Source organism: Nannospalax galili, unplaced genomic scaffold, assembly GCF_000622305.1.
Source record: "Nannospalax galili isolate Female #2095 unplaced genomic scaffold, S.galili_v1.0 scaffold2160, whole genome shotgun sequence".
Lineage (NCBI taxonomy): Eukaryota > Metazoa > Chordata > Mammalia > Rodentia > Spalacidae > Nannospalax > Nannospalax galili.
The window spans coordinates 203,544-275,632 of NW_008345983.1; the positions used below are offsets into that span (position 1 = coordinate 203,544).

A 72,089-nucleotide genomic window follows, 5' to 3' on the forward strand; every position below is an offset into this window, starting at 1 on the left:
TCCAAATGCTGGAGAGGATGTGGAGAAAGGGGAATGCTCATTCACTGTTGGTGGGTTGCAAACTCATGCAACCCCTATGGAAAGCAATGTGGAGAACTCTTAAACATCTAAAAATGAACCTACCATTTGGCCTGGTTATACCACTCCTTGGAATATTCCCAAAGGACTCATCCTATTGGAGAGATACTTGTACATTCATGTTTGTTGCTGCTTTTCTCACAGTAACTAAGAGATGAAAGCAACCTAGATGTCCCTCAGCTGATGCATGGATAGTAAAAATGAGGTTCATTTACACAATGGTGTTCTACTCAGTGATAAAGAAAGATGAAATCATGAAATTTGCAGGTAAGTGGATGGAACTAGAAACTGTTATACTAAGTGAGATAACACAGACTTGAAAAAAACCAATCTATGTTCTCCTTCATATGTGGATCCTAGCATCTTATATGTCAGTGTGCATCCTGATGTAACTGCAGGAACCACAATAATGAAAGGGAACCAGGGATGTAAAGGGAAAGAAGGAACCTGAGAGAAAAGAACAGTAGGAGACAGGTGTCTAATAAAATGGAGGTTTTTAAATGGAGAGGGGAGGGTGGATTATACAAGGAACTTTGGGGATAAAGGGAAAGAAGGAGCTCAAGAGAGATGGAACCATAAAAGCCTGGCATTACCAAGGGAGAAATGGGGAAAGGGAGAATACTTTAAATGGGGAAATCATGGTGTAAGGGTTAGAAAGGGAGAGAGTAAGGAGAGATTAATAATGACTAGCTAGTTAAAACCAGAGGAAATCATATTAGCCCAATAACCTAATGACAAATTACACATAAACAATATCTCTACATGAGTCCATGTGTATAGCTAAAGGCTACATAAAAAGAAACAGTGCCAGACAGGGGAAACCTGCCTTTGAGTTGTTGGTTAGGATAGTACAAGAGACTCCCAAAATTATACAGCCTATTGCCACAGTCTTTGACTGCCTACCACAACTTGAAGGTGAGACCCTACTGCTGATGACAGAACATATTTCAGACACAGGATTTGGAGCAATGGACTTGGAACTGACCTGGAATCCACTTCCCCTGAAGGCTAGATATCATAGCTTTAAAAAGCACTATGCAAGATGCTAAGGGAAACGATCAATCAAGGTCCAACACTAGCTTCAAGAACAAGTAACCACATCAATGACCTACACAGCATACAACATTGGTACAGTAGTGACAGTTTTATCTTATGGGCAATCAACAGCTACCTAATTGAAGTAAAAGCTCACTCAATGGGAGGAAAGACATGTGTGATACTGTAAACATAACCAAATTCACATGTCTGGAAAGGTCATGGATCTTAGAGAAAATCCCAAGCCTGTCACATCCCTAGACTAATATAATTTCATACTATGTGCAAAATATATATCCTTATATTTACAAATATCCCAGTCACCACTCATCAAAGAAGCTTCTTTTGTACATGACAGAGACCATTACAGAGTACCACAACTTGTCACACACAGACATTGTGTGTGAATTGCTCAATTCTAAGTGGCACATTTACGATGCAACATCTACACTTAAGGCTCACAGAACATAGAACAAGCGGTAAAGAAGATAATAATCTCTCAACCTCTCAATTCTCATTAATGAAGCTCCCTCATACCACAGAGGCCAGGAACACAAAAGGTCACAAATGGTCAAAGTGTAGACACTAAGAGTCTGAAGGATGCTGGTCCTTGGACAGGACTCCTATATTAAACTACACCCACCTAGGGCTCAGGGACCATTTTGGAAGAGGGGGCAAAAAGATTGTAAGAGACAGAGAGGAAATGCAAGACCATATGGAAATAGAGTCCTACAAGCTTTGGAACCCTTCTCATATGAACCTACAGCAATGGTGTCAGCATGCAAAGGACCCATGCAAACTCAAACAGACAAAATCTAGCATAGAATTAGGGAAATGGACAGCTGACCCCAGTGTTAGCTGAAGAAATATTGGAAACTGATTACTGCTGGGTGAGTGAAAGCTCTTCCTAAAGTGAGAGATTCTGGATAGGCTGACTAGTCCTCAGTAGATGAACTTTCATGAGGGATGTCTGGGGACACTAATTTGACACAATAGGCCTTAAGACAAATCACAGAATGTATGAATTCCAGTTCGGGGTCTATGGGAGGGTACCACTGAGGAAAGAGGTATAAAGATGATTAAGATTGATTGCGATGTTCTGTATGAAATACACAAAAATTCAATTTAAAAAATGAACATGAAATTGGGTAGGTAGGGAGGTTGGGGTGGTTCTGAGAGGGGTTAGGGGAGAAAGAAATTAGATAAAAATACACTGTATAAAATTGTCAAAAAAATTAATAAAAATAGAAGAAACGAATTTGATTAAAGGATAATTAAGATATAAAAATTGATTAATAATTAATTTAATTGCAAAAGCTTATTGATATGCAGTCAGATTCCATATTGAACAGTCCTTAAGACACCACCATTTGCAAAATCTTGGTATAAAATGAAGATTAATTATATTAATATACTAGTTACATGAAAAAGCTATTATTAAAATGTACTTTTTCCAACTACATCTTTGTGTAAGCCTAGACTATGTGTGTGTGTGTATGTGTATGTGTGTGTATGTGTGTGTGTGTGTGTGTGTGTGTGTGTAAACCAGAATAGCCACATCACAAAAAAGTATATTTACAAGCAGATTGAAGGTCCCATTGGTCTACTCACATTTTTTGAGAGGAAAATATAATTCTTTTATAAAACTACATGATTTTTATCAACATGTAATTGGTTTATGGTTAGATAACATGATATATATCTAGTTTTTTCTTTTAATAGAATAAGTATATTCATAAGCACAATTTGTAACCTATGTAACCTACATAAGCACTGATTATTCAAGGACTATTAAAATACAAACATGTTCTGAGGCAAAATTCCTTAACAACCTAACATGAATAATGTAAAGAGAAAAACATGTGACTAGCCTTAGCCACTTACTCATTCTAGTTTGCTTGGAAACCACAGTGGATGTGCCTTTGACTTGTCTCCTGGGTAGAGGGTTTCATATCTTCAGTCCTGCCTGTGACAACCTCAAGCCAAGAGCACAGTGAAACCTAGGGGGCTTCGTAGGCTGTCAGCCTTCCAGCTCTACTACTTCTTCCTTGCAGATGCCGCACGCACTGCATTTTGTTTTAGTTTTCTTTATCTCTGGCCAGGTTACGCTGCAAAAATATTTACTCCAAGTCTAAAATCTTTGTTATCTGTCTTCTATTTTCTCAGTGCACATTTTCCTCTACTTCAAAGTTATTACTGGCATTCAGTTTCAAACACACTATTTGAAAACCCATATAAAATCCAAAAGGCAGTAAGTAACAGAGTTTGATGCAGAGAAAAGAACTGGATCAAGCATGCCTATTCGAGGGAGCCTTCAATACAGACAACAGCAGAGATTGACTGTTTGAGTGGAAATATGTCCAGAGAGGAAAGGATGAGAGGGAGAAGCCTAGGGGACATCACACTGAAGCGATCCATAGATGGGAGTGGACCAAAAGAAGATTAACAGCTCAGGAGAAAAGGTAGCAGAATTACGACTCGGAAAAGGTGTCATGGTTAATATTGATGGTGCATGCCAAGTGCTATCCTAGCACTTGGGAGGCAGAGGCAGGAGGATTTCGGTGAATTAGAGGCCAGCCTGGTCCACAGAGCAAGTTCCAGGCCACATAGGGAAAAATCTGTTTCAAAAAAAAAAAATGTCAACTTGACAAGACCTAGAATCTTATAGGAGACAAGCCTCTTAGCATGCCTGTGAGGGATTATCTTGATTATATCAATTTAGGTAGGAATACTCGCTTTAACTGTAAGCAGCAGCATTCCACGAGCTGGGATCTCAGAGTGAATAAAAAAGAGGAAAGGAGCCAAGCATAGCATTCCTGCTCCTCTGCTTCCTGACTGTGGACACAACATGCCCAGAAGCCTCAAGCTTTTACCACCATACCTTCCCACTATGATGGACTCCCTAACTGTGAGCCAAAATAATCGGTCCCTTAAGTCATTTTGATCAGGTATATTGCTGCAATGAGGAAAGTAACTGACACAAAGGTGTTGTTTGAGACATCAAGAGGACTGAGTGAGGACTGCAGATTGGCACATTTGAAGGTCATTTGTGACAGGGGTGTTTTGCAGTTTTTGACAGGGGTGTGAAGGTAAAAGCTAAGTGATAACTTCAGAAAACATAGATGAGAAGTTGGAAACATTAAATTTGTCCTGAATATGTTCAGAAGTTAGAAGTTAAGGAGAGATGCCCTCAGTCCCGTCTTCTCATGTCCAAAGTGTTCATAAGCATATGTTGATGTTTGGATTTTATGACTGAGAGATGAGCTTTGTATAGAACCACAGCAGAAAGCAGCAGATCCACTGACATGGCCCCAGTGCATCTTTGCAAGGCTCTGAAGGTCTGAACACTGAGCACCAGTACGGGAGGAATCTAGCCAGACTGCTGATTTGCACCTCATCACAGTGCTGTTGCTTAGCCCATCCTCTATGTAAGTGAGCTCCTGACATCCTGCTTCTCAAGAGGCACCTGTCCTACCGGATTAAGACTAATGGATACATTTAAGTTGAATCACCACCTAAAGCCTTATCTCCAAATATCTGTAGGTATCAGAGTTCCAGATTAACAAATTTGGGGCTGATGGGAAAGGTGCCACTTATGAGGACATCTGGTACTAACTGGTCAAAGATTTACTGATCAGCTTTCTAACCATGAAAATTGCAGTTGAGAAACCAGCAGATGAAATTGCAGGTTAAGTTAGAGAAAAAGATGAAGAACATGGCTGAACTCTGGTGTCCCTGAGGATCACAGGCAGTGTGTGCAGGTTGACTCAGGCAGAATGCATGCAGAAGAATCATGAAAGAGACTCCTAAGTCTCAACACTCCAACAATTGTGAAGACTCTTATTTTCTCAGGGAAAAACTATAGCAGTAGGGACAGTGTTACAGAAAGAATTATTCACCTCCTTTGTGCATCATACATGTATATATGTACATATATATATATATATACACATGTATATTTTATTATGAAAAATAACTGATGAAAATGGAGCTGATAGAGGCTGGAGAGATGGCTCAGTGGTTAAGAGCACTCACTGGCTGCTCTTGCAGATGACCTGAGTTCAATTCCCAGAACCCTCATGACAGATAACCATTGTCCATAACTCCAGTTCCAGGGGATTTGGCACCCTCTTCTGACCTCCTTGGGTGCTGGTTGGGTAAGTGACACAGGTGCACTTACACACATGCAAGCAATACACTCATATACATAAAATAAAAATAATAAATAAAACATTTAAAAACTTAAAAATATACATATTAAACAAGAAAATGAACCTGTTATTTGCATTTATTTGACCAATATAAGAATAAGAAATCTAATAACTGGGTTTCAAGTCTTCTTGTTTGCTTTCTAAAATAATCCAGCAGTTTATTCTAAGGGCAAATGAAAAGAGTTCACTTTCTGTGTGTCATTGTATTTCATTAGCATATTCATGAAATATTCAGGCTTTGTAAAGTAAACAAGGATAAATGCATAGGAATGGATACACACAGTCAAGGTGGGCCCTGCACTGAGATACCAGCTTGAGCTCTTGATTTCAAGGGAGGAGACAGATGCCAGGTGTCTTTTTTAAAAAAAGATTTAATTTACTTTATTTTTTATTTATGTGTGTGTGTGTGTGACTGCATGAGTGTATGTGCACATGTGTGTGAGGGTGCACATGGAGGCCAGAAGAGAGTTCTGGAGACCTTGAAGCTGGAGTTTCAGGCATGTGTGAGCATATGGGTGCTGGTATCTGAACCATGGTACTCATGATTCAGCAGCAAATGGTCTTACCCATTGAGTCATCTCTTCAGTCCTTCGAGTGCCTTTTAAGTGAACATGGTGGCACAAGTCTATAATCTCAGCACTTGGGAGCCTGAGGCAGGAAAATTACAAGTTTGATGCTAAGTGGAACTACACAGCAACTTCAAGGCCAGCTGAGCTACATAGGGAGATCCACTCTTAAAAAGGCAGGATGAGGGTGTGGGAGATGTAGCTAGGCATAAAGGCTAACTTGTCCATGAAGTCATGTATTTAATCCTCAGGCCTGCAAAACAAAGGGCTTTTTTGTTGCTCAATTTAGTCTTATTTTATCTGTGTGTGGGTGCAGTGTTCATGGTGAGGGTACACATGTGTGTTCAAGTACACATCTATGTGTGTGTGCATGTGTATGAAGGCCAGATGACAACTTCAGGTGTCATTCCTAAAGTGCTGTCCACCTTATTTCTCTGCAACAAGATCTCTCACTGGCCTGAGAGCAAGTGTGCTAGGCTGGCTGGGTTGTGATGGGGATTTGCCTGTCTCCACCTCTCTAGTGCTGGGATTGCAAGCATGCAGCCATATGTAGTTTCTTTTAAACCTGGCTTCTGGGGATTGAACCCTGGTCCTCATGCTTACGATACTGACTTTACTGAGCCATCATCCTAGTGCATTGCTCACAGTTTTAATGGTTGTTCAAACTCAAATTCCAGTGCAAAATTTGAAATAAAAAACTTGGACTAAGAGAGCTGGAGAGATGGCTCAGCAGTTAAGAACACTGACTGCTCTTGCAGAAGACCCAGGTCTGGTTTCTGGTACCCACATGGTGACTAACAATTGTCTGTAATTCCAGTTCCAGAGAATCCGATGCCCTCTTCTGGCATTCATAGGTATTGCACTACATGTGGAACACTTACATAGATGCAGGCAAAGCATTCACATGCATTAAATAAAAGTAAATAAGTAAAATTTTAAAAGAACTCAGAGTAAATCAAAGCAGAGGTATTTTCAATGTCTTCTGCCTCCAAGGAAGAATTGATATGGGTACAAAGGAGTAAACAACTGGCCACTAGCTGACACCAACAAGGAAATAGGGGCCAAGAGAAGCCCTCAAGGAAATGAGAATATGTAAGGTTCAGAGTTCAACACAGAGCCTCTGGGGCTTGGAGGCAGTTTCTTCAGAGCTTACTGTAGTGAAAAGATGCTAGGAAGAAAACATGAATTTTCCACATCAATCATCTGACTAAAGAACTATGGGACACTCTTACGCTGCTAAGTTACTGTAGTTGTGGCAGTTTGTTATATGGCAATTGAAAACTGATACAAGCTGGGTGTGGTGAGCACACCTGTAATCCTAGAGGCTGAGGTGGGGAAACCACAGCAAGGTAGAAGTCAGCCTGGGCTATGTAAGGAGATCTCTCTCTCTCTCTCTCTCTCTCTCTCTCTCTCTCTCTTTCTTCCTTTCACTCTCTCTCCCCCTTCCCTCTCTCCTCTCTCTCTCTCTCCTCTCTCCTCCCTCTCTCTGTCTCTCTGTCTCCGTCTCTAACTCTCTCTCTGTCTCTCTCTCTCTCAAACACACACACATATACACAACAACAACACCACAAATAAATAAAAGAAAGGAAAGAAGGAAGGGAGAGAATGATTCAAATATAAGCATTCTCATTCAGAAATGAGAAAGTGAAAAAAGGGTTTAGATCCATCTAAGAGAAGTCTAGTCTGTCTCCCAGCGCTGGGAATATACTTAGTGGTTTCTGTCCTGGGCCTCTGGGATCTTTGCTCTAAACCTTCTTCCTCTTTCATGAAAGGTAACTTGTGTCAGTAGCTCAGTGATTTTGCCAGCCCCTGCTTCCTACCTGGTGAGTGTTAAGGTTTTCAGAGTCTCCATTATCTTATTAAATCTCTGTGCCTTTCAGGTGCAAGTCAACAATCTCCTAGGCTCTCAAGCACCTGAGGACTTCCTGTGGCTAGATGAACGTTCACAGGTTCTTTCCACCAGACAAAAGGTTGGGTACATGTTTTTCTTTAAAATATTATTTATGGGTCTGGAGAGATGGCTCAGTGGTTAAGAACACTGTTCTTGCAGAAGACCCGGGTTCGAATCGCAGCACCTATGTGGCAGCTAACAACTGTATGTAACTCCAGTCCCAGGGGATCCAACTGCCTCTTCCATCCTCCGTGGGCATTGCACGACATGGGTACACTTACCTACAGGCAATACACACATTGTAAGTGCACCCGTGTCATGCAATGCCGCAGAAATCAGAAGAGGGCTTTGGTTTCCCCTGGAACTGGAGTTAATGACGGTTAGTAGCCACCATGTGGGTGCTGGGAATCAAACCCGCATCCTCTGCAAGAGCAGTCAGTGCTCTTAACAGCTGAGCCATCTCTCCAGCCCCATGGTTGGGTACGTGTTTTTCTAAAGTAACTCCTTCAAATGGTTTTTCTGATATACCTCCTTTGAGCTATACACACCGTACTCTGAGCTTGAGCCTCCTCAGTTTCCACCTCTGTTGAATATGGTGAGGAACAACACCATAAACTTCCTAGGGGTGCTCAGGTTTGACTGACAACTGCAGGGCTATCTTTAATCTCTGGTATTGAACACCCTGAAGTTTTGCTTTCTGGGGTTATAGCAAAGGGTCACACAGCCACACTTTGAGACTGTGTCTGGGTCATCCTTTCAGAAACTGAAGACTCCCCCAAGTCATCAAGTCTCAACTACCTTTTCTTTCACAGCTTCTTATTGAGTTGCTCCCTCTCCACAAAAAGAGAGACAGACAAGGCTTCACCTTGAACACTTCGTTTAGGACTTTCCTGTGCTCCACATTGAAGCTCACTGTTGGGAGGTTGCTCATTCTAAATAACTGTAGGAGTCAGTGTTCCTAAGCCTTCCACCTCCCATGCCATGCAGCAAGATTGTTCCCTCTTCTTGCTGTGATAGCATGCTCCTTGTGGCCCGCTGAGCTCTCACTGGTGTTGTTTGTAGACTCTATGTTTCTAATAGCCACTTCCAGGCTCTAAGTCTTGCTCAATATTCTCCTTAAAATTCTAGCAGCTTCTATTTACCACAGATACCTGAGCAGTCTTACAAATCTGAGAATTTGTTTTGGTGGTGCCTGAGGCACCAACACCTATATAAGTTTTCTATTGCCACAAAACAAGTTACCACAAACTCAGAATTTTAGACAACTTCTGTTCATCACCCCACAGTTTCCATACAACAGAAACACAGCCAGACTTGGGACCCCAGGTTCAAGGCATCAGGAAGTCCAAATGAAGGTGCTGGCTGTGTTTCCTCTAAAACTCCTGTGTCTCTTCCAGGCTTATTCTGGTGATTGAGGGAATTTTATTTCCCACGCTGGAGCTCCAGAGTCTTAACACTGAACACTCATTTCCTGTTGGCAGTCAGCCAAGCATTATGCCTAGCTTCTCACAGCCATTGTCCCACCCTTGCCTGTGGCCCTGACTGTCTTCAAAGCCAGCAGGGGTGTCCCAAAACCTCCTGTTGTGAAGCACTTTGCATCCAGAACAGCACAGAGCCAAGAGTCTCCCTGAAGTTGGCAAGGCGTTGGGCTAGACCTGTTGTATGGCTTGAGCTGGAGTTTTTCAGTCGTATCTAGATACCCTTTGTGACAGCTCACTCCAGTAATGACCCTGAGTGAATTTTTTCTTTCTGCTTTGCTCTCAGGGCAGACTCAGATCCAGTATTTTCTTATACTCCCAACAGGCATTATCAGGTGGCAGTACCCAGTTCTTTTGGAAGCTCAGGAAGTGGGTGAGGGTTTCTTTTCTGTGCTGTGGGACAGATCTGAAAGTCTCACTTGTATCTTATCAATCACAGATAGTGCCAGGCACTTACGCATGCAAAACGTGTTAAGATCTTCTGGAAGCAAATAATGAAGGCATATAAAAATATAACTAACAGAATACGATTCATTCATTTTACTTGAAATTTAGCCAAATTAAATTACCATGTATTATAATACGTGTTCACAGTACCAAGATTATATCAAAGAACAAATTTATCTTGGGAAGTTACAATCAATGCCAAGTATTAAGTCATATATTAAATTAACTTTGAAAAATGTTCATACTGAGACAGATTTCAGTACATATTTAATTTTTTAATAATATAAATTAAACAAAAATTTGACTTTCTTCTTTAATGGAGGCCCCTCCTACCACCAATGCTTAAATTTTTAATAAGTAGTTGCCTTTAACCTTCTTATTTTAAAATAATTTAATCAGTGGCTGGAGGGATGGCTTAGGGGTTAAGAGCACTGGCTGCTCTTGCACAGGACCCAGGTTCAGCTCCTTGCACCCACATGGTGGCTAACAACCATCCATAACTCCAGTTCAGATGAGTTGTCACCCTCTTGTGGCATCTGCATGTTTGCACTTACATACATGTACACAAAACACTCATACACATAAAAATTAATAATTTTAAAATTTCAATCATAGTGTCAAATTTATCAAATGAGAACAACTCTTTAGAACTAGAAATATTATCATTTTTATGTGCTAATTTATATAAGTACTGCTTTATTCAAAGTCAAATAAGAGACTTACTAAAAGATACCAAACTTTGATTGCTATATTTCAAGTTTTCCAAGCTCTCACTTCTTTAAAATCCTGTTGAGTTAAAAACATAAATTTGGTAAATACAGACTGTAACACTGAACACCACATCAGTATAGATAATGTATTTTTGCATCTTTAATTGTAATATTCCATTTTATTCATGTTAATAGATACTTTTAATTTAGTCCATAAAAATGGAATCTACTTAAACTTCTTTGTTAATCTGAGGTCCTATAACATACAAGAGCATCAGTTTATTTAAAATCAACACAGAATTGGTGTATATGTGCTTTTTGTTTTATCTGATGGACAGCTTATATTATTTATAGTTTTCAAAGTCTTCTGTGGGTGATACTTTAGAAACACAACTAGGTTTTCATACCTTATCCCAGCAGGGGTGAGATCTCCACCTGGAGAATCTGGGTCCCTGTGCCCATCCTTGACCTGCCTGATAAGCCCAAACTTGGTGAATTCCACAGCACAGGCATCACAAGGCTTTCTTTACAGGGGGAACACCGCGACCACCTTGCAGAAAGGAAGCCAGGGAAAGCAAGTCCAGCCACCCTATTTATTCTTCATAGCTATTAGACCTGATGGTTCAAACATGTAATGAAGTCAGCTGCCTGCAAATCAAGAGAGGAAACAGGACCACCCAGACAGTCTCGGCAATATCACAAATAATGTGTTGTTTTAAAGCACTAAGCAGGAAGGGTAGGTATGAGATGTAGCAACACAGACCAAAAATTTAATACTTCACACAAACTGCTCTAGCAATGAAAAGTCAACCATTTCCCTCTACTCCAGAGCCTATTTAACCAAAGAAGAAAAGATTTCTGAGCTGATGAGACAGCTCAGCAGGCAAAGGCATGTATCTCCAAGCCTGATGACCTGAGTTTGAGCTCCAGGAACCACATGGTGGGAAGAGAAAACCAATTGTCAGTGACATGAAAGAAAGAAAGAAAGAAGAAAGAAAGAAAGAAAGAAAGAAAGAAAGAAAGAAAGAAAGAAAGAAAGAAAGAAAGGAAGGAAGGAAGGAAGAAAAGAAAGAAAGGAAGGGAGGGAGGGAGGAAGGAAGGAAGGAAGGAAGAAATTTTTGAAAGACGAGATTCTTTGTATTTTAATATTTTTCAACTACATGTGTCAAAAGGATATGTTATATTCATTTTTCTTAAAATAATTAAGAAATTCTTTGTGAGTAAAATTGGCCTATGCCAATATGAGAAAAGGAACTGAATCTGGGAATCTAGACCCTTATTCAAGAGTAGAAGGTACTGACCTCAGCAGAATATAAGCTGGGATGCACCTTCTGCAGATTGGCTGGCAAATGCTTTCTAAATGCCTAGCAGTCTTACCTTGTTATTTCCAAATTCTTAAGCTGTCAGTGGAATTTCCCCACTCTCTGTGTGTGTGTGCAATCTTCAGTTTGGAGTTTGTTGATTTTTAGGTTTTTAAGACAGAGTTTCAGGTAGCTCAGGCTAGCCTCAAACTCACTATTTAACCAGTGCTGGCCCTGAACTGCTGATCTTCATGCCTCTGCCTCCCAAGGGCTGGGATTACAGGATTGTACCATATCTATCTCCAATTAGAGTTTTAAAAGTTGGCAAAAAGGGAGAATCTCTCTCTAAGAAACTGATCATTTCACATTCACTACATTGAAAAATAATTATGTCTCTATATTATCTATTCTTTTCACCTTTGCACTGGATCACAGGCTGAGTATCACAATGACTGGAGGAATAATCAATACATAATTTAGTAGTTAAGACTTAATCAAAATGTTGGGCTGGAGAGATGGCTCAGGGTTAAGAGCGCTGGCTACTCTTGCAGAGGACCTGGGTTCAACTCCCAGCACCACACGGTGGCTAACAACTGTCTGTAACTCTAGTTCCAAGGAGAATCCAATACCCTCTACTGACCTCCACAGGTGAACTTACACACATGCAGGCAATATACATAAAATAAAAATAACAAATAAAACATGAAGAAAAAGACAACCAAAATGAGATCCACACATGGGAAAATCAAATTATGAATTCCCAGACATGAAAATTCCAGGTATCAGCCAGCTTCTTGTGTTAGAGAGTCAAGGACCCCACCAATGTGGCACAAAGAACTTGCGGACAAAGCGAAAATAACTGGGCAAGACAGCTTTTACTTTCGCAAAAGAGTGCAGTTGTATGGTCAGTCAAATCCAGCAAGCACCCCTACCTGGAAGTTTGATAAGGTTTTATCCTTAAGGCAACAGTGCAGTCTCTTTTTTCCCATTGGCTGGGGTCAGACCTCACAGTCTTGGCCTGTTGGCTAGTTTAAAAGAATAGGGCAGAGGAAAAAGAAAGCTTGTCCTAAGGGAGGGCCTCACTGCCTCAGGCTATCAAGGTACAGGAGGAATGTCTCAGGACCTTTTTGAGAACAAAAGTCTTACAGGGTGTGGGGGATTAAAAGATTAGAATTCCTTGTTATAAACCAAAAGACTAATATTTAATATTTAATGTCTCTTACATTAGTCTAGTGCACCTTTTCTTTATTACTCTGTTTCCTTTCTTTGTGAAAGGAATGGAGTATCTGAATAATTCCAGACTGGATGTATTTCAATAACCCTTCAAAGTGTGTTTATGTAAACATCACCAGTTGCAGACTTCATTCATGTTAACACCCTCAACTGGGGGAAGTTGGAACATTCAAATGTAGAGATTCTTGCTATGCATACCAACTCCAGTCGAAGGTGATGCTGCCTACTGAGTTGACACTTATAATTTACAGATGTGTGACTTTTTCCTTTCAATCCATAAGTCCATACAAAATGTCAAACATTAAAATGCTTCATTTAACTTTGTAATTCTTCAATTATCAAATTGCCATCTGATTTTCACAATTTGTATTGTTAATGTCTTTATTGATTTACTACCACTGTAACAGGAGTACTGCATTTTAATGCAAATTTAAAATAAAATTTCCCATTTAAAGTTTAGAATGTTGAAATGAACAAGACAGAATCATTTGTTGCGTACTGACTTGAAAGCAAGCAGTCTGTCCTTATGGGTCAAAGGAGGGACTATTTGCTTGTCACTCTTGAAGACACTGAATTTCTCATATAGATGCTCCCCCCACCCTCCAAATTCTAGAAGGCAGCCTGACTCTCTACATCTGTGGTCTTTCCATCATCTGTCTCAAGAGATGCTCTCTGGTCTTGCTGCTCTTTCTGGAGTATGTATTGCAGGCTGAGTCATTTGGAGAACCAAGTTATGCATGCTCCAGCACCATGTGCTTTCTGAGCCTTTGGACACTGGGTGAGAAATTCTGCCCTGCTCTCCTCTGAGCCTCCTCTTATTTGGCTCCAGGGGCGTAAACTCTACTGGAGACTGCCGCAGAATGACTCGGAAGCTCTTGTAGTCTTCTAAGAGACTTCCTTCACATCTTACCACGAGAACCCAGATTGTTGGGACAATTAGTGATTGTCTAGCTAATACTATCTACTTTCCTGCCTACCTTGTTAAGTTCTGGTCAATGAGACGTAGGTAGAATTAACCAGGAGTTAGCATTTGTTTCCTTTTTTGAGGGTGGTGAATGCATGCACTGATTTTCCTCTTAGAGATTAACTATAGGGTAGTTTCCAGTGTTTCTAGCATTACCAACACTGAACTAGGCAATGTCTCATAGTCACACACTTCATAACAGACTAAATTCCTAATAAGAAACAGGATCACTGAGGAATGATGAAGATAGCATGCTTTCTGACTCTTCTTGGTTCAGCAGGAAGGCCTAATTTTTTTTTTTTAACTCCAACATGGCCCCTTCAACTGACTTGCTTAGAGTCATGTAGTCCTGGGTAGCTGCAGCTTAGGGCTGTGACCTATCAGTAGCCACTCCTTTGAGTTGACCAATTCAAAATTAAAAGAGGGGAAACCACTGAAAGACTCAAAAGGCTCAAGCTCCCCTGAGGGCTTTGGATTTTGATTTCTGAATTCCGTACTCCCCGTGTGGAGAACTTTTATTTCTCTGTGTGCTTGTGTAAGGATGTGTTTATCTTTCATTGAAAGTTTGTTTGTGGTTGGGCATGGTGTCCCAGTTCTTTAATCCCAGCATTTGGGAGGCAGGTGGAACTCTGTGAGATCAGGCCAGCCTGATCCACATAGTGAGTTTCAGGTCAGCAGCTGGAGATACAGGGAGATCTTGTCTCAGAAAAAAAAAGGAAAAAGAAAGTTTGTTTGCTTCCTGCGCTCTGCTGGTTTGAGTTCTCCCTGCCTTTTCTTTCATTGGTTGAGAAAATGAACCCAACCTCTAGACTGTGACCAACATGGACTAATAAGACAATAATTTGTTACACCATGCCATCAAACAACCCAGAGTCGACTTTGAATTTCAGTTATGTTTTTTTCTGTCAGAAAACCTTTTCAGGGTAGGCTAAGGTTGAGATCCTAATAGACAGCTTGAGAGGGTGGGCTCTGACCTCCATCCGTGTAGCAGCGGTGGTCTCAGCACACCGCCAGAGAATGCTGGCCTCTGGCATAGGGGCTGAGAACACAAGAGACTGCCTGATAGTGCCCAGATCCTGCTTCCATGTGGTGATAAGAGTTAGGCAATTTGGGAGTCTTTTAGACAGACCCACTGAAGGGGTACTTCAGTTGCCTCAACCCTGCATCCCTGTTCAGCATGGAAGAAGCCAAAGAAGTCTGTGCCCTGATTACCTATCTGCAAGTTAGGTAACCTCTTCAGAGGATGATAAGAATAGGAGGTAGGAATTGGTTAGGCAGTTAGGGAAAAAAGACCGCAAAGAAAAGTAGCCAGTTTCTTGGCTAAAACTCACAATGTCCTGGGGACTCTTAGCACAAAAATGTCAAAAGTATTTGGGAGCTTTTATCCAATCCTTAAAACATTTTAGGGTTACCTCTTCAGAGGGGGGAATGTTAGAGTAGCCCAAAGCCCCATAAAAAAATAAAAGAAGAAAGAGTACATTAAAAAAAAGAAACAGAGGATCTTATCAGAAAAGAAGTGTCCTCAAGATATATGAACCAATATTTTAGGACCAACTTCTCTTTTCCAACAGAATCTTTACAGAATTGTAGATAAGACTACAAGTCCTAGATCTATCTTGCTATTATCTTTCAGAGTGAATTAATACATGTAAATAATTCAGTATAACAAAAAAAAGAAAAAGAAAAAAAAGAAAGAAAACCTATTCAGAACAGAACAAGCCCAGTCAACATATAATGAAAGAAAAAATAAACTTTAACATCCCAAAATTATGTTGGGCTAATTCAAAATACAGGCACCTGTATTTTGATCAAATTGACTCATTAAGAAAACTGAATTATATTTTGGTGGCTGATGAACAGCCAGCTTAACTTAAAACAATAGAAACAAAACTTTCTGAGTGGGTACACCCAGCCCCAGGAGTCTGGGCACTGCTGTAGGCTCCTCCACTTGTGTTATCTGCACAGTACAGCCTTGCAGAGCTCCCAGGCAACCCCTGTAGAACACCAAGTGTGAGACTCACAGCAGCCTCAGAGACCTTAGGAAAACCTTTTTTTTATAAGTTGCCAAAAATATGACCTCAAATTCTGTGTACAAAAAAATCCAAAAATTTTTTTCCACCAATGACAACTTAAATTACCTAATTGTCACAGAATAATAAAAAGAACATTTGTTTTTAAATTATTTTTAATTATGTTTGTGCATGTGTGCATAGTGCACATGAGTGTAGGTGCCCTCAGCAACCAGAGACATTGGCTCCCCCGGAGCTGGAGTTCCAGACAGTTGTGACACCTATGTAGGGTCTGGGAACCGAAATCAGGTCCTCTGCAAGAGCAGCAAGCACTCTTAACAACTGAGCAGTCTTTCCAGCCCTTTAGGAACATTTGTTATTAAATGTATGACTCCCTTAGACTTTTGCTTCAGTTTCTCCCCCCACCTCCCTGGGATGTTCTCATTATACAGGCCTATCTGGCCTAGAACTAGCTATGGATATCAGACTAGCCTTGATTTCACAGAGATCTGCCTGCCTCCGCCTCCCAAGTACTGGAATTAAAGACACGAGCCACTGTGCCTGGCTCTATCTATGCTTTCTGTATCTAGTACATCATAATAATCTCAGAGTGAATGCAAGCTGTTTACCTGAAGTTACCAACGTGGCTCAGAGGCTCAGAGACTTGGAAAAAGAAAAAATAAGCATGGTGCTGGGAGTAGACAGCCAGAGGACAAGGAATAAAACAGTGTCTTTCGTTTACTTGGGAGCATTTTGAATTAAATTATATGCAACCTAATCAGATGGTTAACCTAGCTAATGTTTCATTGGAGTCTCACTGGAAAGCGTAGTAGGCATAATAAAGTTATAAAAGTTCACCTTGACAGGTGAAATTTAGCATTAGTTTCCTATTAGTGTAATTATATGTAATTATTGTTCTCATTGTATATGGCCGTATGGCAAAGGTCATGGAGAAGGAGTCACAAGTATGGCTTGTTACTAAGTCAGTTTACACTGTTCTCAGGAATTTCAAAGGTGGCTCAGAGAAAGTTTAGGAATGACATTTATCAGCACGAAAGACTCTGAAAGGGAGAAGATGACTTTGAAACTGATGCTAGAGGATTCTAAGTTGCTATTTAAAATCCCATATCCCGTGCTGCCTGTGAGGTAGGCAAGGGTATGAGTTTTATAGTCATGTTATTAAGTCAATTGTAGGCATAACTTTGGGGTCCATAGGCAATGTCTGTGCTAACTAAGAGTCTTGAGAATTGAGGCAAAGCATTACAGCCAGCTACACTTTCAAGTATCCATCCCCTAGCCTGATATTTTGCAAAACACAACTTATCTCCGGAGTTTCTTAGTTCTTTTAAGGAAAGACGTGTACCTCATACCTTTTTTTGTTTGTTTGTTTTTTGTTTGTTTGTATTTTTTACATGGAAACCCTGTAGTGAACTTGGTATATAGATCAGGGTGGCCTCAAACTCACAAAGGTTCCCCCCAACACCTCTGCTGGAACTAAAGGCATGTACCACATGTACAGCGTATCTCATACATTTTATAAGCAAAATTATTTTAGGTATGTTTTCTAGAACAGGAGTGAATGCAACTGGCACAGTTACTCTAAATATGTGAAGCTTAAAGAAGTGCTTCTCCAAAAGATCATTTGAAAGGGTTGCCACAACCAGATGTCTTGTCATTACCATTATTCCCCTATGTCTGTTTAATATTTTTGTTTGTTCATTTGTTTTTTGAGGCAGGGTCTTGCTAAGCAGCTCAGACTTGCCTTGAACTCTCAGTAGTCCTCCTTCCTTCAGCTCCAGAGTGCATTTCTAAGTCACATTATGGTGGTGTTTAAAAAAAGAGATAGCTTGACTCTCAGTATTTACTGAAATAACTTTTATAAATGGACATAATCCAGACTAATGACTTTTAATGAACCATAGCAAAATCATATAATTTTGTGTCATGTGACCAGGGCACCTGATCTCTTTTTCTAGGTGTAATGGTTTGAATGAGAATGTCCCCCATATGCACCAAGTATTCAGACATTTTGTCCCCTGTTGGTGGCACTGTTTGGGGAGGTCTTGGAAGGTGTGGCCATGCTGGAGGAAGCACATCACTAGGGATAGGCTTTGAGAGTTCTTAAGCCTTGGGGGATCCCCAGTTGCTCTCTGCTTCCTGTGCCTAATTGAAAATATGAGCCTCTGCTTCCTGCTCCTGCTCCTGCAGTGGCCACCTCCTGCCACCATCCCTCCCTGCCATGATGGACTATAATTCTCCTGTGTTGCATTAAATTTTCTCCTCTCTGCTGAGAGACCCACACTCAGTCAGGGTCTTGAGGTCCTAACACTGATTAACAAAACCGATATAACACATTCTAATTGGGTTTTGCATAGTTTATGACATCTGGGAGATGGTAACTTACAAAGGCATGAAACGCAACCATCAGCATGTCCTGCCCCCCCCCCGTCTCTCCCAGCTTTTCTAACGTGTCCACTCACCCACTTGCCCTCCATTCGCATCTCTGTTCCCCATGTTCAATATGGTGACTGCTCCACCCCTTTTCCCAGTGTGCTCAGTGTGGGTCTCTAGGCCCTCCTCCCATCAATTCCAGCCTTTTGGAAGAACTTCTGGGTTACACCCTGGAACTGTAAGCTCAAATAAACTCTTCTTTTTATAAGTTCCCTTGGTCACAGAGTTTTATCATAGCAATAGAAAAGCAACTAATACACTAGGCAATCTCAATTTCATACTCCACACAAAAAGGTAATGAATGAATGAATGAACGAATGAATGTGGGTATGCTTGAGAATTAACATATCAAAGCACTGAGAGAGCATCCATCTTCATTGTACATAGTGAAGACTGGGAAGGACAGATAACCTTGGGTAAATGAAATATTCTAGAACAAGGAATAGAAAGGCTGGATGATCTATTAAGACCGTTTTGAATAAAATCATGGGTAGGACCCGGATTCAGGACATAGTTCCAGAAAGTGTTCCAGAAACAGTTTCATCAGCACAGTTCCAAGAGACAGAGGGTTGCAAGCAATATCTAAGCAAATGAGTGTCCTCTGAATTCAGGCTCACTCTTAAAAACTGAATTTAAGAGTTAGGCCTTTTGCTCAGGACGTTGTAATGTTGGTGTAGCAACACTGTAAGCATTCATTAAGAGTCGAACAACTGTTCTTTTAGATTTCTCTTGAAACTGTGCTTTTGAGGCCAGGCTTCACTCATGTTTTTATTGAAACAGTATCTCCAGCATGAAATGGGGAAATAGAAGTCGGGACCCACCCTTATCAAAGAATAGTGACCTTTGATCTTTAGGCCTAAAATATCACATGCACAATTATGAATAGAATTCTCTCACTCTTTCTTTGCTTTGACATGTTAATCATGCATACCCATATTCATTTACTATCTTGGATGGAGGGCAAGGAGAAGTCCTGAGAGATCAGAAGCACATGTCTCAATGATCTTGTTTACATTACAAACATTAACTTTTTTGGTACAAGGTCTTCAGTTCAGATTATGTTCATACTGTTAAAGTGATTCCTATACTGAGATTCCAGGTGTGAGTGACCAAATTCTTACCTAATAAAATCCTTTGTAAGCTCTACATCTCTGTCCTAGTTTGTTCTTCATTGCTATGACAAAATATTCTGACCACTACCAACTTGGGGAGGAAAGGGTTTATTTAGCTTACATATCTCAGGTCACAGTTCATCTGGGAGCCGAAGGTAGGAACTCAGGGCAGGAACCTGGAGGCAGGAGCTGGAGCACAGGCCATGGAGGAATGCTGCTTATTGGGTTGCTCCCATGGCCCCGATCAGCCTGCTTTCTTATGCAACACAGGCCCACCTGCCCATGGGTGGCACCACCTACAGTGGGCTGGGCCTTCCCACATCACTCATCAAGAAGATGCCCCCCAGACATGACCACAGCCCAGTCCAATAAAGGAAATTCCCCAATTGAGGCGTCCTCAACCCAGGTGTGTCAAGTTGACACTAAAGCTATCCAGCACAATCTCCATCAAGTCCAACCAACACAACCAGCATGCAGAACGTATTTGTGTAAACAGCACCTTTACTAAAGCAGCACCAAAATTGCCCAGGACAGATGTGGCACTGGCATTTCTTTACTTCTGGTTCCTGCTATGTTAAATGATGTGGCCTTTTCAGATTCAAATTACCCACTTTTATTTCAAGAACTGTGTGAAAAGCACAATATATGGGAGGGGCTAGTAGCATCACACACACACACACACACATACACAAACACACACACACACACACACACACACACACACACACACACACACACACAAACTCTGGCCTTGGTAGGACTCGGAATTGCTGATGGGCTAAATACTTGGTGTACTTGTCCTGTGTGGCTGCCTTCTACACTAGGATCTCTGCAGTCTCTATCTTCTGAGATTTGGGGGATTCAGCATTAATCAAATGTGAGGACTCTGGAATACAAATAGAAGGGACCATATTACCACATAAGGAAGCAACAGTAAGCAAGTTGAATGCCTCTGTACCATGAACATGTAATAAACATTATTAGTCCTTTCTTTCAAACCCTGTAAAACTTGGTTATGATAAGGAATTCTAACCTTTTTAATTCTACTACACCCTGTAAGACTTTTATTGAAGGCCCTAATGCATTTCTGAACTCGTTAGTCTGGGGCAATGGAGCTTTTTCCCCTTCCTTTGCACTGGTTTCTTTAGTCATCCAGGAAAGACTGTGAGGTCAGACCCCATTCTAAGGGGAAATAACACAATGCTCTTGTGTTAGGAATAAAAACCTATCAAGATTCCATGTCTTGTGTGCTTACTGGATATGATTGACACAATATATCCTTTTGCAAAAGTAAAATCTGCCTTGCAAAGTTACTTTCACTTTGAGTGTTCTTTGTGCTGTATTGGTGGGGTCCTCAGACCTCAGATTTTCTTTTTTCATACACTATAGTTTGATGGTATTTAGATCCCCTCCCATATCTGCACTCCACCTGCCCCCCTCCCCCAGTTCAATGTACTCTCTTGCATATAATATGGCCTATGGAGTCCGATTTGTGTCTCAAAATGTCTTTCAGTGTGGGTCCATCCACTGGGCTTACCTAAGAGTCCCAGCCCTGTAAGACATTCTTTTTTCCCCTTTCCCAGCAGAAATCAGTTGTCAAAATGCTCTTTAGATTGGGTTGGGATTTCTTACCCATCCTTATTTTGTACCTAATTAAAATGGAGAAGATATGTAACTTTCCAGTATACAAATTTGCTTGAAACATTAAAAGTTTAAAAAGTATGATGACTTTTGTTCTTCAACATTTGTTGAAGGCCATAACCTTGAATAAAATTTTTAAAAATCTAAGAAGATTCAGCGTGAAAAATTTGTAATTTTCAATATAAAGAAATTAGAAATTGAAGACTCCAGAGAAACATTTGAATATGTAATTTCATATTTATGCAACTGTGAAGGTTTAAGGAAACTTTTATGAACAAAACAAAAAAAACTATTTTTTGAAAAACCTTTTACTAGAAGGTTGTATCTTATGTTAGAGAAAATATGGCTATTAAATTGATCGAGCAGTGTGTGTATGAGAGTAAATAATCTGCTACTGTTATTTCTAGCATGTAGGTAACTGATAAAGATAAATTTTGTAAAATTATGTATATGTTAGTTAGTTTTTCTTTTAGAAAAAAAGCTAAAAATGCATTGTGAGCTACAAAGTAAAAATTAGAACTCCAAATGGGCCTGGAGATTAATTACTATTTATTTAACAATAGTTGATGTCATTTAAAATAATATTTCAGCAGGTGGCATGACGCATGCTTGTAATTCTAGCCGTGGTTAAGGGGGGTGGAAGGAGCACAAGTTCAAGGTAGCCTAGGCTACACTCAAGACGTTAAAAAAAAAATCAAATAGTATTCCATGCTAGTGAGAGTATCCAGCAAAACTAAGCTTCTTAATTTCCTGGTTCATGCAGAACTACCTTACTCCCTTATGAAAATTACATGTATGTATGATAAGATAAATCAGTCTACATATACATCTCGTTTAAAATTTCCTCTCAATACCCAACCTCACAACTGTGAAACGAGTTCACTTACTGTCTTATCTAGTGAGACCGAAGTGAATTAGCAGAACTGTTTAAGCAAAACCAACCCAAATCCTAGTTTATAAAAACCAATTTTCATCTCTGGAGAATTTGTGTATTTCTGGTACATGTATATGTTTTCACAGGTTTTGTCTGCGTTTTTGAGCCCTAATTAGGAGTACACAAATGACTGCTGTACACTGCTTGCTCAGTCTCAGTTGGCCTAGATGAACATGGGAAGGGGAGGTCCAAATACTCTTAACTGCTTTCTAGCTAAGCCTGGCAGCTGCCGTTTGAAATTTCTGAAACCAGATGGAGAGGGGCGGGCTTCTATTCTGAGAACACACTCCGGGACCTCCGGGCGAAGCGCAGATGCCGACCCTTAGGCTCCCGAAGCTGACAGCACGCCCTCCCGGGGCCCTGCGGCGCGGGGGCGCGCGTCCCAGCGGCGGCCGGTCCCGGGAAGCACACCGCGGTTCGCTCCCAGCGCCCGGCCCGCCCGGCCGCTTTTCTCCCGTCCCTCTGCCTCAGAGAAAGCCGGAGCATCCCGGGAGCCCGCGGGCTGAGGACCGCGGAGGGGGACAGGGATCGGTGGGTCGGAGAAGGAAAGCCCACAGGAAGGTCTGAGGAACAGGCCACGCGGTCTGACCGCGCCCCCGCCCCCCGGACTCAGTCAAGGTTCCGGGTGGCCGGGACAAAGGCGGCCTGAGGCGGAGCTGAACCGGCGGGCGGGGCGTGAGAAGGCGGAGTCCCAGCACCCCGGGTCACACTCCGAGGCAAGCCCGGACCCTCCCGCGCCACGGCCCAGGCCCAGGCCAACGCAGCGAGGGGGATGGGTGGGGCGGGGTCTCCTGGACGGGTGGGGCGGGGCTTGGTGGGGGCGGAGCCGTGGCGGGTGGAGCCTGTGGGGAACTGGGGGGTGAGAGGGGCGGGGCTAAGGGAGGGCGGGGTGCGGGGGGAAGAGCCTGAGAGGGGCGAGGCTGGAGCCGGAGGAATCTGCGAGGGAAGAAAGGCTGGTGAGGCGAATGGGGAGGGGCCTGTGCAGGGCGGGGCCTGTGGGGGGCGGAGCCCGGTCCTCCGGCGCAGACAGTCACAGCCCTGGAGGCGGCGGCGGTGGCGGCCGTTGGGGGCTGGGCGGAGCGGCCGCGGCTGCCCGGCGGCTGGAGCTGGCGGTGGCCTGGCGACCAGAGCGGGTGGGAGCCGGAGCGTGCCGCTGGCTGGGACGGCGGAGCGGCTGCAGGCGAGTCCCGGGAGTGCCCTCCGGTCGTCCCGCCGAGCTGAGCGGCGGGCCGAGGTAACCGCGGACGTTGGGGACAAGCGGCCCTGGCGGGGTGGCTCTGCGGGCCGGGGCTGGCTAGCCGGCCTGTTTGCAGCCGGGGTCCCTGCGCCTCCTCTGGGCCGGGCCGGGCCGGTTCTTGGCTCTCTACTGGACACACCCGGCGGGAGGCCGGGGGACCTGGGCCGCGCTTGCGCCCGCCTTGTTGCCCTGGGCGCCGCACCCTCGGCGTCCAGGCGGTCCCTGGAGCCTTTGTCTCTAGCCGAGCTCGGAGCACGCTCTCGGAGCCTCTGCAGCAGCCGCAAGCACTCCCTCGGTGTCTGTGCCACCGGGACGCCGGAGGCCGCCCTCCTCCCCTCCCCGGGTGGGACTGCCGCGCGCCGGGCTCGGCCTCCGGGCTGCGGAGTTGGGGATCTGCCATTCGTGCGGGTGCAGGGAACCAGCCAGGTCCCAGCCGGCGGCCACCCTCGGCTTTCAATCCCTACGTTTTTGCGAACTGTCAACAAAGAAATGGTCCAGCCGAGCCTAGACCGCAGAGCCAGCCGGTGGAGCCGCCTCAGGGCGCTCTTCCCTGGCTAATCTGGAAAAGCTTTCTGGCTAAAATCAAAGGTGTTACTGTGTATGCTTAAAGTACTTTTCTTTTTTTCCGTTTCGACGGCGATTTAAAAAATCTCGGTTAATTCAGTTAAAATCTGGGAAGCATATCTACACATCGGTAGAGGACGACAAAATATGGAAAGGAAATGGATTTATTTGAGGGGTAATCTAACTTTTTAAAGTGCATGAGATAAACTGTGTAGCTGTTTTTTTGATTGCTCTAGCGTGTAAATTGTAAATTCATAAATAAGGCATGTTTTGCACAAATATAATTTTGTTTGTTTTATTTTAGTTACTTATGGGAATTGTTGACTACCTTGACAGCTGAACACGGAGGAACCTGTGAACAGGTTTATTAAGAATCTGTCATCTTGAAAAATGCATTTTATGAATGTTTTGAATTAAGAAGGTGTCAACAGTGGTTTGTGATTTTTTTTTTTTTTTTCCCCACTTAAGATACTAATCTGAAACAGCTCCCTAGCAGCTGCTCAGATGTCTGAAACCGGCAAGAACTAGCCTGGAGAGCACTCATCCTTCAACAGGAAATACAGAACTACCTGCATCCTGTCTAAATGAAAGCTCTCTGATGCTCTCATTTTCAGATGCTGCATTAACACTTGGAGTGTGCAGAGGCATTGTGTGTAGATGGAAACACTGGGCATTCCCTTCAGTTTTCCCAATGTATTTTCTCATCTGTATACTTGAAACATCTACTATCACATGAACTCCAGATTTAACCATGTGTGACTGAGTTTTGAAACAAGACATCTGTTCAACAATTAAATAGATATATCCTGTGCTGTTTGAGACTATGGAACCACATCAAGTCAAACACATTCTTTTGCCAAATAGACTCTGGTGCTGTTGAATTTTACTGTAACTGGTCGTTCCAGGTCAACTTAAATGCAACTTAGGTCCAGATGGATGTGAGACCTGCATGGATGTGTGTTGGTTCTAGCCCACATAGAAGATAAAAAAAATAAAAACCTATTATGGCCAATCCTTGGGAAGAGAAAGTCTGCAAAATGGCCCAAACCAGTTTACTTCAAGGAAAGCCATTTCACTGTCGTGAGTGGGTTTTCCACAAACTTCAGCATTGCCTCCAGGAGAAAACCAACTGCTGCAACAGTGCCACCAACACTCCATCCCTTGTGGGGAATTCTGGGAATAATACTAGTGCCATCTCTGGAAAGGGGGCTGGCTGGGGTGTGCTGCTGGTGGGAGGGCCTGGCAGTGGGAAAACGGCCCTGTGCACTGAGCTCCTGTGGCCAAGTTCACCCACAAGCCTGCAGAGAGGTCTGCATCGTCAGGCCCTGGCCTTCCACTTCTGCAAAGCCCAGGACTCAGACACTTTGTGTGTTGGAGGTTTCATCAGAGGGCTGGTGGCTCAGATCTGCCACAGTGGGCTCCTTCAAGGTTATGAGGACAAGCTAAGAGATCCAGCTGTCCAAAGTCTCTTAGAGCCAGGGGAGTGTGAGAGGAACCCAGCCGAAGCATTTAAAAGGTAACAGTAAGAAGGTAGCCATGTTTCTGTTTCTGTGGAACAGTCAGTTACCTTGACTAGACCGGACAGTTGTTGGACTTAATCACTTATTGTCAGTATACCTGCTTAGTTTTACTATTAAAGGGAACAAAACTTAAGCTTTGTATTACTGCATAATATATGGCTTAAAAGTGAGGCTTAATTTTGCTGCTTTAATAATTGATGCTTTTTAAGAGTGCCTGTAAATGGTAAAGGAAATTTGTTCTCATGAGAGAGCAGTTTGCTGCAATTTCAGGGAACTAATCTGTTTTTAGTAGTATTTACTGTTTTTTTTAAATAAGAAAAGTTTTCTTTAAAACAGAGTCTGCAGGAAATTTACACTGCCAATGGAATTTTTATTCCTCTGTTAGCTAATTGAAAAGTGAGTGATGTCTATACTAACTTTCATATATATATATATATATATATGAAACACTGAACTCTTAAATCATTTTAGTACTTTGAGCGATGAAGAGAATGTTGTTTACTAACTTCAGTTAAGTATCTTTCCATGGTAAATGGATTGGTCTAAGTGAGCAAGTTGCTGTTCCCGATGGTTTTGGATACAGAATGTATTCAAGTAAACATCATTGCTTACATAAGTTTTGCCTGTCAGTCTTCTGATGACTGAAAGCAGCTGATCTGTGCCTTGCTTCTTCTCAAATCCCTCATTTTTCCATGTCTCTTTCTCCTCTACACTATTTCCTGCCAGGTCAAAGTTTGCACTCAAGTATTATAGTATATCACAGCTGAGAGGTTCGTGTGTATCTCTGAATGTGTTTCTAGGAGGGATCTGCAAAGGACTTGACCAACCACCACCAAATCAGTTTGTTTTTATGTCCTCATACCTAATGGTCTAAATCTATACATTTGAAAGTAATATCAAAAATATTTTATAATGGCAGCAAACTATGGAAGTTGCTGTTCTAAGTGATTTACAAATATTAAGCTATATAATCTTCTTAAGGACAGATGAAGTAGGTTCCTTTATTATTCCATATTATTCATGAGGAAACTGAAAAACAAAGTGGAAATTAATGTACAGGTTGGTACGTTGTGTATCTGAGATTTGAAATATATCTAATATGTATTTGTAATTGTAGGGGTAGCTTGAAAAACTTGATGAGGAATAGTTTGAAGTTATGGGTGGTAAAAGTGGAGAGCAGCAGGGCGTCTGTGCTTTAGTGCCATTTTCAGATGGGGTGTAGAGTGCTAGTGAGTAGTAGTATGGTTTGAATGGGAAACTCCCCTGCAGGCTCATGTGTTTGGAAGCTTGGTCCATAGTTGATGGTGGGCATAGCTGAAGGAAATGGGTCACTGGGGGTGGGTGTTGAGGTTACTTCACCCCACCCCATTTCCTGTGTGCTCTATGCCTCCTGACTGTGGACACACTGTGACCAGCCATCCTTGCTGCAGCCACCATGACTTCCCCACCTTGATGGATTACATTCTCTCAAACTATTAGCAGGGATAAACACCTCCTCCCTTACATTGCTTCCTGTCAGGTATCACAGCAACAAAAGGTAGCTAGTATAGGTAGTATGACGGAGGGATGAAGGCATAGAATTGAAACATGGGAGGAGTTGCTGAAGTCAGCCAAAGGGGCTTCTAACAGGTATGATGTTTTTCTAGATTTCAAATATGTAAATACTTCCAGTAATGCTTTGAGTAAAAGGCTGGGTAGGTCTTACCTTCTGTGTGCCATCAGATTCGGAGTTAACAATTTGCAAACTGATGAGGAAATCAGTTCAAACCTGTGGTACAAATTCAGTGCAATGTCAGGTTTGGTGGAGGATGCTGTGATGGAGTATTCAATATAACTTACAGCCTCTACCTAAACAGCTTGTCCTACCTAAACCACCTTTGTGAGGGACTGTTAAAAACTAAAGAGCCAAATTTTAATCTGTTTAAGCAATTTCATAAGCTAGTTGGATGATACCTAAAACTGTCACTTCCAGGAAGTATAATCTGTGTACCTGCATCGTAACTGCTTGCTGATCCTAAGCATGTTTTCCTAAAAGAAATTTTTCCTACTCAGACATTCTTCCTGTAATGGTTTTCCTGCCTGATTTTGTTACTGTTTCTGGGAAGGGAAATACGCAGTAGTTAGAGCAGTAGATTAAAACCATAGCACTGCCTTTCTGATAGAGGTGCTAAGGAGTTGGCAGTCCCAGTCTATACTTCCTCCTCATACTGCTTGCTTGGCTTTTCATCCAGTCATCCTGCAGTTCCTCATGAGCTGCAGGTCTGCTGTCTTGGATTTCCTGCCCTCCAGAACTGTGAGCCAAGTAAGCTTCTATTGTTTATACATCTCCTTCTCTGTGTTATTTTGTTATAGCAGCAGAAAGTGGACTTAGACAACTGATGTCTTTGAGTAAGCCCTTAGAAAATTGTATTAGAAATGTGTTTAATTTTGACATGATAGATGTCATTCAGCAGGTCCTCATAAAGGAGAGGACATTGTTTCATGGAGTCACGTTATTTGGGGGATATGAAAGTTAATGCACACTGATATGAATATAAAAGTAATCACAGACAAAATCTTTTTTTTTTACTTTTGACAAAAGTTTTAAAGTCAGCTTTTATATTATTAATTTTAACTTTTTAAAAATATTTAAATTATTTTTATTTTATGTCTATGAGCATTATGCCTGCATGTATGTAAGTGCACTTGTGTTGTTTAAGGGCATTGGATCCCCTGGAACTGCAGTTACAGATGGTTGTTAGCTGCCATCTAGGTGCAGGGAATTGAACCCAGTTCGTCTGCAAGAGCAACCACTGCTCTTAACCACTGAGCCATCTCTCCAGCCCCTATGCTATTAATTTTTTAGCATTTAAATTTTGATAATATTGATGGTTTCTTATAGTCACATGTAAAACAATATGGTCGTAATCTAAATTTGATAAAGAAAACAGTCATTCTCAGATGTGCAAAGCTGAGGAACCAGGAAACATGATGCTGTTATGGAAGGTGTTTTTATCTATTTAACCTTTCTCTCTTTTCAGTTTGCTTTTTTTTCCTTGTATTTTACTTAATCCTACTGGTAGAGTGTTGATGCTAGCAAAATTCCTACATGAGATTATATATGGCTGAGTGGTAACTTGTAGGTTTCTCAGATATAGTTGTCCAAAGTTTCCCCCTCTTCTCTGTCTGTCCCTCTCCCTCTCTCTCCTTCTGTCTTGCTCATTTATTCATTTATTCGTTCATTCTAAGAGCAGTGAAAGCAAATGTTTTGTGTTTTAAGCACAGGTATGCTGAGCTTTGTGCTTAGTACCGTGTGTGTGTGTGTGTGTGTGTGTGTGTGTGTGTGTGTGTGTTCAAATTGAGCTGGAGCTAAATTGCATGAACAGGTTGAATTCCTGTTTTCAAGGAGATTAGATTCTAGCGTTAATACCTGTCTTGCTTCTATGAAGAGAAATTAGGGTTGAAAACTATTTACAGTGTTCATATGCACACACGTGGCATTGATGGAATTATTTGACCTGCTGAAGAGAACATAAAGACACATTGTCCTAGTTTGTTCTTCATTGCTGTGACAAAATGCTCTGACCACTACCAACTTGAAGAGGAAAGGGTTTATTTAGCTTATGTATCCCAGGTCACAGTTCATTTGGGAGCCGAAGGTAGGAACTCAGGGCAGGAACCTGGAGGCAGGAGCTGGAGCACAGGCCATGGAGGAATGCTACTTACTGGCTTGCTTCCCGTGCTCCTGCTCAGCCTCCTGTCTTATGCAACACAGGCCCACCTACCCAGGAGTGGAACCACCCACAGTGGGCTGGGCCCTCCCACATTGCTCATCAAGAAGATGCCCCTCAGACATGGCCACAGGCCAGTCCAATAGAGGCAATTCCCCAATTGAGGCTCCTTCAATCCAGGTGTGTCAAGTTGACACTAAAGCTATCTAGCATAAATGACCCCTTGTCAACTTGACACACAAACCTCACTATTAAACCATAAACTTTACAATTTTTGTCCCCAAGATATGATGTTAATATCACAACATAAGACAATACAACCTTAAAAACCCCACAGTCCTTAAAAAATCCAAACACTTTATAAAGTCCATAGTCTCTTAATAGTCTCTTAACTGTGGGTGGGCATCTCTAAAGTCCAAAACAAGTACTGTCTTATTTCAAAGGGAATAATCGGGCATGCCTAAGCAAAACCAAAGTCCAGTAAAGTAGCTCAAGGCTGGACATCTGGGATTCACGAATGATCTTCTGTTTTCCATAGGGTTCTGGCAACTCCACTTCTCTGACTCTGCCATTCACAGCACACACAGCTCGTCTCGCAGACCCAGGCCAGCTCCATTCCACACCTACCACTGTCCTTCGTGGTCATCCCATTGTCCTGGCATCTCCAAAAAGCTGGGACCTCTACTGAAACTCAGGCTGCACCTTCACCAATGGCCTCTTCTTGCCTCTTGGGGTGCAAAGGCCTCAGATTCTCTCCATGACCCCTTCAATTCTGGGGTCTTTGCTGCAACTGAAGCTGCACTTTCACCTATGGCCTTTCCTGGCCTCTCACAGTGCCAAGCCTCAGATGCTCTCTGTGACCCCTTCACACTTTCAACACCAGAACCATGCAGGAGACTTACACATTACCAGGTCCTGCTTCCAGCTAGAGACAGAGGTTCAGGTCCCCTCTGTGTGCTGATCCCGAGGAAATACCTCCCAGAAGATTTCACCATAGTGATGCTGATTTTTTGTTACTTACAGCTGATTTTTCAGCCCAGCTAACCAGCATCAATTGTCCCAGTAACGCAAAGGTTTTACTTCAGGTTCTGGTCTCTTCTTAGCCACAGCTGATTCTTCAGCCCCAGCCGACCGGAACCCACAGATTCTCAATTCAAAATCGGCACAAACAACCCTGATAATCTCCGCTTCCCTTTGAAGCTTACAAGCCAGGCCTCCATCGTCCACAACTCTTTCAGCCTAACTGTTCTAAGCTCCACAGCAACAAACTGAGCATGCAATTGCTTTTCCAGCCCAAGTTCCAAACACTTCTACAGTCCTCCCCAGAACACCAAAGTCAGGTCTGTCATAGCAGTACCCCGCTCTCTCGGTACCAATTTCAGTCTTAGTTTGTTTCTCATTGCTGTAACAAAATACTCTGACCACTACTAACTTGGGGAGGAAAGGGTTTATTTAGTTTACGTATCCCTGGTCACAGTTCATCTGGGAGCCCAAGGTAGGAACTCAGGGCAGGAACCTGGAGGCAGGAGCTGGAGCACAGGCCATGGAGGAATGCTGCTTACTGGCTTGCTCCCCTGACCCCTGCTTAGCCTGCTTTCTTAGGCAACACAGGCCCACCTGCCCAGGGGTGGCACCACACACAGTGGGCTGGGCCCTCCCACATCACTCATCAAGAAGATGTCCTTCAGACATGGCCACAGGCCAGTCCAATAGAGACAATTTCCCAATTGAGGCTCCCTCAACCCAGGTGTGTCAAGTTGACACTAAAGCTATCCAGCACACACATTGATTACTTACTTTATTCATAATTAATTGCATATGTTTTCAGTTTTTTTTTCTTTACCCATTTCTGTTACATGAAGGAATTAAGTTGATAATGTTTACTTTTTTGTTTGTGTTGAGCACTTAAGGCCAGTTTCTGTCTTTCTGCTTCCCCCTCGGGCTTTTATTATAAAGCTATAGCTTTGCCAAAACAACAACAACAACAAAAAACTGTAGCTTTGCTCCCAGTGTGTCTTCTGCAGAGGTAGAGCTAGTTCCATCATTTCCTATTAGCCCTGTGACCATTAAGCAAACTCCACGTACTTCTGGGGAATTATGAGGTGTGGGGGTAGCTTCAGGAGCAGGACCAATGCTGTCATTTATTCAGCTACAAACTTCCTGCCTCGCTTTCCTCTAATGATTCTTTAAGGGTTAGATGGATGGGACCTGGGAAATCCTCAAACTGCCTCCCAGACCTTTCTTGTATCTGTTAGGGTTAATGGATGGTACCCAAAAGTCCTCAAAGTATCTGCCAGGCCTTCCTCTCCTGGGTCTGTTAGGTGTAGGTGAATGGTACCCTGAAGTCCTGGTGTCTGCCCTAGGTCGTCCTGCTCCCTCTTTTATTTCAGACTGATGCTCCACAGGACCAGGTGGGAACTTTTTAATGGTGTCACTTTCCTTCTGGTATTACATATTAAGTGTAAATGGAATAGAATTGTTATGAAAGGTTAAAAATGAATGACTCTCGGTGTTCAGAGTTTCTCAGGAATGTCTGTTAATGGTAAAAGGTGGCAGACTTGCAAGAAAGATCTCAAGCTGAGAGACCAAAAGCCCCATGCTTATTTATTCCAGGCAGGAACCCTGGAGAGCCAGTCTTCTTTCTCATGCTCTTACCTCCCGAGCATCCCTCTTGCAGCTGTCCCCAGGCTCTTAACAGGTTTTGCTTGCTTACACATGCATCTTTTGTTCCCTCCTCTATCCAGTATATACCCCTTTATTGCCTAGTTGAGGAGCTGAGGAACTTTTCATATCTATACTAATACTTTGTTAGCACTTTGCTAAATAATTACCATTTAATGAATGTATAATGTTACTTGCCTATCTAAAATATTTCCTAATCTAACTGAAAGAAGGCTAAGGTCTTTGAATAAGAAAATTGAATTATCTTGCTGTTTAGATTAGTTTTTAAAATGCACACCGGACTAGTGTAGTGATTATTAATTTATTAACCTGCTGTCTGCTTGTTAGCATGTATGAACTGGCACCAGTCTAGATAGTTGGGTGGCCAGGTGTCAGTTTTCTGCCTGGGCTCTCTCTTCAACAAAGGCTCAGAGCAGAGGGGCTGCTTCCTTCTGTGCTCTTTTATGTTGGTGGCAAAATACTCCATTCCTCGTCCTGTCTTTAATAACTAATGTTATGTACAATAAGTCTGATTTTCCATCTTAAGTACTGTTAAGTTAAATGACCCGTGTAAAAATGTCTTTGTCTTTGTAAATAAAGCAGAAACAATCAGCCCGTTTTCACACACAGGAGTTTTGCAGTTATCTGTCTTGCAGTCAGGTCCTGTTCACTTTGGTTGTGTCATTTTACTTTAAGGTGGCTTCTACTCTCCCAAACCTCCCTTTCTCTTCCTCCTAGGAAGGATTGTTTCTCTACAAAAATAATTTGTCTTTTTCCTAATTGGTTTTCTTGCATACTTGGGTACTGAGTACTGAGTGCTTTTCCTCCCTTGCTGGTGCTCTTTGTATTTGCTGACCCCGCGTCCTCTGCCTCTTATCACTCTTGTTAGACTGGCATGACATGGTCACTCCTGTTTACAGATTTTTTTATTCACTTTAGATAATTTAAATTATGATTTTAGATCAGAGAGAATAAAGTGATGCCTTAGAAGTTGACATCTTTTGAACTGTTTATTTATTTTATTATTTTTATTTTATGTGTATCCGTGTATTGCCTACATGTAGATAAGTGCACCCCTGTTGTGCAATGCCCTCAGAGGTCAGAAGATGCTTTCAGTTATGGATAGTTGTTAGCTGCCATATGTGTGCTGGGATTCGAACCTGGGTCTTCTACAAGAACAACTAGTGTTCTTAGCCACTGAGCCATCTCTCCAGCCCCAGAAGTTGAAATCTTTTTTACTCAGTTCAGGATTTGTAAGTTCACTTACACACGCACATTTTTATTTGTTCCTCAGGAAGGTTCTCTTTGTTCCTCCATAGCAGTAACATGGGGTCTGAGGCAGCTGCTGTCTGCCTGTAGGGCTGACATGCTCTGATTTGAGTCCATTCCCAGATTCTGTTTTACACACAGACCATTTCATTTGCTTACATATTCTAGAAACACCTTCTCTCTCTCTCCAAATCACCTTTCAGTCTGTCTTGAATGTGTCTGTTAGTGGAGCTTCTTTCTCCTTCCTGTCACCCTGATTCTGCTTATCTTACTGAAATGTGATTTTTGTCATACAAATTCACAGAAAGATGTGGATGCAGCATTGCCTTTGAGCTTGTGACTCAGCTTGCCTTGCTGTAGGTGATGTTCAGAGTTTCCAGTGACTCCATCCTTTGGTGTTTCTTCCTCTGGTTTCTCTCAGGATTTCCACACAAAGCATCCTCAGATGTTCTTAATGTACGCTGTCCTGTTTGAATCTAGTGATGTGGTTATCTGTAGATGCACCTATCTAACATGGTAGCAATCAAATCTGCTGCCATCCTGATTGGCACCTGTCTTTTTCACTTGACCACCCCTCACCAACCATTGGTCAGACTTGATTCTCTGCTGGGTTTCTATTCCTTCCTTCCTTCCTTCCTTCCTTCCTTCCTTCCTTCCTTCCTTCCTTCCTTCCTTCCTTTCTTTTTTTGAACTTATTTATTTGTGTGTGTGTGGTGGTGGTGGTGGTGGTGGTGGGGTGCTTCTGCCACAACATGCTTGTGAAGATAAGACGATAACTTACGGAAATCGGTTCTCTCCTTCCACCATGTGAGTCCTAGGGATTGAATTTAGGTCAGTAGACTTGGCAGTGGGTACATTCTCTCTCTCTCTCTCTCTCTCTCTCTCTCTCTCTCTCTCAACACATACACACACACACACACACACACACACACACACACAGTAGTAAAAAACCAAACATTGTAGCACAATATAATACCAAAGTACACTAATTTGATATGTATGTGCTGAGAAATGACAGTTGTAAAATATTGAAAGTTTTTGTTTCACTATTTAGTTTTTGGAAGAGCAGAAAATTTTGTGTGTAGAGTGAAAGCATGACTCGCAACACACAGAAGTCTTTCATGCATACATGTTGGCATACTACACCTGGCAGCATGCATGGTTATAAAGCATACCTCTTATGTGTTAGAACAAAGGCTACAGTGATATCACCAACTGGTCACCTGCTGCTATCCCATGTACTTTGACAAAGCACCAAGAATATCAATTAGATCATGTTACCTGCTTATACCTGCCAGTAGCCTTTTTAGAGTAAAACCTGAACTCTTCATGGTTTATCCCTAGGTTTGGCCTTTGACCTTGCCCTGTAGTGCTTTGACCCCGATCTTTGCTTTTGGTCCACAACACTGCCTTTATTCTGTTCTTGAAATAGGCTATGTTCTGGCCAGCACATTTTTGTGTGACTATTTCTCCTATGAGCATATCTGTATTTTACCTCTTCCTTTGAGTCTTCAGAAGTCCCCATACTCAGTACTTTTTTCTTTTCTTCCCCTTGTGGTGCCGAGGAGGCTCAAGCTCAGGGAATTACACAAGCTAGGCAAGCACTCTACTGCTAAGCTCTACCCCTGCTCTCAGCCATCTTAGATCTTAGCATCCTACTTTCTTTTCTTTATTTCTTAATATGATCTGGGCTTATTCTGGACTTTTTGTTTTTTGAGACAGGGTCTCCCTGTAGCCCCAGCTGACCTGGAACTCACTATGTAGACCAGGCTGGCCTTGAACCCACAGAGATCCGCCTGCCTCTGCTTCCCAAATGCTGGAATTAAAGGTGTGCACCATCATGCCTAAGCTCTATTCTAGACATTTTTAAACTTTAGCTTTCTGTCTGCTTTTGGAAATGAGCCAGGGTACTTGGATGTCAGGGTTAGAAATACAGTAAGAGTCAGTAACTATTGAACTAATGGCCAACTACTTGCATGATTTTTACAGTTTTAACCACATTCAATTTTTAAATATTCCATTTTTTGTGAAGTAATTTATACATATAGTTATATGTGCTACATATTGTAAATGAAGGGATTTCTTTTAAAAAACTCTGCCATATTCTTAAGGGAATGAAAGTGAAAAAGCCCAAGAGTGTCTTAGCTTTGCTGTCTTTTCTCAGGAGGCCTGAGCCTGGGACACCACAGGGATCCCAGGGCCCATTTTGGAAGCCACAAATGTGTGTGGAGAATAGTGCACTTAGCAGCATTGTGTGTAACTTTTTAAAGATTAAAACAAAAATATTTATGTGTATGTGTGTGTGCCTGTATGAATGTATGCCATGTGAATGTGGGTACACTCGGAGGCCAGAAGAGGGTGGCAGATCCTTTGGATCTAGAGTTACAGGTGGTTGTGATCCAACCTACGTGGGTGCTGGGAAGTGAAGTTGGCTTGTCTGAAGTACAGCAATCACTTTTAACTGCTGAGTCATCTCTCTGCTCCCCAATTCTTTAATATTCTGCTCGTTTTTACATAGGGAGTGTAACAGACATGCAGTGTTCACTTCCATTCTTTGCACTATTATTCATTTGCTGTCACTGTTAGAGATCATTTACGATGGACCCATTTACTTCTGTGAAGCAGCACTGTGTTGCTCAAATGTACTTAGGTCTATAGGAAGAGACCTCAGCTTCCACAGCGAGGAGACATGGTCAAAGTTTTCAAACTTGAAGTGTTACCACTGGAAGCTACAGCTCTCCCCAACCCTCCGTCCTGTGCACACATAGGTAGCATGTGCTGCTGTGTCTTCTGTTGTCCTGGGGTTCATTCATTTGTCTATGTGGGGAACATCCCTGTCCTAGATCATGTCCTAGGTGCCAGGGCATGCAATAAGCAGAGAGGCAGAAGTCCTGTGTGTTTACTGAGCCAGAGGAGGAGCTTGGTGCACAAGTTAAGAAGACTATGTAGAGCAGTGTGTGTCCTGAGGAAAACCAAGGTGGGGCAGGAGTGACTTGCTGGGGAGGCAGAGGGTTGCTTCCATACAGGGATGGGTAGGGTGTTTGGAAGGAAATTTGACAAAAGCCCTTCAGACACAGGAAATGCCAAGTCTTGGCAAAGTTAGTTTAATGTCTAAGAACACAAGGGCTAGTAGAGAGTGAGCAAGGTGTGTAAGTGGGAGCCTGAGGGATCTTTAGAAGGCTATGAGGATGCTCATTTCTTCTCTGAGCAGAGTGGAAGCCATGGAAGCCTTTAAGACAAGAAACAAACCTTTTCTGACACGTGGTCACACTGGCTGGTATGTGAGAATAGGGTGGTGTGAACTGAAACAAGGAAACCAATAAACTGCTAGTGCAGTGATTAGCCCGGTAATCAGCACAGAGCTGTAGTGCCTCGGACTTAGGTGAGGTGAAGGACCCAGCGAAGGTGTGTGTTCTGAGTTTGCTTTCCAGACTGATCTGAGAGCAGGTCTTGGCATGGTTGATACAGTGAGGAAAGTTTTATCTTACTGACAGCAGGAATGAATTCAAGGAGAAGATGACCAACCTGGGAAATTCTTCTGAGCTGCTGGAGAAGCATATGGCTCTTGGGTTGTTTTCAAAAAGAGATAGGACAGGGCATTTGACAAGGAGGAGAGTAATGAAGAGATGAGTGTACTAATTCAAGGAGCAAGGGCAGAGTGCTGGGAATTGTTGAGAGGGTGATATGGGTGGAATGTGATGAACAAGTGGACAGGGTAAGAGACTAGAGGGTGGATCCGTTCTGTGTTCACAGTTAGAGAGCAGCAGAGCTGTGCAGATGAGTGCACCAGTCAGTACAGTAGACCAGGGCAGTAGCTATCTTCTAACATGCACATACATATTTCTGTAGTTGCTAGACTAGGGTGATGTGGAGGGCTTCTGGAGTCACCTACTGTTGAAAACATTTGAGTTATCTAGTTCTGTCTCTTTTGCCAGTAGGTTATTGATCTCATGTTCCTACTTGTTTCCTGATTTTTTTACATTTATTTCTTTATGTGTGTGTGTGGGCATGCATGTGCAATAGCACATGTGTGGAGGTCAAGAAACAACCTGCAAGAGTTTATTCTCCTATTCTACCATGTAAGTCCCAGGGATCAAACTCAGGGCATCAGATCTGGCAGTAAGTGCCTTTACCCACTAAGCCATTTTGCTGGCCCCTATAATAATTTTTTTAAAAGATTTTATTTTTAAATTTTGTATTTGAGTGTGGATTGATTTGTGCACATGAGTGCACTGCCTGTGAAGGCCAGAAGACGACTTTGGATTGCTTGGAGCTGGCTATAATCTGCCTAATGTGGGTGTTAGAAACTAAACTCATGTCATTTGTAAGAGGAGCATGTGTTCTTAAAACACTGAGCCATCTCTCCAGCCCCTGTAATAATCTTTAAGTGTATGCTGGTGTGTTTGATAGTCACAGTATTCCTGACAGAGTCATCAGCAGAGAGACTCCTTGACCTTCGTGGACCAGTGATACCTGGGGGCAGATGCCCTCAGGTCTTAGCTGGGGCTTCTTTGTGGTATTTGCAAACCTCTGGTTGATCGATCTTCTTTGCCAAGTTTTCCCCCACCTTTTACCAGGTCCTATGGGCATCTCAACTCCTTAGGGCTCAGAAGTTCAGGTCTTCCTCAAGTAATATTTCTGCTCAGCTCTGTAGCATCCTGCCCTTTGCAGCCTCAGATATCTCTAGCACTCTTGTGTTTTGTTTGTATTTAAAGTCAACACTGTACCTTGAGCAGAATTTGGCTGGGAGTATACAGACTAAGACTTTCTTGCTGGCCCGCAGACACACTTGGCCTACTTCCTCAGCCTTTTAAACACGGCCTGGAATCTAGCAGACATACCTTGGGGAAAATTAATCGTGTGTGTAGGACACTTCAAATTTGCACTTTGTTCTCTAAAGCAAACCTGACTGACCTCTAGTAGATGTGCTGGTTTGGTTCCTGGCTGAGTCCCCTGGTGGGCCAATTCAATTACCGGTGGTTTGCACCTGTAATCATGCAGATGCTCCCAAGAGGCTGATTCCTCCAGAGTTCTAGTTCATCTGGGCTTCTTGTTTTCATAGCACTCTCCTGTCTTTGTAGATGCAGATGTTGTAATCTGGCCATTTTCTCTCCTGGCTCACGGAGTTCTGTGCTGTTGCTGCTGTTCCATCTTGCAGAATAGGTGAATGGAATGAATACTCTGGCTCAGCCCATTTTATGTGTTTGTGCCTTTTGTTACTTCCTTAAAAACAATTCTATTCCTGTTCTTGTTTATCTGATTGTTGCTTGTGGCCTTTTGGAGTCCTGGAAAGCTTCGTAGATTTCTTCATGGGTGTCTATATGAACTCTCATCTGGGCGCTGCTCTTTCTGACCAGTGACTCTTGCACCCACCCAGCTTCTGTCTGGATCTCTAACCTAGTGTTCTGATGCTTTGCTCTCTCTGCTCCAGTATTAGTGAGGTTGCTTTTCCATCCCCAGCCTCAGTGCTCTCTGCAATGAGGGCAGAACTTTGAAATGTAAAGTTCTTCTTTCAACCTTACACTAGCAATTTTCTATCTTCCATGTTGACTCAAAATGTCTTTCCATTCACTTGTTGTTCTGTTTCTTGTACTTGCACATGTTTGACTGTGGCTGGCTATGCTTTTACCTCTTATGTTTCATAGTCCATGTTGGCCTTGGTCAGGGTCTCAGAAACAGACCCCACATGTTGGTCATACTTACTTAATTATCAATTATATTTGCTGGGTTGTTGTTGTTATTGTTAGTGGTAAATGGATAGATAATATTTTATCCCCAACTGATTGGAAATACCAGCTATACTCTTTTTTTTCTGTCTTACATGTGCTTTAATTTATTGGGTGGATGATTTTGTTTTTGAGAAAAGAAAATACAACCTAAGTTTGTTTTCTCAAAAGTAGACAAGATTAAAAATTATTAGTACTTTTCATCATCTGTAAAAAACAAACAAAAATCCCAGATAAAGCCTAGGTGTGTTTTGTTATGTTTTGTTTTGCTTTGAGACAGCCTCTCCCTCTAGCCCTAGCTGGCCTGGAACTCACTATGTAGAACAGGCTAGCCTCAATCTCACAGAGATCTACTTGCCTCTGCCTCCTGAGTGCTGGGATTAAAGGTATGTGCCACGATGCCCAGCAAAACTGTTTTCTGTTTTTTGATTTTAATAACCCAGTAATTTGTTAATAAAATGTGTGCTCAGCTGATATAGAGAGTTCTAGATTTAGAGTTAACTTGCTAGTTAAGCAGGCCTCGCAGATGGTCACGAGTGCTCCATCACTGAGCTAGCCCTTAGCTGGATAATAGACGGATTCTGAATTTCACATGAGTAGGGAGACTTCAGACTGGACCTGCAAGTATAATCTGGTAATGTTACACTGTTAGTCAGCTTTCTGTCTCAATGACGAGTATGTGAGGAAACCAATTTAAAAAGAAAGGCTGCTTTTGGCACACAAGTTTGGAGGCCCAGTCCTTGAGGAGGTGAACCTACTGTCTTAGGCCTTCATTGGGGACTGGCAGGCAGTGGGGGGGGGGTGGCTTTAGCAGGCATGTGCAAAGCAAATCTGTTCACCTTGTGGCTGGGGAATGAAGAGAAGAGACCTGGGTCCCACAGACCTCTTCAAGGGCATGCCTCATGTCCTGAAGCCCTCCACCTAGCCTCCCCAAGTTCCACTGCCTTCTAATAGCACTGAGACCACACCTTCACTGACACACCTGGCGCACAAGCCTTCAGGGGATACTCACCCAAACTACAGCCTACCTGTCTTCTACCTTGAAAAATTACTGAACTAGCAAGTCATTGATAGTGAAAGAGTGTAGACACTAGGAAGCATTAACTCTGAGGGCATGTTTTAGTCAGTAATCATTCACAACTGCCAAGTCTGGCATGTAGCAGTGACACGATATACCTGGGTAGTCTTTGGATAGTGAAAGAGCACACTTACATCTCACAGAAACCAGCCTACCTGCTGGGTCTTGGGTGGCACCCCTCACTTTTTCTCCCTGGTAGAGAACGAATGAGCTAGTATCTGGGATCTCCAGTAAAGACACTGATATCCCCATTTAGGAGACTTTACCCTCATGACTCTGTATCCCATACCTAGCTTTGGAGGTGGGATTTTAAGATGTGGATTTTGACAGTCCACAGATGATTGGTTCTATTTTACTTCTTTAAGGAGAAGATAAATAATCATACATTACAATATTGATTTAGATTGCGAGTTAGTTCCTGTAGCCAGCCTGTCCTATGAGAGGCAAACTGCTTTTAAATACCTAGGGGCTGTCACTTCAGACTTGCTTCTTTATCTCTGGAATCAGATCAGCTGAACTTAGTTCTGCTTTCATGATGCTGTAGAGAGGGATGGGAAGTTAGAAACTCTTTTTTGGGTACAAGGTATGAAAATCATAAAAATCTTCAAGTATATAAGAATAAATTTAGGAATGGAACTTGTATCAGGGAAGGTTCAGAATAAGACCTGTGCTGGAACTCTGCATAGAAGTGATAAATGATTTGTTCCAAGGAGTTAATTCCTATCGTATGTAGGCTAGAGACCTTCAAGGTGTGCAGCTGGTGGCTGGAGACCCATGAAAGTGGACCTGAGTTAAAAGCTCTGGTCTGAATTTAAAAGCATTAGATGAATCAGCAGAACAGATGGTGTTCTCATTTGAAAGCCTGTGTTCCTAAGACCCGAATATAGCTGGGGTTTTTTTTGTTTTGTTTTGTTTTAAGTTTGTTTTTTGAATCTGAAGACAAGATGAGATTGGTAGTCAGCCTTCAGCAGATTGGATGAAAGTCATTGTTTGGAACATTAACCTCTACCAGAAACACAGACACACCCAGAAGAATGGTAGACCAAAGTATGGGTACCCTGTGACGTAGTCAAGTTGACACATAAAACTAACAAGTCTGTAGGAGCTGAATATAAGCCAACAATGGATCATTTATGATTACGTTTTTACAAACTATAACACTGGGTTGAAAAGCACTGTTCTATCATCAGAACTATTACCTTCTTATTCCTGAGTTTTGTGAGTTCTTTATATATTCTGGATAGAAATCTTTAGCCAGAGATTTCCTTTATAAATATATTAGGTCACTCGTTCCTCACTTAGCAAGTGTTTCTCCATCAGTCACTCTCTGCAGGGTCCTGGGAGGGCAGGGGTGAATGCCTCTGGTGACTCCTTCTCTTCCCTGGAGATCTGGAGGGTAGATGCCAGTTCTACAGCCACTGATGATCACAGTTTGAGGGCCTGGATGTGCGTGTGTACCCCTTTTCCAGGTTCCGACTGAAGGCTTGTGATAAGCAGGACCTCTGTGGCATTTGAACTGAGCTGCAGAGGGTGGAGCACAGAGGGAATGTTTTAGTCAAGAGCATGTCCAGCACAAAGGAGGGTGCTGGACATGAAAGAGTCTGTTAAAAGGGCCGAGAGCCAAGGATGGAGGGAATGGGTCAGGTCCTGGGAACAGAAACCTATGATTACACTCAGTGTACTGCCAGGGCTGAGTGGGTCTTGGTGGCTTCCAAGATGGGATCCAAGGCCCGGGCCTGCCCAGAGAACCCTCAATGTGAAGTACTGACCATGAAGAGGCCAGCCCATGACAAACGCTTTCTGTTAATGACTTAACATGCGAAGGGCAAAGTTAGTGTGCTGCCTTCTGTGCATGTAGACTACTGTACTAACATACTCATTTTGTTTGCCAGAGACACATTCATGGGAGATTTATTAGATTTTGTTACGTATTATATTATTTTTTTAGTTTGCATAAAGTGAAATTGGCTCCTGTAGTTATGATTTGGGCACATGCAGTCAAGAGTCCTTCATACTGATGATACAGGGTAATTTTGTCAGTCCCAGAATTCCCCTCTGCACTTCTCAGTGCACCTTCTCCTGCTCTGGTCTTTGGCTCCCAGGATCTACACTGTGGTCTTGGAGTCATAAGACCACAGGGACTTTCTTCAGGACTTTTTCAGGGACTCATCTTGATTTAGTTAGACACGCCACTTCTTGGTTTTGGTACTTTCTCTCAGCAGTGGGGCTGCTTCAGCCTGTTTCCCATTTTTCTTTTAGGTTGAAGTGCCATCCTCTGTGATGTGAGCGGTTTGTTCATTTGCTAGGTGGTATACCCTGAGGTGGTCACAGTTTGGGGAGGGTTGTAAGTGAAGCTGTAGAAACACTGAAGTTCAGATTCATGTGCGTTTGAGTCTCAGTGCACTTAGGTAGATGCCAGGGAGCTCTGTGGGATCCCTGGGCCATGTGATTTTATAAGTGTGCATTTAGGTACTGCCTGATTCCAGGAGTGTTTGCAGATAGAGAACCGCAACATTGCTGTAGTGGGTAGGTACCACTTATTTTGGTGTCACTTACCTCTGTGAATACTTCATGAGGCACACACAGATGTACATTTTTCTGCCTAGTAACCCATACTACTAGGTTTTCATAACCTTTTTATTCACAGCAGATAAAATACTGAGGTAAGGTGCAGTGTGGTAGTAAGGGTGCCATAGTTACTGAGTGCAGTACAGTATGCTTTCTTTTTAAAGATTTATTACTTTTATTTATGTGTATCAGTGCTTGTCTGAGTGAGTGAATGCTAGATGTGTGCAGATGGCCACAGAGACCAGAAGAGGTATGGATTCCCTGCTGTAGGTGCTGGGAACCAAACTCAAGTTCCCTGGAAGAGCAGTAAGCAGTCTTAACTGCTCAGTCATCTATCGCTTTAGCCCCCACAGTAGGCTTTTTAATGCTATTACTTTCTTTCCCTTTTAGGCTGTAGGCATCAAGAGAACAAGAACTAGATGGGCTTTGCTCCTTGCCATCCTCCGGAGCTTAGTGGGTGCTCTTAGCAGACCCTCATACATACAGTCTAGACTGGAGGCAGCTGCCCTGCCATGTGCTCTGACAAAAAGTAGTCAAGTGGCAGCTTCATGGTCTGTCTGTCAAAGGAATATTGTGTAGGCCTTCTACAAGTATAGTCTCCTTAGGAGAAACAATCATGAATAGTTGTAAAGTCAGTAGAACCCATGTGTTTCTTCCTGTCAAGATGTCCCCAGAGTTTGTCTGTCTGGTTTTCAGTGTATAAGCAATTTAAGCATTTTATTACTGAGTCCTGTCAGGATGTTGAAATCTAGCTTTGTCTAGTTCCTCCCGCCTTTAATTATGTTGTGTCTCTGTCTCCCTCCCCCTCTCCCTCTCTTCTCTTGCGCTCTCTCTCTCTCTCTCTCTCTCTCTCTCTCTCTCTCTCTCATAGACACACACACACACACACACACACACACACACACACACAGAGGCATGTGTATACATGTACATACTATACTGTGTAAAATGATGCTTTCGAAAATATGAGCATGTATTCTTGAAGTAGGGAATTGGAAGTATAACAAATAATTATTTCTGTCACATTACTTACAACCCTAATGCTCGGCTTATGGATTTTGATGACCCATCCGGCAACACTGACCTTGCCCCCTGCTGCTGTCTTGCAGGTGTGTACTGCTCCCACTCCTGGGCATGAAGCCACCCCCACAGAGCCTCTACCTGCTCGTCGACTCTGTGGACGAAGGGTGCAATGTGGCTGAAGGGGAGCAGACGTCCTCCAGCTTCTCGGGGACTGTGGCGGAGCTCCTGGCAGGTCACCACGAGTTCTTTCCACCATGGCTGCTGCTTCTCTGCTCTGCTCGGAAACAGAGTAAAGCTGTTACTAAAATGTTCACTGGTAAGCATTGTGACTTAGCACCACCCAGAATGCACTGGTGAGCTTAGTGACTCAGTACCACCTAGAGCACACTGGTGTACTGGTAAGCAGAGTGACTTGGCTCCACCCAGAATGCACTGGTGAATATAGTGACTCGGCATCACCTGAAATGTTTCATAATCTAGAACTGCACCCAGAGAGATTCCTTTTGAGAGCAGAGCCCCTCCCTCTTTAGCTGCCCCATACCTTCTTAAGGTTACATTAAAAATAAAGGTAGTGTTTTAAAACAATTTACACTGATCTTTTTCCAAAATTCTTTCCCTGTGCTGAGGAGAGGGTTCAGTTGGTACAGTGCTTACCATGCATGTATGAGGCTGAGTTCAATCTTCCAAACCAAAATAAAATGAAAGAAAAAAATAGGCGTGGTGACATATGCTTGTAATCTCAGTGCTGGAGAGACAGAGGCAGGTGGGTGCAGCCTAATTGGCTTCAGTTCCCAGTGAGAAACTCTGTCTCAGAAAAAAGGTGGATGGCACCTGAGGAGCAACAATAGCCACAGTTGTCCTCTGGCTTCCCCCACACGCTTATAGGTGTATGTGCAAGATACTGATTTAGTGATTAATTAGCTATGCCATTGTTCTATACATTTTATAACCAATTAATCATTAAGTCAACACCTCTGTAGTGGCACTTGGATCCTGTGAGAGCTTTCCTTATGACAAGGCAAAAAAGAGTGCATTATACAAGCTAACAGGCAGCTATGGCTCTACTGGCGTAAGAGTTTGTGGTTGAAGTGATAATATCTAATACTTGCCTTGTACCCCTTTATGCCAGGGATGAATAAGGTTGAAGCTCCTCGTTTCTCCACTGCCTTCTCTCTTCATCCAAGTCACCCAGTATCATTAGCTTACTTTGTAGCCTTTTTTAAAATAGTATTTTTATGAGTGTATTGCCTGCATGTATGTAAGTGCACCTATGTTGTGCAGTGCTTGAGGAGATCAGAAGAGGGTGTCAGATTCCCCTGGAACTGGAATTATGGACAGTTGTTAGCTGTCATGTAAGTGCTGGGACTCGAACCTGGGTCCTCTACAAGAGCAGCCAGTGCTCTTAACCGCTGTGCCATCTCTTCAGCCCACTTTATATACTTTATAGATTATGTATTTTTATGTTACACAAGTGAATTACCATAGTTCCGTGACCTCAGACAACTCACCTAGTGTTTCCTCATCTATAAGTTAAGTGTGCCTAAGGCACAGCTAGGGCCTTGTAAACATTGCTGCTATTATTACCATTTCACTCTGGTTTGCTAATAAAAGTTAGTTTTGACCTACATTTCTGTTACTTCTTGTGAGTCCCGCGCCTTGGTTTCCCCTGCCAGGTGGTGCCTTGTTCTGTGACCAGCCTGCTCTTTAGCATTCTTTTCTTTGTTCGTGGGCATCCAGATCAGCTCCTTTTTTCTGCTACAGAGCGTTCTTGATCTGAAACCCCAGCTCCATAATGCTCCAGAACTTGTTTGAATATATCCAAGGTATATTCTACCTCATGAATTTGTATTTCCTGCATTTCTGTAAGATATCACCTGAACCTTTAGGCATGTTGTATAGGTGTACATGAAGCAATTGGATTCTGTGATTGGGTACACTTCCTGATCCCCCAGCGATCTCATTATTTGTGTACAAATATTTTAAAATCTGGGGAAAAAAAACAAAACAAAACACACCAAGCATGGTGGCACACACCTTTTATCCCACCACTCAGGAGGCACAGGCAGGTGAATCTCTGAGATGGAGACCAACCTTGTCTACATAGCAAGTTCCAGGCCAGCTGGGGCTACAGTGAGACCCTGTCTCAAAAAATAAAATAAAAATTTAAAAAATTAAAATACTTCTAGGCCCAGGCATTTGTACAAGGTATGCAACTTCAGTTTCCAAAGCTGCATCGTGAATGTGTGCCTGTGTTGATGGTGAGTTACAAGCAGAGTTGGGCTTGCTGAGTTAAGCAGATCAACTCAGTGCCCTTGAGTTAATTTTCTGCATTGCTATCTAACTTGCTCGAAGCAAATTCTCATATATCAGTGTGAGATTGCCCTCTCTGCATTCTCCCTAGCCAATGCTGTTAAGTGAAAGTCTGCCTCATCTGCTGTAGAGTCTTGCACTTGATGTTCTTCTGATCAGAATATGTGACCTTTGAGCTTCTCACCATCTTTCCTTGAGATCACTTCTCAGATGTGAACTGCATACACAGACTGCCTGCTCCATTCTTTTTTATTTTTGGTTTCCCAACTGCTTAGTCACAAACTCATCTGGTTTTATTATCTTCATTTATCTCATTCCACTTGGAATTTGTTCGAATGTATGTTTAGTTGCTAACCCATCTCCTCCACTAGAATGTAGTCTCTATGACAGCAGGATACTGACTGTGAGCACCAATTGTAAGCAAGGACTTGGGCTTTATCAGGTTACTGACTATGAGCACTGATTGTAAGCACGGACTGAAGCCCATTTTAAACAAGGACTTGAGCCCCATAGGGAACTGACTGAGCATTATTTGTATGCAAGCTCTCAGGCCCTATTATTCCTATAGTACCTCCAAGCATTATACCCACAGAAATATTTTAGGTAAGATAATGTTTAAGATGGGGTGGGGAGGTAGCTCAGTTGGTTAAGGGCCTGCCCCAGAACCCACATTAGAAAACCTGAGATAGTGGCATGTGCCTGTAACCCCAGCACTGAGGACCCAGAGTCACTCAGATTGCTGGAGCTAACGTGCCAGATAGCCCAGCCCTACTTAGCAAGTTCTGGGCCAGTGAGAGACCCTGTCTCAAAAACTGAGGTGGATGGCCCCTCAGGAAGGACACCCAAGGTTGACCTCTGCTTTCTACATGACACATGTATCTGCACACATACAAAGAAGAGGAAGGTGGTTTAGTGGTGAAGTGGGACATTTCTGCATCATGTTCTCTTCTCTGAGAATTTTGCTCATATTTCAGTATCACTTTGTTGCTTTTTAAATGCATGGATAGTAATATATCAAATATATACATCAAAAGTACATGAAATTAACCAAATATTATAGCTTGAAAATTAAAAATAATTAGACTGGGGTGTTACTCAGTGGTTGGACATTTCCCTAGCATGAGTTAGGCTCCATCTCCAGTGCCTAGATAGATAGATAGATAGATAGATAGATAGATAGATAGATAGATAGATATAGATAGATAGATAGATAAAGTGTTATTTTCAATACTCAAGGTCTCTAGATTGTTCATCAGCAGGTAGCCTCAGATCTGTGAATCTGTTGTTTCTTTCTGATGGTATGGGAGCTCAGTCCAGGGCCTCCCTCATATAGGCACATGCTAGCCCAGCTTGCACTTCTCAGCTAAACTAACCTTCAGTCCTTAATTCTGTTTTATTTTTTGTTTTGTTATGGAGTCTCACCCTAGCTTGTCAGCATCTTACTTTGTAGACCTTGAACCTGCTTCTGTCTCCCAAGTGCTGAGATTGTAGGCATGTGCTAGTCCACCTAGTCCTTAATTCTGCTTAATTGAATGAGTAGCTATTATTACTGGCACACATAAATTTTTCTTAAGAAATCCATATCTCTGAGTATTTACACCTGGGAGATACTTTTTCAGCTGTATTTTGTGCCTGTTCACATAGCATCAGTCCTGCATTCCTGCCCGTTCCCCCTCATTCTCTCTTGGCATCTGTATTCTCTTTTGCTGCTTTCATTTCCTTTCCCTTGAAAGGAGAAGCTTCAGCAATGCACAGAACTCTCTGAATTTTCATGACTTCATCACTAGTCACTTAGGGTAGTTAAGGCAACCTTTCTATGCTTATTCATTTATGAAACAGGAATACTTGCTTCACAATGCACAGAAGTGTGTGTGAGAACAACTTGAAGCAATCCTTAAAAATAGTTGACTTGGGCTGGAGAAGTGACTCAGTATAGAGCCTTTGCCTTGAATCCATAAGGCCTTGGGTTCAGTCCCTGATACCAGACACACACACACTCTCTCTCTCTCTCTCTCTCTCTCTCTCTCTCTCCTCAATAAGTGTTCTTTAACTCCCTTCTGAGGTATCAGGCCAGCTACTGGTGGCTTGCTTTAGTTTCTGTTTTTGTTATCTCAAATTTTAATCAGACGATCTTAGTTAATTAGCTTTAATTATAGATATTTATTCATAATGGGCTATATAATCTTTTATGTAAATGAGGCTGTACGCATATCACTTTGAGAGCTCTAAAACACCCTATTAGATACCATTTTAGTAATGTTTTATTTGTTAGCCATGGGCTTGAAATTTGCTGTATAGCCCAGGTTGGTCTCTTACTCAGTCGTCCTGCCTCAGCCTCTCTACTATTGGCATTGCAGGTGTTCACCACCATGCCAGGCTCCTCTTCATCTTAAATCATTTTAATGACTTTCTAAAGCAAAAAGCAAACATCCAAGGAAAGGCTAGAGACCAGTCATCTGTGTCACTTCTTAACACAGGTTGTGCTACATTCCTAGGCTTGTTTTCAGCCTATCTTTTAGGTCAGGAGGGTTTATTTTACATTATGAAATTAAAATAATTAAATCTGCAATTGTCAGTAAACAGCCTAAACCATTGAAGGTTCACCTGAACAAATTATGCTCACAAAACCCTAGTGCTGTAAAAATAAAGCCACTTAACGAAAGTCAAATGCAGCTAAAAGTATACCTGTAGCAGCTGTGTGAGCTCACTCTGAGTTCTTCAGTTCTTCTCTGATTGCATTTTCTAGAAGGACACAGCATGAGACACAGACATAGATTTATTAGACAGCTGAGTATTTACCTCATGGAAGAAAAGTCTGCTGAGTGAGTGAGCTCAACACAGTAACATGGCCAGTTCTCATTGTGAAAGATTCTAACATCACTGAGAACAGGGCTGAGGCCATACTCTAGGCAAAGCTTTTTAAGCTCAGGAGCATCTTTTTTTTTTTCATAAGTGGAGCTTATTTTTGAAATTGTTTGTATTAAGTATTTATGTATCACTTATGAGTGTCTATATCTATAACTTATAACTATAGATTCCTCATATAAACTTAGGGCTATGTAGGTATATTATTTTATCTTGTTTCATTGTTGGCAGATTGCGTGTTTCAAGAAATTTTCCATTTCATTGAAATGCTTCAAACCTTTCCTTTCTTTCTCTTTTCTTTCTTTCTTTCTTTCTTTCTTTCTTTCTTTCTTTCTTTCTTTCTTTCTTTCTTTCTCTCTCTCTCTCTCTCTCTCTTTCTCTCACTCTTTCCCCTCCCTCCCTCCCTCCCTCCCTTCCTTTTTCTTTCGTTTTTTTTTGAGACAGTCTCCCTGCAGCCCTAGCTAGCCTGCAGCTAACTATGTAGGCCAGGCTGGCCTTGAACTCACAGAGATCTGCTTGCCTCTGCCTCCCAAGTACTGGGATTGAAGGCATGTGCCACCATACCTGGCTTAAAACTATTATTTTTCAATGAAAATGTTTTCCAGACCTCTTGGCAAAGCCTGATGTTGCACCACCTTTGACTCCCTGCTGCCACCCTCCATAGTCACTTGTGTGCTTCCCCTCTTGTTCACAACTGCCAACACAGCATCTGTCTTTGTTTTTGCTGCTGTAGAACTTGTCAGTTCCTTCATGACCTCGTCTAGAGAGTGTCCTGGTGACTGAAAGGTTTTCCTGCAGTCTTACCTCACTCTTATTCTTGAGTGATGTTGGAGCAGTCCTTCCTAATGTAGATCTGCCTTGACAGTTTCATTTGCAAACAATTATCTAACAAATCCAGGTGCATACATGGTGTCCCTTTAGAAAATGCAATCAGAGCCCCCTTTAAAGAACTTAAAGTGAGCTTTAGATAGCTGCTGCTAGTATATTATCTTCACTTGACTTATATTTGCTGTCTTTATTTTTATAGTGCTAAAGTTTTATCATACTTTGTTTAAATGCATCTTAATTGGTTCCAGCTATTTCTTTAAAATCTGAGATTTAATTTTTTAAATTTGATACCATTAAAGTAGTGTACTTTAAAGATAGTGACTGTTAATAATCTGATTGGATATGTCATCCACATTAAAGCTAATGCATATTCAATGCATATTCAAGTGGGTGATGGAAATAAATATGAGCTGTGTGAAAAAGATCATCTCGTAAAAGCAGATGTATTAGGACTCTTGCAATTTTGCTGTTCAGGATCTCTGAACAGGCTCCTTCTATGGCTATGTAAGACTGTCTGATCACACTTAGTGCTTCTTGCAGAGGAGTTGAGAGAGGTTCTGAGCTGCTAAAAGAACAGAAAATAGCTCCATTCGTTGATAGGAAAATGAAATCATTTTTTTCTACCATCCATGTGCTTTTACACGAAACTGATTTACATACTAGCAGGTATTGATTGATTTGTTTATTAGTATTAGAAGGTATTCTCTTCAGAAACATGGGGCCCTTCCATAATCGTCCTCAACTTATACCTTCTGTCTTCTTTCTTCAGGGTTTCGGAAGATCAGCTTGGACGACCTGAGGAAAGCGTACATAGTCAAAGATGTGCAGCAGTACATACTTCACCGCCTGGATCAGGAGGAGGCGCTACGGCAGCACCTCACCAAGGAGACAGCAGAGACGCTCAACCAACTGCACATCAAGAGCAGTGGGTGCTTCCTCTATCTAGAACGAGTGCTTGATGGAGTTGTGGAGAATTTTATCATGTTACGAGAGATTCGGGACATCCCAGGAACTCTGAATGGTCTCTACCTCTGGCTTTGCCAGAGGCTTTTTGTTAGAAAGCAGTTTGCCAAAGTTCAGCCCATTCTGAACGTGATTCTTGCAGCCTGCCGTCCTCTAACCATGACCGAATTATACCATGCAGTATGGACCAAAAACATGTCTCTGACCTTGGAAGACTTTCAGCGCAGGTTAGACATCCTCTCCAAGCTTCTGGTGGATGGACTGGGCAGCACTAAGATCCTGTTTCATCACAGCTTTGCAGAGTGGCTCTTGGATGTGAAGCACTGTACCCAGAAGTACCTGTGCAATGCTGCAGAAGGGCACAGGATGCTGGCCATGAGCTACACCTGTCAGGCCAGGAACCTCACGCCATTGGAAGCACAAGAGTTTGCCTTGCACTTGATTAATTCAAACTTGCAGTTGGAGACAGCTGAGCTGGCTCTGTGGATGATATGGAATGGTACACCTGTCAGAGACTCTCTGTCTACCTTGATACCCAAGGAACAAGAGGTGCTGCAGCTACTAGTCAAAGCTGGCGCCCACGTCAACAGTGAGGATGATCGCACATCCTGCATTGTCCGGCAAGCCCTTGAAAGAGAGGATTCCATCCGGACATTGCTGGATAATGGGGCTTCTGTCAATCAGTGTGACTCCAATGGGAGGACTCTGCTGGCCAATGCTGCCTACAGTGGCAATCTGGATGTGGTGAACCTGCTTGTCTCCAGGGGAGCTGACTTAGAGATCGAAGATGACCATGGACATACGCCACTCACTCTAGCTGCTAGGCAAGGACATACCAAGGTGGTTAACTGTTTGATTGGGTGTGGGGCCAATATTAATCATACAGACCAGGATGGTTGGACAGCGCTGAGGTCTGCTGCTTGGGGAGGCCACACCGAGGTTGTGTCTGCCCTGCTTTATGCTGGCGTAAAGGTGGACTGTGCAGATGCAGACAGCCGGACAGCTCTGCGAGCAGCAGCCTGGGGCGGCCACGAGGACATCGTACTCAACTTGCTGCAGCACGGGGCTGAGGTCAACAAAGCAGACAATGAAGGGAGGACTGCGCTGATAGCTGCAGCATACATGGGCCACAGAGAAATTGTGGAGCACCTGCTGGACCATGGGGCAGAGGTGAACCATGAAGATGCAGATGGCAGGACTGCCCTCTCGGTGGCTGCCCTGTGTGTACCTGCCAGCAAAGGGCACGCATCAGTTGTGAGCCTTCTGATTGATCGAGGGGCTGAGGTGGGTCACTGCGACAAAGATGGCATGACCCCCTTGCTGGTAGCAGCCTACGAAGGCCATGTGGATGTGGTGGACCTACTTCTAGAAGGAGGAGCAGATGTGGACCACACAGATAACAATGGCCGGACACCCTTGTTGGCTGCGGCTTCCATGGGGCATGCTTCTGTAGTTAACACCCTTCTGTTCTGGGGTGCAGCTGTGGACAGCATCGACAGTGAAGGCCGCACGGTCCTCAGCATAGCTTCTGCACAGGGTAACGTGGAGGTGGTGCGCACGCTCCTAGACAGAGGGCTGGATGAGAGCCACCGGGATGATGCTGGCTGGACACCTCTGCACATGGCAGCATTTGAGGGTCATAGGTTAATATGTGAAGCTCTCATTGAACAAGGTGCTAGGACAAATGAGATTGACAATGACGGGCGTATCCCCTTTATTTTGGCCTCACAGGAGGGCCATTATGACTGCGTGCAGATACTGCTAGAGAATAAATCCAACATTGATCAGAGAGGGTACGACGGCAGAAATGCACTTCGAGTGGCCGCTCTGGAAGGACATCGGGACATCGTGGAATTGCTCTTCAGCCATGGGGCTGATGTGAACTGCAAAGATGCTGATGGGCGGCCCACGCTTTATATATTGGCTTTAGAGAACCAGCTTTCGATGGCTGAGTACTTTTTGGAAAATGGTGCAAATGTGGAGGCCAGTGATGCAGAGGGTAGGACAGCTCTGCACGTCTCCTGCTGGCAGGGCCATGTGGAGATGGTGCAGGTGCTCCTTGCCTGCCATGCCGATGTCAATGCAGCTGACAATGAGAAGCGCTCAGCCCTGCAGTCTGCAGCCTGGCAGGGCCATGTCAGAGTGGTCCAGCTTCTGATCAAACATGGAGCTGTGGTGGACCACACATGCAATCAAGGGGCCACAGCCCTCTGCATCGCAGCCCAAGAAGGACATGTGGATGTCGTGCAGGTGTTGTTGGAGCATGGCGCTGATCCCAACCATGCAGACCAGTTTGGGCGTACTGCCATGCGTGTAGCAGCCAAAAATGGACATTCTCAGATCATTAAATTATTAGAAAAATACGGTGCTTCTACTTTGAATGGCTGCTCCCCGTCCCCTGTCCACACAATGGAGCAGAAGCCTCCACAGTCAGCCCCATCCAAGATGCAGTCGCTGACCATCAAGTCCAGTAGCTCTGGGAGTACTGGTGGAGGGGACCTGCAGCCTTCCATCCGTGGTCTGCCCAATGGGCCAGCTCATGCCTTCAGTTCTCCCTCAGAGTCTCCAGACTCAACTGTGGATCGGCAGAAGTCATCTCTCTCCAACAATTCCCTGAAAAGCTCGAAGAATTCATCTCTGAGAACAACTTCCTCTACAGCCACAGCGCAAACGGTGCCAATAGACAGTTTCCACAGTCTGTCATTCACAGAGCAGATCCAGCAGCACTCGCTGCCTCGCAGCAGAAGCCGACAGTCAGTTGTGTCCCCCTCCTCCACAACCCAGTCCTTAGGACAGAGCCATAATTCACCCAGTAGTGAGTTTGAGTGGAGCCAAGTGAAACCCAGCTTGAAATCAACAAAGTCAAGTAAAGGAGGCAAGCCAGAAAATTCCAGCAAGTCTGGATCAGCTGGGAAAAAAGCTAAACAAAGTAATTCTTCACAGCCAAAGGTTCTAGAATATGAAATGACTCAGTTTGACAAAAGAGGACCTGTATCCAAGCCTGGGAGCAGTACCCCGCCTAAACAGATGCCAGCAGAATCCCAGGGCAAAATCTTGCTCCCTTCCACTCAGGACGCTGGTCGAGCCCAGCCACAGTTCCTCACCCACCAACAGAGTGGGGAGCAGAAGAAGAGGAATGGGATAATGACCAACCCCAATTACCATTTGCAGAACAACCAGGTCTTCCTGGGCAGAGTTTCCGTCCCGAGAACAGTGCAAGAACGAGGGCATCAGGAGGTGCTAGAGGGGTTCCCTCCTTCAGAGACAGAGTTGAGCCTTAAACAAGCCCTGAAGCTCCAAACTGAGGGCTCCGACCCCAGCTTCAACTACAAGAAGGAAACGCCCTTGTGAAAGGTATGATCTATACAGAAAGAATAAACTCCTCAGAATGTCCTTTCCCTCTTGTCTCATGGCCAGTTCCAGCATCTTCCCTCCATCTCATGGCCAGTTCCAGCATCTTCCCTCCATGCTTGTTCCTGGATCTTGTCCCAGCCTGTCTTTCCCTTATCATCCTGTTAAGTGTAAATTCTCCAATCTCTAGCACTAGAATTATCCAAAGCACTTATGTCATGATACACAGATAATTGATTGATTGACAGATGGATGGATGGATGGATGGATGGATGGATAGATAGATAGATAGATAGATAGATAGATAGATAGATAGATAGATAATAGATTAGATAATAGGTAATAGAAGGTAGATAGATGATGCATATAAGATAGATTGTAGGTGATGGGGTAGATACATAAGTGATTGATAGATACATAGATGCATAGATGATGATAAGAGATAATAGGTGATAGATGGCCAGTAGATGATAATAAGTGATAAATACATAGATGTATACATAGATAATAGGTGTTAGGGGGTAGTTAAATGATAGATGTCATGTAGATAGATAACAGTTACATTATATGTAGATGATAAGATAGATAATAGATAATGGGAGTAGATTGGTAGATTCTAGATAGATATATACATGGGATAAGATAGATAATAGGTGATAGCTGTAGGTAGATAGTATATAGATACATAGATGATGATAAATAAGGTGAATGGGTGATAGATGGTAGATAGATTGATAGATAAATAGATGATAGATAGATAGATAGATAGATAGATAGATAGATAGATAGATAATGGGTGATAATAGATACACAGTAGATGATACATAGGAAGATAGATATTTAGTATATTTGTTTTTATCTTCCCCTAACTAAAACATTAGATTATTAGAGTAGTGTTTCTATTTGTTCATTTTTGTGTTCATGTACTTGAAATGCCATTTGAATGTATGGTAGTTTTCTCAGAAAAAAATATATTGAATAAGTAAATGAACAGATGCATTTATGCATCTCACATTAAGAATTCTTTTCTATATAGTCATCTCCCTCAAGAGATTTTAAAAAATATTTTTTTATTCATATGAGTGTATTGCATATATGTATGTGCACCTGTGTTGTGCAATGCCCATGGAAGTCAGAAGAGGGCATTGGATTCCCTGGAGCTGGAGTTAGGGATGGTTGTCAACTGCTAGGCAAGGGCATACCAAGGTGATTAACTGTTTGACTGGGAGTAGGGCCAAAATGAATCATTCAGACCAGGATGTGGGTGCACTGTGGGTGCACTGTATGACCAGGATGTGGACAGCACTCCCATGTGGATGCTGGGGACTGAACCCGGGTCCTTTGCAGGAGCAGCCAGTGCTCTTAACCCCTGAGCCATCTCTCTAGCACCTCAAGAGATTTTTGAATGGTGATAGAAAATGGGGCTGTCCTATAATGCTGATCTTCTGGTTTGGAAACATTGTGTTGAGCTTAGTAGCTGATTGATAAGTGCTCGTTTCATTCTGTTTCAACCAGAAACAGATAAGGATTTAAAGGAGTAAAATAGTTTTATGATCTATCTCTTAGAAATCTTTGTGGCAATGTTCTCACATAACATGAATGGATATGTATTTAGCAAATGCATGTATATAGTGGCAAGATATGTAGAGTATATAATACACACACACACGCACACGCACACATGCCTCACTATGTAGGTAAAGTCAGTGGAGAAATAAGCAGGTACTTGACTTTCATATTACAGATATTTTCTCAGAACTGCATTTGCCATGTTAAATATAGACTGGGGTTTCATTAGGAGTCTTCTCTTGGTTACACTAGTTTTCTATTGCTTTGACTTTACTTCTTGTAACACAGTTGTACTCTGGGCAGCTGGCATCTTGATCTCTTGCCTCTGTTGTCTTTGGGGATATAGTTTAGGGACATAACAAATGAAACACCACTATAAATATCTTCCAATAATAAACACCTTTCAGTGTGAATTGATGGATGATCAATCCGATATCACTTCAAAAACACTTCTAAAATGGCATGTTTTAAAAATACTTGGTCATGTTAGAGTAACTCTCCATCTCATCTTTTGTAAAAACAAAGTATAAATCTGTATCAAATAGTAAAACATGAATTAAAGTAAGCATTTGTGGAATAAGGATTTTCTAACTTATAAGTATTAAATTTGTGCTTTATTTACTAAACTATATAAGTGCATAAATGGCTATACATATTATTTTATAAAGTCTTAAAACTTATAAAAAAGATGCAAGCATTAATTTTTGAATTTTTTGTTAGTTTCCTACTCTGTAAAGCAGAAGATAATTGTGATTGGATTGTCTGCTAAGCTGCTGGATGGAAGCAGGAGAAACCTACAGATTTCCTGAAAGAAGACTGTGACGCCTTCAGTAAGGGTCCCTGACTGACGTCATGTGCCTACCTAGTCAGGCTGCCTTCTTAATATGTCTCTCTGTACTTAAGGAATTTCTTTTTGAGTGCTTCGTATCCACAACACAGAATAAGCCCTTTCTCGAAAAAAGCAGATGTAAACTGCGTTCCCTGATACAACTGAACCCAATTTTGAGTATTTTCCGATTTGGTAAGTGTGCATGTGCCACAGTCAGGTGTCTCTGAAAAGGCAGTGTTCCTTGTATTTATTGTTTCCTTTGTGTGACTAGTATTTCAGTCCCATCCCATTGTCTTGTGTGCCTGGTTCTTGTATATTTAAAGATATTGCTCAATAAAACAAGTCTTACAAATGTTTTTTGTCCATTAACCTTCAAAATTGGATAAAAATGAGTTTTTGTATTGGTGCCACATGAAGGTGAAAAAAAAGGTTTTGTCACTGGCTTTTTTTTTTTACAAGCATCATTTCTAGTGGTTTAGTGATCTGCTCTAAGTTGTTTAAATATGTATTTTCCCAGTAGAGTACGTCATCTTGGGCTGAGCATGTCAGAACAAGCAAATGCCCAGCCACTCGGTGTGCAGGCAGAGGACAGATCCATTTCATTCATGGAGGCCTAGTGCTACCTTCCACTGCCTGCCATTCCACCTCCAAGCAGATGACCGTCATTCCTGAGGCTCAGACATTCTCAGGGACAGCTGTGCCTTGCCTTGTGGGCACACATGTAGACAGCTCCTGGTGTGGCTGAAGATGGAGTTCTGATCCCTAAACCATTCACTGGCTGCCTTCACCTCTTTATCCCAGATAAATGAAATGTAATTTGTTTGTGTATTTGAATGCTCAGTGCTCTGAGCTGTTTTCACTTGCCAGTTACTGCATGACCAAAGTGACACAAGTCAGAACCAATTGGGCACATTTGAATGGCTTAGTTAGATGAATGTTCCTGAACGTATCATGTGCTTCACAAGTGACACTTCTAGCCCATCAGACACAGTACATGTGTGTTTGCTATTGTTATTTGATACAAGTGATGGATTTGTACTTTTCTGTCCACATACTCTTTCCTGTTGTCTTGTTTACACAGTAGCACATAGGATGGCTAGATGCTGTGGTTAAGGAAGGCGTTCATGACCAAGGAATGTAAACTTGGTACAAGTGAGCATATGAGCCCAGCTGAGGCCTCTCGGGGGTTCTCTAAAGCAGGGAGGCAACATAGTGGGTTGTGTGAATGGTGGTCTGTTGATTCAGAAGCCAACGATGGCTTCACCCTTGTGAGTCCTGTTCATTTCACAAGACTCAGATATTCTATGCTTTCTGTGTGCTGTTGCAAAGGGGGATGAGGAAAGAGAATTTGGAGACTGAGCATAAAACCATTGCTACTACTGAAAATTTAGAATGTGTTAATAACAGAGCTCAGTAATGTTGTCTCATGTGGAGGACCATGTGTTCATGCTGTGTTCATAGAAACTCAGATGTGTAGTTGGTTGTGATAAGCATTTCTCACTTGAATCTTTGTGTAATACTTTCCCAGCTTTTGTTTTCTGAAGTCAGCCAAACTCATTTTGTATGTGTCATCTGTGGGTCATAATCAGGACGAGATAGTTAATGAGCTCAGTTGAAGTTGCAGGCGACATGGCGATACTGATGAGTCAAATGTTTCGAGTATTGAGTTCTTGTCCCTATGGGACATTTATTAAATACACTTATTAGGACTCTTGCAAAGCAGCCTTAAAAGTGTTGATTCTGTTGATAAATATGAACACATCCTGTTATTAGAACCAAGGTTACTCACATCTCAGATGCACAGTACATTTACATTATTGCAGAAGAGGGACTTCTTTCTTACTGGGTGTATTTTTCTTTAGAAAGAGAACTCCTAAAGCTGCCTGTTCTATTAACCTTGAATTATTGAAACCATATTTATTTAATTTTATTGTTTTTACAAAATTGCACTTTGTGACCAAAGGGCAAAGATTACTCATCGCATTGGGGATTTGTGTCTTTTCAAAGTGCTGAATGTTTTCATACCCATCCTTTATACATTTGGAAGAGTTGGTAGGAGAAGAGCCTGCTGGGCAATAGGTTTTTCATAAATATTCCTGGGTGTTTTTTTTATAAATTATGTTTTAGAATAGAACAAAAATGGTTTCTGGTGAGGACCAGGATGGCCAGGGTGCTGCGGCCACTATGCTGTGCTCTATGTCAGGGAGGGGGATTTGGTATCATAACTGAACAAAAGGACTTCTGCTCCATTACAATGGTAAAAATAGTCCCACAGATCTAAAACTTCTAAATAGCTATTTTTGAAATTTAAATGTTTAAATTTTGTAAATCAGCTGCTGCCACTACACAACTTAGGATACCATGTATTTTTTTTTTTTTAACATTTTCATAGCATTATGTCACACCTGTTCCAAAAAGTCATGGTTATTAATAAGAGTAAAACCAGAGTCATGGAAAGTAAACATCTGAAGGTTCCAGGGAAGGTTTTGGGGGAAGCTGGACCAGAAACCAGTGTGCAGTGAGTATCTTTGTCCTGGATTCATCTCCCAGCCCTACCCAAACCCTTCCCACCACAGTTACTCACAGGGAGGGGCAAGCCCTCCTCTGTGTTTTTTGGCTATGCAAATGTTTGTTTTGCTTAATGTCCTTCATCAACACATTCAGCAAATGTGGTTACAGACAAATGCTTTCTTTTTATTTTTCCTCCGGGGTATGTAAATAACCGAAAGTGTACATTGAATTTCACATTGTAAAAGTTTTATTTTATTCCTTGTATTATATTATGCAAAAATCCCAATGTATATGAAAGTGCATAATAAATATATTTGCTTTACAGAAGATATCTCGTTTAAATTTTATTCTTAAACCAGTAGAACATGCATGACATGCTTATAGTAAAAGGAGCTTTTATTTTAAGTTACTAATTTTAATAAACATTGAGCAATGAATTTGCAAATAAAAAAACTGAGATAGAACCCTGTCCAGAGGAGTCAAACAGCCAGGATTCAGCCCTTGTGTCCTCCTTTGCTTTGGTGAGGGTAACTGTTGTGACTTTTCTCCATTGCCTCTGACCAAACACATGATGTATCTCACTGTTGTCAAGCCTGGTGCCTCTGAGATGCAGTGATCTAGTAAACTACATATGTGCCCCAGGATTTTCAGATTTACTGCAGTCTTACCCTAGATATTTTTTTACTTTCATTGCAAAACTGATTATTTTCTAAATAAAAGTGTGCTCCTCATTTAGGAAATCTCAGTCCCTTCTGTCTCCCCAGAAGAGCCCAGCGCAGCCGTGTCAGACACCTGTATTCTGTCATTCCAAAGGGAAGGTTCTAAGAAGGCCAGCGAGTTATTTTTGCTTAGTAATTTTATGCCTTTAATGTCCTATAGTCATTTTCTTAGTCATATTTTTATCCCTTCATTGGGCTACTGAAAACACTCTGAACAATTTTAATACCATAAGGTGTTTCAGCAGAAATAGGTGATGCATATCAGAGTATTTTTTAATTTAATTTTTTTTTTTTGAGAATTCATATACCGTAGTTGATCAAGTAGAATCCTCCAGCTGGTGGACTGAAGATGCAGTGTGAGAACTCCACAGCAACCCTAGTTGGGAGAATTCCAGCTAATAGATTCACACACAAGAATAGTATCAGAGTTTTTGGAAAACTTTCATTTTTCATACCAATGAATGCACTGATGTTAGTGTGAAGATATGACACCCAACTGTCAGTCTCACTATGACAGCAAAATTAAAACTACCCAATACGAAAATGAGATAATTTGAAATCTATGCCGTGTTTAGATTTCCACTTTTTTAAAGATTTTTAAAAATGTAGGCTGGAGGGATGGCTCAGTGGTTAAGAGCACTGGCTGCTCTTGCAGAGGACCCAGATTTGATTCCCAGCACCCACATAGCAGCTAACAACCTCCCATAACTCCAGTTCCAGGGGATTCGACGCCCTCTTATGACCTCCATAGGCACTGTACGACATAGGTGCATTTATGTACATGTACGCAATACACTCATACACATAAAAAAATAAAAATATTAAATAAAAATAAAATTGTGTGTATGGATGGATATGTGTGAGTGCCTGTGGAAGCCAGAAGATTCTGCAAGTTTTTAGCACCGTCTATGTATGCATTCTTTTTAATAAAATGGAAATTACTGAGTCTCAGTACGTAAAACCACCAGTGATTTTAGTAGCTACTGCCAGTTTTTTATTTATGTCCACTCCAACTGTAGTTTCTGTTGCTCTACAACTTTGCCACAATTGTTTAATTTTCTCTTTCTGTATTCCTTTTTATTGGGTTGTGTACTAATACTGCCTTGATATTTGAATTTGTATCTATCAGATAACTAGTGAAATTAAGCATTACATGAAAATATATTGTGACATTTTATCTTGAGAAATTACCCATGTTTTTCTTTGGGTTTTTAGGTTTGTAGACTCCTTTTACATGTGGGAAATGTCCTCTGTGTGGCAAATGCAAATATGTGCAAGTATCTTCTCTGCTTTGCCCGTTTGTTCTTAACGGACTGTTAGTGAACCGAGATTCCTATTGGGTAATTGATTTTTCACCTTTCTGTTGAATAAATTTTTTCTGTTCATGGTCCAGATGGCATTTTCCTATGTTTTCTTTTCATATCTCAGTTGCTTTAACTTAACCACTAACTTAACCAGCATCATTCATTGAAAAGTTACCACACTCTCCACTGCGTATTAATGACATCTGAAGCTTCGTAAGTTTTCATGTGGAGGTGCGAGTTCTCTCACTTTTTTCCTGCCTTAGCATCTATTAGTCTACTCATTTCCATGGAAATTTGAAATAGCCTTCTTTAGCTTTGTTGTTAAAAAAAAAATTCCAGTTTTATATTTGAGACAGGTTGCTGCTGGGTGAGGGAGAGTATGACTGGATGGGCTGACTAGACTCCAGTGGACACATTTACACTAAAGGACATTTGGGTACAAACATCTGAATGCATAGGACTCAGCACGTATGGCAGAGTGCGTAGGGTTCAGTTTTGGGGGGGATACATAGGGGAGGGATGTGAGTGGGAAATATATGAAATTTTAAAAGCTCAATTAAAAAAAAAACAAAACACCAGTTTTAGGGTTGACGTAATGACTCAGAGAGGAAGGGCACTTTCAGCCAAGCTTGGGGTCCTTCCCTGGCACAGGCATTGTAGAAGGAGAGAACTGACTCCTGCAAGTTGTCCTGAATTCTGCATAACACACACACACACACACACACACAAATACAATTTTTAAAAAATTTCTGGTTTTGTTTCAGATTGAATTAATTCCACAAGTGTCAGAGTGACATATCTTGCTTTTTCCAATAAAGTAGTGTTTTGTGTTTTTTGTTTTTTTGTTTTTTTTTTTTTTAGTAGTTTTTGAGGCAAGGTCTTATGTAGCTCAGGCTGGCCTCAACTCACTATATAGCTGAGGATGACCTTGAACCCCTAACCCTCCTGCATCCTTCCCAGTGCTTGGATTCATGCATGTGTGACTATGGTCAGCTAATTTGATGAGTATATAAGATAAAAATTACTCCTATAACTGAAATAAGGAATACTCCCAGTTCCTCAAGGCTCATTAATAACCAACTCCCTTTGAAGTCAGTGTCCACCACTCACTGCTACATTGAACATCCACTGATTTGATTTCTTACTAGTTTTATCTTTTTAGAATTGTCTTGTAGGTGAAATCATATAATAAATAACATGCTGTACCTAGTGATTTTATTTATATTTTGTTTGATCCGGATTGTTTTGTTTTTGAGACAGTCTGTCTGTATGTCCCAGGCCAGCCTGGTTCACTTCCTAGCCCAGACTGGCCTTCATCTAGTAGTCCTCCTGCTTCAGCCTGACAGATTTAGTGTGACACCTTGAGATGTGCCATGGTGTAGCATGACATTTAGAGTGACATGTAGAGTGACATGACATTTTTCTTACTATTTTATTCATTGAGAATTTCATACATTTGTACAATGAAATATGATCATATGAACCTCCCTTCTCTCTCCATACCCCTTAAACATGTCCCCTTTCCCAACTTTGTCTTCTTTTTAAAATTTTTTAAGTTTATTTTTATTTTATGTGTATGAGTGTTTTGCCTGCTTCAGTGTAAGTGTGCCAATGTTGTGCAATGTCTGTGGAGGACAGAAGAGGCATCAGATTTCCTGGATCTGGAGTTATGGATGGTTGTTAACCACCATGTAGGTGCTGGGAGCAGAACCCAGGCCTTCTGCAAGAACAACCAGTGTTCTTAACTGCTCAGCCATCTCTCCAGGCTCTCTCTTTTTTAAAAAAATAACCCCTAAGTCTGATTACTATCTCCCAAATGTACAAGTAGCAGGTCATCCTCTGAAGAATGGGAAAGCTGCCAGTGGCCACACCCTCAAAAAATGATTCGTCCTCCCCTCCAGCAGCTATTAGCTACCAATAGCTCCGCAGTAAAGGGTGGGGCCTGAAGAATACCTCATCCATGACAGAATTTTGTCTGGCTTCATCTTGTGCAGGTCTTGTTCAGGTACACACGGTTGCTGTGGGTTCATGAGTGTGATAGCCGTGTCATATCCAGAAGACAGCATTTCACAGCACTGCTCCCCATCTGACATTCTTTCTGCCTCCTCTTCCTCTATGTTCTGAGCTGTGGGGTGTGGTGGAGCCACTGATAAAGATGTCCTATTTAGGACTGAGTACTCACTGTCTTTGATTCCCAACACTGACCAGTTGTGAGTCTCTGCATTCTGTTTACTGTAAAGAGAAGCATCTCTGACCAAGGTTTAGAGCAGCCTTGGTCTATGAGTATAAACATAAATATTTAGAAGGCAGTTTAACATATGGCCTTTTAATCCTCAGTAATATTCAGTATCTCATCTTAAGGCTACAGCATAATTTGTTTATAAATTTACAAGTTGATTATAAATAAATAGTAATTACAAGCTTGCTTTGTTCACTCATTTCATTTGTATTTGATAAATACCTAATTTTGTCAGGTTGCAAGATGAGTTATATTTAAATTTGAAAGAATTTGATAAAGCTTATCCCAAAGTGGATATGTCCTTTTGCATTCTCAGTAGCAATGGATAAAGTTTTCAGTTTCTCCACATTAAAAAAAAAAAAAAAAAGTGTGTGTATGTGTGTGTGCATGTGTGTGTGTGTAGGTTTGTGCATGTGAGCGCAGGTCCTGGTGGAGACTGGAGAGGGTGTTGGGGATCTGGAGCTGGTGTTACAGGTGGTTGTGAGCCACTCCATGTGCGTGCTGGAAACAAAACTCCAGTCAACTGCAAGAACAATACGCACTCTTCATCTCTGAGCTATTACTCCGGCTCCATTTTGTTCATATCTAAGATTGTCCATTTTTAGTTGAAGTTTTAATTGAGATGATTGTAGAATCCTATGCACTAGTGAGAAATACGACAGAGCTGATGTGAGGCCTTTCCCAAGGCTCCTCCCATACTGGCATCTTTCAAAACACTATCACAGTTTGCTAACATGGATGTGATCATCTTATGAAGATCTCCCCCATTTTCCTTGCACTTTGAATGTGTGTGTGTTTGTGTGTACACCTTGTTAATATCTACCAAAACAACCTCAAATTTTGGAGTGCCACTGAATTTATCCATACTCTTGGAACAATTAACTACTTAGGAATTTGTCTTCTGATCATAGAAGACAATATATCACTCAGCAAAGATTTATAGTTTTCAGTAAATAATTCTTGCCCATATTTTTTAATTCATGCCTAAGTTAATTTTTTTGCAAATTTGCCTATGTCTTCTTTCATTTTTTTGTTCTATTATATATATGTATATATATAGATATAGATATAGATATAGATATATAGATATATAGATGTATTTTTGGTCTTTTTGAGACAGGGTCTCCCTGTAGCCCCAGCTGGCCTGGCACTCACTATGTAGACCAGGCTGTCCTTGAACTCACAGAGCCTCTGCCTCCCGAGTGCTGGGATTAAAGGCATGCGCCATCATGCCTGACCTATTATATACTATATTTTTAAATAAAAGTCACTTTATTGCAATAAACGCACAAATAGAAACATCATGCTGTGACATTAAATTAGCTACTCAATCACTTGCTCAGCCCCAAACTTTTATGTAGGAAAGTGAACAGTAAGAATGGGCATTCTGGACCATGGAGCTCCACGTACAGGTTTAGACTTTCACTATCAATTATATTTTTATGCACTTTTCCACCAAAAAGAAGGAGGAGGAAGAGGAGGAGGAAAAGAGGAAGAAATAATGAAAGGAGAAAGGCATGACAGGGTCAAGACTATTAAAACAGCTTCATATCTTCTTTCATAACTCATGTGCCTTTTGCCTGTATTGTCTTTCCTCATCACCTCTATTAATTATTATCGTTCCTGTTTACCTTTCTTTTTTTCTTTCTTTCCTTTTTTCTTGGTCTTTTTGAGACAGGATCTCCCTGTAGCCACAGCTGGCCTGGATTCACTATGGAGACCAGGCTGGCCTCAAACTCACAAGAGATCTGCCTACTCCTGCCTCCTGAGTGCTGGGATTAAAGGCGTGCACCACCACACCTGGGTTTGTTCTCCTTCTAAGTGATATACTATTCCCACACAGCTTTTTACATATATACATGTAGATATTATATGCAAGATTCCACATATTAAGGAGAACATGTGCTTTTCTTTCTTCCTGAGACTGGGTGAACTTAATATTTATTACACATTTTAAGTCTGTTCATTTTCCTGAAATTTTTCTGTTTTCATTTTTTGTAGAGCTGAATAATATCCCATTTTATATATGTACCAAATTTTCATTATTCATTTATCTGTTGATGGACATCTAGGTTGGTTCCCTTTCCTTTCTGTAGCAGTAAACCTGGATGAACAAACATGATAGAATATGAAGTTCTCTGGGTCTTAAGACCCAGGAGTGGTATAGCTGGGTCATATTTTTAATTTTTTGAGAAATCTCCAAACTGACATCCGTAATGGCTCTGTCTCCACATCCTCTCCAACTTAGTTGTCAGATTTCTTTTTTTGGATTGTTTTTTATTGAATTTTTGCATATTTTATACAGAATATCTCAAACTATCTTAATCATCTTTTTATCTCCATCCCCACCGGCACTCTTCCATAGCCCCCCCGCCCACTGGAACCCATATACTCTGTCATCATCAGTGCAAGTCCATCCACTGAGGTCTAGTCAGCCTATCTAGAGTCTCTTGTTTTAAGAAGATCAGCTCTTCTTCACCTACCAGTAATCAGTTGCCAATGTTTCTTCAGCTGAGATTGGGGTCTGCTGTCCATTTCCCCAGTTCGATGCTGGGTTATTGTCTGCCTGAGTTTGCATAGGACACCATTGCCATAGAATCATATGAACAGGTTCCCAGGTACTTCTAGGACTCTGTTTCCATATGTTCATGCACCTTCTCCCTGGCTCTTACAATCTTTCTGCCCCAATCTTCTGCAATAGTCCCTGAGCCCTGTGTGGGTGAAGTTTAATATAGGAGTCCTGTTCAAGGACCAGCATTCAGCTGACTCTTAATCTCTATGTTTTGGCCAGATTTCTTGATGATAGCGATTCTGACTCTCTGGTAAAGTGCCATCTCAAAATAGTTTTAATTTGCATTTCCCTGGTGATTAAGAATGTTGAACATTTAAAAAAAATAATTATTTCCCATATTTAATTCTTCTAAAAACTATTTAGTTCATTAGCCCATTTGGTGATTGGCAGTTTTATTTCCTTAATTACTGTAGTTTTTTGTAATTTCCTTGTCTGAGACACAGCTGGTAAAGAGTTTCTCCCATTCTGTGGACTGTCTATGTGCTCTGCTAATAGTTTCTTTTGCTGTGCAGGAACATTTTAATTTTATGTAGTCCCATCTATTGATGCTCAGGACTAGAGTATGTTTTGACCACTAATTGACTTATTATTTCTGTTATGTGTATATGTGTGTCTTCAAAGAGATTTCCTACATGGATGATTATGTAATAAAAGGATTGCGCCTTTTTCAATCTCAATGGAAGGGCCAGCCACAACAATCCTTATTTTAATGTTTTGCTGGGGGTTTGGAGGGGGGGGTCAGTTCTCACCTATAAATCAAAATTCCCAAATGCTAGGTCAAAGGATTTGCTAGGTAGACTTAAGATTTTACCAACTATTACACAAAGTGTGCCACTTGGTAAATACAACATTTTGGCAAATTGAATATGGTTTTACTTATCATAATGTATTTGAATAAATTTACTAATGATTTTTAATAACTTTCCTGCTGTAATTTTCTGGAAATTTCCTAAAGACTTCACTCAATGATCTTTACTCATCACCATGAATGTCGTTGTAAACTGTGAAAATGCTCATATTTAAATCTGCTTTTTAATAATATATAATTGGGGGGATACTTTCAGAGGAATCAGAGTAATGAGCAAATGTGTGGAATGCTCTATCTTAACACCATGGGCTACGCTAAGTCACCAAGGCTAGATGTGGTTGAGACCAACACCAAGACTTTTTACCAGACTACCGATACACAAATCATGCATGGACTCAAAATGAAGGATGGGGATGGGAACAGCCTCAGCAGCCTCTTTTGCTCCTCTTAAGGGGTGGGGCTGAGGTGATCTGGATCCCCAGGGAGCAGGGCAGGAACTCTGCTGACCTAGTCTGGAGCTGAGCTTCCTCTGCAGTCTGGGATCTGCCTTACTAAAAAGAACTCATTGTGCAATGTGTTTTATGTTCTAATTTGTGTTGTGTTGACTGTGTTGCTCATTGGTAGATATGCCTTTGGTATAGTCCCTGGGTTCTGTTCTCAAGTCCAAAAACAAAACAAAAAACCAAAAAGAGCAGGTGTGGTGCTGGCAGCTAAGTCTCCAGACTGCTCATGATAGGTTCATACATGTCAGCTCCCCATAGCTGTGCAGCAGAGATGTGTGCTGTCCCTGGCATGGTGCCTACTTAATGCTCTCTGCAGAGACAGAGTTAATGAATCCTTGTATTTTTCATATGAAACCTCCTTATGTCTGAAGAAAGTAATATTTTTGTGAAGGGAGAGATATTAAAGTCAAAAAAGCCATAAGCCATGTGAATTTTAAAAAATAATTTATTGAGAATTTCATACATGCATATAAAGTGCTTTAATCAAATCCATGCCCACTGCCTATCCCCCAACTCCTCCCATATTTCCCCATCACTTTTTTTCTGATAACTTCATGTACTTTCTTCTTCTTTGGTTTATTTTTTTGTGGGGCTTTTTTTCTACTCTAACATTCCCCCTTCTGAAGAGGTAACCCTAAAATTTTTTAGGGATTAGATAAGACCACCCAAATACTTTTGATCTTTTTGGCCTTTGGTATGTTGCTAAGAGGTCCAAGGACATCATGACTTTTAGCCACAAATTGGCTACTTTTGTTTGGGGTCTTTTTACACTAACTGCCTAGCCAATTCCTACCTCTTGTTCTTATCACACCATCCTCTGGAGAGGTTACCTGACTTGCTGGATTAGTTACCCAATTTGCGGATAGGGAATTGGGATGCAGACCACTCTGGCTTCTTCCATGCTGAACAGGGATGCAGGGTGAGGCAACTGGGGTACCCCTCCAGTAGGTCTATCTAAAAGACTCCCAACTTGCATAACTCTTATCTGTAGGGGGAAAAGAAAGTCCTTGACTGGTAAATAGGAGTTGTGAAAGAGAAGTAAAGGCAAGAATAATTAGCATTACAAGTTCTAGACAGGGAACCAGAAAAAAAGTCAGAACAGGGCAAATTTCAAATGTTCATGAGGGTGCACTGGAATTTTTTGACAAGAGCTTCCAAAAACATCCTTCTATTGGGTTCCTCCTCATTTTTCTTTTGTCTGACAAGGCTGACTCGAGAGTGATGGATTCAGGATTTGCTTTCAGGCATTTTGATAGCTATTGAAGTGGTTAGAATCAGTGTCAGTTCCCTCTCAACAGCTTCCTGATAGGTGTAGAAAACAAATTTAGCCATCATTTTAGAACAGTAGCTGGTTGTCTCCAGTAGCTATAGGTAGCCATTACAGTATTGGAGACCAAGATTTGAAGTCTTACATCTGAGCAGCACTTTCTGATTAGGAACAAAATCATCAGTGAAAAGTAATTGTCTAAATAACTTTTTATATGGACTTAAGCCTAATGTCAGGGAAGTGTAATCCCTTGAATTCTTAAAGAAATATACTGATCACTTTACTCTTTGGTTATACTTTCCTTTTGGGTTTTTAAGATGATACAGTTGGCCCAAATAAACCAATTTATTTTTACACTTAAGGTCATTTGAAGATCTGTTCCTCAGGGGTCACATGGGCTTGGGAGAAGCCCTTAGCTCCTTTCTTTTGCCAGTTCCATCTATGCAAAGATAAGTCAAAGGTCCTGTTTGACCATGTCTGGCTTCACTTGAAAGCATGGAGGAGATGTTTCCTCTGAGTTGACCCTCTTCTTTGTAGACTGGACACTTGTTCAAGTCCATCTGGTAGGGTCTCCATGGCCTTCCTGATCAAGAGGACAGGTGACTCACCACAGTTACAGGACATTTTGAGGGATGTCCCATAGTCCCCTGGAACATAGTCAACCTTAGAAGGCAAGGAGCAAAAACTGTCCTTTAAGTCCCTTGGATCAGATTAGTATAAGCCTCAAAGTATGACTGTTAAACATCCAATAAAGTCAATTCCACCAGTCTGGTACTTTTAATTACCATGTACTATGTAGATAAAGCTTGGGTAAAAAACCAAATGTTCTCAGATAAATGTGGACTAGATATATATTTTGTTCCTTAAAATAGTTGAATAAACTATGACCTTAGAAATTTTAAGATTGTGTGTATATTATTTTTGTCTCATTCTTTATATATCATAACAAACCTCCATACACATTTATCATTTGCTTAGGCTTTCTCAGTTTTTAATGTCTATTTTGGTAAATATCTCCATTTCCATATCCTTTTAACATCTTTTACATTCTCATTTTCTTTTTTTAAAAATAATTATGAGACATAATAACATTAACAAATAAATTTTCCATCTATTGTGAGAATTCTTTTCCTGGGGGTACTAAGCAATGCTTATTCCCTTTTAAGGTTCTAGTGTCAAACCAGTGTTTGATTAAAGCTTTCCTGGGGAACCAAAGAATTTACTGAGCTTACTGAGATAACTGAGGGGTTGTTGAAGTATATGAATAATCTGAGGATGTGCACACTAGAAAGCCTTTACCCAGCACGGGTCAAACCTTCTCTTCCTAGCCTTCCCCAGATTGTATACTTTAGCCCTCCCCAAATCCAGGAGACCATGTGTGATTATGGTCAAATTATGTACAATTGGCTGGGAAGAGTAGCTGGATACTACAGTGAGGATCCTATGATCCTGTTTGCCCCTCCTTTAATGAAGGAGCACAACCATCAATAAGCCCAATTGTGAAGATGTTTAGCAATCAGGCACGGCTGAAGTTGTGATGATGGTAGTTATTTCTTGCAGACCAGACTACTGTACAGCGTCATCTTATTAAAAGGATGTGCAATTTAAAAGGATTTGGTACTAGGATCCACAAATGAGGGAGAACATACATCTTTCATTTTTCTGAGTCTGTGTTACTTCACTTAGTGTAACAGTAGATCCTTCCATTTACCTGAAATTTTCATTATTTCATCTTTCTTTACTGCTGAATAGAACTCCATTGTGTAAACATACCACATTTTTATTAACCACTCATCAGTTGAAGGGCAATTAGGTTCCTTCCATTTCTTACTATTGTGAAAAGAGCAGCAACAAACATGGTTGTACAAGTTTTTGGACAATAGGATGAGTCCTTTGGGTCCATGCAAAGGATTGATATAACCAAGTCATATGGTAGGTTCATTTTTACTTTTTTAAGAGTTCTCCACACTGTTTTCCATAGGGCTTGCACAAGTTTGCAATCGCACCAGCAGTGAATGACCATTCCCCTTTCTCCACATCCTCACCAGGATTTGGTATTATTTGTTCTTTTGATCCTAGCCAGTCTGATTGGGGTAAGGAGATACCTTAGCGTGGTTTTAATTTGCATTTCCCTAATTACTAACAATGCTGAACACTTTTTGAGATGTTTCTTAGCCATCTTTATTTCTTCCTTTGAGAACTCTCTGTTTAGATCTTTAGCCAATTGGGTCATTTGGTTCCTCGCATCTTTATTTTTTGAGTTCTTTATTTATTTTGGATGTTAAACCCCTGTCAGATGTGTCACTTGTGAAGATTTTTTACCATCCCGTGGGTTTTCTCTTCACTTTTTTGATTGTTTCTTTTGCTGTACAGAAGCTTTTTACTTTAATGATGTCCCACTTGGTGATAGCTGACCTTAATTCCTGAGCAAATTCTGTCCAATTTAAAAAATCCTTTCCTACACCTATATCTTCTAAGTTACTGATCGTATTTTCCTCTAATAGTTTCAGGGTTTCTGTTTCACATTGAGGTCTTTGATCCATTTGGAGTTGACTTTTGTGCAAGGTGAAAGATAAGGGTCTAGTTTCATTTTTCTACAGGTGGAGTTCCAGTTTTGCCAGCACCATTTGTTGAAGATGCTGTCTTTCCTCCATTGTGTGTTCTTGGCACCTTTGTCAAATATCAGGTGGCTGAAATTGTGTGTACTCAGGTTTGTGTCTTCAGTGATGTTCCGTTGATCTATATGTCTATTTTTGTGCCAGTACCATGCTGTTTTTATGACTATAGTTCTGTAGTATACTTTGAGATCTGGTGTAGTAATTCCCCCAGTGTTGCTCTTTGTGATCAAGTTGCTTTGGCTATCCGGGGTCTTTTGTGCTTCCATACAAATTTAAGAATGTTTTTTTCTAATGTTTCAAGTATGTCCTGGGAATTTTGATTGGGATTGCATTGAATATGTATATTGTTTTTGGTAGGATAGTCATTTTCACAATAGTACTTCTTCCATCCATGAGCATGGGAGGTTGTTCCATCTCCTGGTATCTTCCTCAATCTCTTTGTTTAACAATTTAAAATTTCATTGTAGAGATCTTTGGTGTCTTTGCTCAGCTTCATTCCAAGATATTTTATTATTTTTTTTTTTGCAGCAATTGTGAATGGGAACATTTCCCTGTATTCTTTCTCTAATTGCTTGTCATTGGTATATAGAAAGGCTACTGATTTTTTGTAGATTGATTTTATAACCTGCCACTATACTGAAGGTGTTGATCAGTTCTAGTGTTGATCAATTCTAGGAATTTTCTGGTGGAACTTTTGGGATCTCTTAGGTATAGTATCATATCATCTGCAAAAAATGATAGTTTGACCTCTTCTTTTCCAATTAGTATTCCTTTATTAATTCCTTCCCCCTGCTCTATTGCTCTAGCAAGAGTTTCAAGCACTATTTTGAAAAGGAGTGGAGATAGTGGACATCCTTGTCTGGTTCCTAATTTTAATGGGAATGGTTCTAGTTTTTCTCCATTTAGAATGATATTGCCTTTAATTATGTTGAGGTGTGTTCCCTCCAGTCCAATTCCCTCTAGGACTTTAAGCATAGATGCATGTTGAATATTGTCAAAAGCCTTTTCTGCATCTATTAAGATGATGATGTGTTTTTTGTCTTTGAGTCCATTTATATGATTAATGGCGTATATTGACTTGTAAATATTGAACCATCCCTGCATCTCTGGAATAAAGCCTATTTGATCATATTGAATGATCTTTATGATATGTGTCTGTATGTGGTTTGCAAGTATTTTGTTGAGAATTTTTTCATCTATGTTCATTAAGGATATATATGGGTCTATACTTTTCTTTTTTAGTTGTGTCTTTACCTGTTTAGGGTGTTAGAGTGATGCTTGCTTCATAGAAGGAATTTGGGAGTTTTTCCTCTGTTTCTATCATTTTGAATAATTTAAGCAGTATTTGTTGGAGATCTTCTTTAAATGTCTGATAGAATTCTGCTGTAAATCCATCTGGGCCTGTGCTTTTTTTAT

The 72,089-nt window shown here is 41.7% G+C and overlaps 1 protein-coding gene across 3 annotated transcripts; it reads left to right on the forward strand.

The window, feature by feature from the left end:
* The first annotated feature begins 23,075 nt into the window (after positions 1 to 23,075).
* Ankrd50 (ankyrin repeat domain 50) lies at positions 23,076 to 58,970 on the forward strand. Of its 3 annotated transcripts, none has more exons than XM_017800400.2 (6): positions 23,076 to 23,295; positions 24,167 to 24,224; positions 24,331 to 25,378; positions 43,504 to 43,733; positions 50,190 to 53,737; positions 56,024 to 58,970. In XM_017800400.2, the coding sequence occupies exons 3-5, from the start codon at positions 24,867 to 24,869 to the stop codon at positions 53,732 to 53,734; spliced, it is 4,287 nt and encodes a 1,428-aa protein (XP_017655889.1). In that variant the 5' UTR covers positions 23,076 to 23,295; positions 24,167 to 24,224; positions 24,331 to 24,866; the 3' UTR covers positions 53,735 to 53,737; positions 56,024 to 58,970. The 3 variants fall into 3 exon arrangements, with proteins under 3 accessions (XP_017655889.1, XP_029423767.1, XP_029423768.1); XM_029567907.1 differs by having other exon boundaries at positions 24,477 to 25,378; XM_029567908.1 differs by lacking the exon at positions 24,167 to 24,224 and having other exon boundaries at positions 24,477 to 25,378.
* Positions 58,971 to 72,089: the final 13,119 nt, after the last annotated feature.

What these genes read in the sequence shown, in the direction of transcription:
- Ankrd50 (XM_017800400.2), top strand. Translation starts at nt 24,867, where the DNA reads ATGGCCAATCCTTGGGAAGAGAAAGTCTGCAAAATGGCCCAAACCAGT. An exon ending in CCAGCCGAAGCATTTAAAAG is followed by an intron (nt 25,379 to 43,503) that starts GTAACAGTAAGA and finishes GCTGTCTTGCAG; the next exon opens with GTGTGTACTGCTCCCACTCC. An exon ending in TGTTACTAAAATGTTCACTG is followed by an intron (nt 43,734 to 50,189) that starts GTAAGCATTGTG and finishes TTCTTTCTTCAG; the next exon opens with GGTTTCGGAAGATCAGCTTG.